Genomic DNA, 72,089 nt, shown 5'->3' on the forward strand with positions numbered 1-72,089 from the left:
ATAAGAGAAAAGCTATAAAGAGCTCAAGCTTAGAACAAAATCACCTTGATAAGACATCAAGATGAGACTATAATAATATTTGAGTAGTTGAAAGTTGAAGATCTCGCTTCCCATCTTATCTGTGTCAGAATGACAAGTGGATGCTCTATTTATGAATTTGTGTGAAAAGTAGAGTTGAGAACTCAAATTAGATACTAAGTGTATTTGAACTATCATCACTTATACGGTATTTATTTTATAGCAGACATATGCTATGCAGGTAAAATGAGAAAAATACCAATGTATGTTTCATACCATGTGTGAAATATTTGACTAAAATGGAGTAACAAAAGATATGAATATCTTTTTTTACTTGTATGAGACCCTTGAGGTCGTAAGGATCTTGTAATAATACTCTTAAACCTTTAATTGTTTCTTAAATTTATAAATCAATGGTGATATCTTAAAATGATGCCTAAGATCATGTGCAATTCGATTAGATGGGGCATATCTAGAAAAATAATTGAATTATGATGGAGAGATTCTAGAAGAAAGGGAAGTCCATTTGAGTGTCACATTTGATTGTATTCATAGGTCAACCAATTATATTTTATGTGTTAATAAATGATTAAATGAATAGAGATCTAAATGTATTTAAATGTGACTTAATAGATCTGAGATATATCATACAAACTCTATTTAAATGTTAGAACTACGTACTATATATACATAATAGTTGTACAGCAATGAGCTCTCAAAGTAAATAAGTATGTTGGTCGCTCGGCTTATCTACCTATATGAATCTTGTAGAGAAACAAAAGTATATAGTAATAGGTATAGGAGCACAATAATCAATTTCATTATATGCAAATGAGAGATGTAAATAATATGGACTTGGATCTAGGCCATGGATTTGGATCAAACTCACCCATGAAGGGCTCATAGGTCGAAAAAAGTAATCGCTAAGCGCTTACTCTCCACTTCTCTATTTGTGGAGAGAAGTGGAGTAGTAGAGAAATTAGATATGGTATATACAAACACATATACATGTATATATAAAGAAAAATATGAAAAAAAATATAATTCTATAAAAAAAAGAACTCTTTCTGCAAACTCTCTTTGAATATTCTCTCTGCATACAAATTAAGTTAAAGGTTCTTAGCCCTCGAATTCAACATGTAAAAGGTTTTTAGCCTAATCTCGTTTGTGACTAATGATTCAAATTGCTCAAAAATCTAATTTGCTTTCACCACAAAAAAAAAAAAAAAAAACCCATAAATAAATATTATTTATTAATTTTCCTTTATTTATCTAAAGAAGCGATGCATCGAGGAGCTAGTGAGTGAGAGAGGCCCACCCACCCGCACTAGATACTTTATCTCATAAATTGTATGAAGCCAAAGCTGAATTGAGTGTTGTCAGAGTGGTCCAACAAAGATAGCCATATGGGTTGTATTTGGGCCACATCAAAGTTGAACTAAAATCCAACACAGGCAGATGTCAGGTTGAAGGACACGTGTGGTGGCTTCACCCTATTGGCTGTTGGGTATCCCAATCAAGAGAGCGATACCACTTACTTCTCTATGGAATGGGATGGAAAAGCTCCTTTTAGCATTATTGGTGGTTTGTACAAAGACAGGGTTAGTTGGTTGTTGGATAATTGAAAGCAGAAATAGGAAGATGGACCAATTGCAACCGTGTCCCAACGGCATCAATGGGTGTTAAAGCCCATTTTCTAATCTCCACCCTTTTAGTATAAATAAATATAAATAGACAGAGTTAACTCATTAACGTGTTAGATTGGTTATTGAAAAGGCCTCTCTTTTGTTTTTTGAATTAAACACATAAATAGTATAAAAAAAAAAAACTATTATGATGATGTCTGTAAATTGTTTAGTGCTAAACACCCTTTTAACTAAATCTTAGCTAGACGTGGAAGTTACATTTTAATCATGTTTTCACTACTAGTGTGGGTGGAATTAAGCTTAAGAACTTTGGGATGTTGAATGAATGAATGGAGAGGGCTATATTATATATGTGTGTGTGTGTGTGTGTGAAAATGTTATTTTAATAGTTAATTAGGATATTTCTATAATATTTCTATATTTTATTTTTGTGTTATATTAATATAAATAAATATATAATATATTAATACAAAAATTATATCATTAATTAAAAGTATTATAACAAAGCGTGGGTGGGTTTTAAGTGTTAAAATAACATTTTGTACATATATGTATATGAGTGGGCCTGCTGGGGGGAACCTTGGAGGTGATGTTACGTTTACAGCCTAAAAAAGGCAGAGCTACCCTTCCTTGTGAAAAGAAATTGATGGGATGCAACCTTTATTTGACAAAAAAAACAAGTCCGCAAGAAAAGAAAGCACTGTGATTGGTAGAAGCATCGATCCCTTTGTTTTGGCATCCCCTTTCTTTTTGGTTTCTTCTGTGACCAATGCTAGATGCCTTTGTATTCTTTTAAAGGACTAAATACTTTAAACTAACAACTTGTTCACCTGTCGAAAATATTTTTTAATCTTTTATTAAAGGATTAAATCTTTAATTATAAAAATATAAAACATTTTTTTAGATTTTTAATTCTAATTTTATATTCAGTAGTTAAATCTCTACCTAGAAAATAGAAAATAATTTTTAATTTTCCAACTTTATAGTTTAAATTTGAAAACATCAAAAGATACGTTTTTTCAAATCTTTTAGAAATATATATTATTATTTTTGAAACATAAAATGTTAAAATATGTTTGGTGTAAAACCGAAGTTCAAAATTCGAATTTTTAGTTATAAAATATCTTCTCCAACTGAGTGGGAATTTTTCAAACTCTCTACTTATTATATAGTTTTCAAGATAGTTAGTTACTAGGTTCTCTCCATTTGGGAGCTGCAATGCTTTTGGTTCTTAGATTGCAAAGGGTGCAATAAGGATCCCTAAAATGGGGATCCCAAATGGTACAAAAGCAGTAAATAAATTTAAACTAGCAAAGAAATTTAAAGTTGATGTAAGAAAGAAGATTTGCTCATCTTACTTGTATTATTTTATTAGATTAGATTTTAAATTATATTCAAATCTCAGTTGTTTTGCAAAGGATTCTTCAATCGAAGTATAACTTTGTACAACCACATAGAAAAGAATTCAAACCTTAAAATTTGGGTTTGTAAGTTCGCTGACTGAACCTACATCTAATCAACATTTCTAGGAATATGAACTATATATGAATTATATGATCAACAAATTGAACCCAAAAAAACTTTAGAGAAGAAGAAAGAAAAAGGAAAGGAAAGGAAAGGAGAGTCTTTTCTTCTTATATCTTTCTTATTTTCCAAGTACAAAATTTATGGGTAGAATCATAAAATCGCATAAATATGTGAGTGCTTAGAGTATTTGGTGAACTATGTATTACTTGTAAATCTTGAATAAGCTGCTCTAAAACCAGGACCTTCAGTCCATTGGCATCTTCTCCTCATCAGATGGTTCAGATCTATGCATAATAAAGAATTTCAAGTGAGTCTAGTAACTATCTCCATTGGTAAGTAAGAAAATCATGTGCAAACTTCCAAGAGGCAAAAGCAGCAAGCAAGGATGCTCAATGAAATGTCTTAACATTGCAAAAACTGCTTCCACACACCCAAATCAATGACGAGAGAAGTACAACGCCTGAATTTGTACCCAAACAAATATTAATTTCTCAAGTGAAAGTGAAACGGTTATACTTACAATAATAGCACAGTGGTGGATCATGGATGCAATATTTCTATGTCAAGACAAGATAGATCTCAGGAGAACAAAGTTAACAAAAGCACCTTTGCAACAAGTGGATCAAATAAGAGATGCGCGCTCTCCGTCTCCTACATGATGCAATTGCATTACAACCAAATGCTATTATTTTATGGTCAGCCAAATGCATTACTTTCCCTCAGCAGCAGCAGCAGCCATCCTTTTCTTTATCTCATGAGCGGTGTTGAATATGCCCATGGTGGGCTGGTTGCACACGAAGCATTTTTTGTTCTTGGCGTGATGCTGTCAACCACCAGACAAAAAATGAGTCAAATCACAATTACAGTTCGAAGCAACTTGTTCAACATGGCAAGTGATGACAATCAACTTGAGATATTTCGGAAGCATGCTCAGCAATGAATTAAACAGAAGGACAAGTAGTTAATGACAAAAGGGGGGAGAAATGTAATGCAGTATAGCAAAAAGTTGTGCATATCAGTTGGCTTTTGAGGTCCTCACTTTTAAAACATATTCTACTGCAATGGAGCATTTTACCAGTCAGAAATGAAACAATTCCAGCCCCGCCCGCCCTCTTCACTCAACGGGGCAGGGCAGGTATAAAATCATTGCACAAAAACTATACACTACTGGAACTTCACTACCAGTAATCCTACATCAAAAACGTGTAAACAAAAAAAAAAAAAAGCTTGTTTAGAAGATAGCAGCAGGATGACATCATAGCCTACCCAATTTATCATCCTGCAGTCTTGCGATAATCTACAAAGAATAGGGCATAATTCCATCAAACCCCATTTCTATTTTGTGGTTGTTAAAGCCAAGAAACATCAGTAAGTACTCTCTAATATTTATCAATTTATCTAATATTTTTATACAGAAAGACAATACACTTCCGTTAGTTATTTATTAAGAGAGGCTTTACTTCAAGTTGTCCAATATATCAAAGATCACTCTCATCCACCCTCTACAATATTTAGTAAAAATTGCAATGATAATCCCCTCGTTTTTAATTTGATAATTCAAAGAGATGAATCTAGAGTGGTAGTACCAAAAGCATAGTTACCTGGAACATGGTCAAATTAGGATGCTAATTGGGTCATTATTTTGCATTGTGGTATGTTTTACTGCTGTACTCGGCTCAAAATTAGTTGGATTGATACTTTGCTATTACAAAACCTGGTCTGTTCTGTTTTGCTTAGATTCTTTTTTATGCCCTAGTACAACTTGTGCATTGAAGAATTCTATGCAAATGAAATCAGGTTTGAATATAATTCAAAATGCAATAGAATATACAAGAAACTGGGGTAGGCATGCTTTTTTTTCTCTAATTTTCTTTGAAAATTATCTAATCAAGGTAGTCAGTGACGAAAGGCGCCTTAAGGTGCTAGGACACTCCATTGCCCAAGACGCCTAGTGCTCGCCTGACTTTCAGAATCGGTAGCCTTTCATTTTCATTTTGCTTTTTCCCATTTTTTCTTGGTTCCAGCCTAGGCAAGCACCTATGGTGCTCAATGCCTCATCAGAGGCGCTCGCCTATGCGGCACCTGTGTAAAGGGGCCCTTGTGTAGCACTACGCAAGGCACTTCCATGCCTTTCTCACCTTTGACTACACTGATTCTGATTTTAAGTTTCTTACCTGCTTTTAAATTGTTTTAACTTATATCATGCCCATTTGGGATCCCCATTCTTGGGGATATGGATCATGTTCCTTGTGATCTCGAGATGCAAAAGAACCACAATCTGAAACAGGCAATGTGGATCGTGATTCTGTTGAATTTTGAGCTAATTACTTGCTATTTGGTCTACCATTTATTAGATACAATTGGATCTAAATTAGTGTCTTGGAATTTGAAGGGTCATAATATATGCAGCAGTAGTTTGTTATAGTTGGATGTTTTAATGTCTTTGGAGTCTTCCTTGCAGTCTTTAAATTTCTTCTTTGATGTAGAAACTTATGTGAGAGAAAAAATAAGAAATAGAAAATTAGTTTCATTGCTCCTCATTTTCTTGCCTAAGTTCAATTATCCAACACAAAGGAAATGTGTGGTTTCCAGTACTAGTTTTGGTGTCCATAGTTTGACATGGTAACAGAGCCTGGTTTGGAAGAGGAGTTGCTGTCTTCTTTTGGAAGATATAGTTTTGTTCTTGGCAGTTTCTGTATTTAGCCAACGAATGGATAACAAGGGAGGTTTGGCTTAGTTTGGGGTGGAGAAATGAACCATTCTAATTACCAATATTGGAACTTGGAACCTTTGTGTGCAAGCTTATCTTCAAGGTCAAGATCTTTGGGAGATCGTTGGTGATGGCATAACAGAAATTCCAACTGATACTCCAGAAAATGAATAAGCAAGAAAAGACTGGAATAAGAAATGTGGGCAGGCTTTGTTCCTCCTAAGGAGTTCTATCCACAAGGATTTAATGGAACACAATGGAACATTGACACTCCAAAGGGTATGTGAGAGACTTGAAAAAACTCTTTACCGAGAAAAACACATCCAGACTCAAATGCTAGAGAATGAGCTTGTAAACATCACACGAGACAAAATGATTATTCCTCAGTATTTTTCCACAAGGTTACAAGCATATGTTCTGAAATTTCAGAACTATATCCAGAAGAACCTGTCAGCGAAGCTTGTTCTCAGCACTATTTATTTAGAGAAATAAAAGAGGATATGCCTTTCTTAACATCCATGCAAGGTACTATGGTCCCTTCCCTATCGTAGCAAAGCTTGGGAGTGTGGCCTATAAACTCCAATTACCAGAGGGATCTCAAATTCATTCGGTGTTTCACATATCATTACTTAAGAAGTCTGCAGGACTGCAACCAGTGAGTCCTAGTCTACCACCGGTAGCCATTGACACCAGCCCACTTTTGGAGCCCACCGCCATAATAGACAGACGAGTCATCTATAAACATGGAGCTCCAATAACCCAGGTGCTAGTGAAGTGGTCCAACCTACACTCGAACAACAATACATGGGTGTATCTACCAGATTTGCTCAATCAATTTCCTAGGGTAGCCAGTTTACTTAGCATTTCTTGAGGACAAGATATGTTTCAAGGGGAGGGTAATTGTCGTGTACCTGCACTTGTAGCCGTTTTACATGTTTGCGAAGGGTAGTAATAGGCTGCTGATATATGTTGTACCTAGGGAATGCTTTAACAGTTGTACGAAGGCAGTTAGGCCTTTGGGCAGGAAAAGCCTCCCATGTTATAAGAGGATCAGTATAAATAAGCTGATCCTAACTCTTGGAGGCATCCAGAGAAAATTCATTTCAATTCACTTTGGAATTTCTCCCTCCAATTCTCTCTCTACTTCTCTTTCTCTCATTCCCTCTCTCTTTCTCGATAACTCTCCCTTCTACTTTCTGTTCTCATGATTTCCTACTATTCAGAGGGAATCCATTGCCAGATCTCTCAAAATCTGACACAAATTTATGAAAATCTTAAGGTGGGTGGTTCGCCCTAAAAGTACTATGTTTTTCCATATATGTTGAGCATATGCAAATGATTCATGCCATATAAGGAAGCATCTGCATGGCATATTACTATATGTTGTTTAGTGACAAGGATTGAGATATCAACAGTGATAGGCATAAATCTCCCATAGTCCTTTCCTTTCACAAGTGTATTTTATCCTTGCATCACTAAACACAAGGAAAATAAAGGACATCATTTTTTGCATCCACGCATGAAAATCGTTTTGAACCCTCACTAAATGATGCGGCATTTAATTCAGCATATTCAAATGTGTCACGTGACACAAGTAAAGGAAAAGAAAAAATGTATGGTTGACCCCTCCTATTAGAAGGGCATTTTTTTGTAATTTTGAACTCAATTTCCATCATAATTACATTCTCATGGAACTTTGTGATGTAATAATTTTTACCCCATCATGATTTTTTATAAAAAAATAATGAATATCCCCTTTGATGTCATGTAATAAATGTTGCATACCTTCATTTGTTATATTTATTGTTTAGGTTTGACCTATGCCATTTCCGTACTTAAAACCCTAGTTAGGGAAAATTAGGTGTCAAAAAAATAGAATCCTAGTTTCCAAAGGTCGTGACATTCCTTGGAAGTGGGGTGTTACACCAGATGTAATTTTTTATTCAGTTCTTGATATTGAATACACTGGTATTGAACTAGTCCTTCTCTTCTCCTCTTCTCTCTTGTTCTTCTCAAGCTTCTTCTTCTTCTTCTTAATCTCTTCTCTTTCTTTCCTACTTTCTGCAATTTTTTCCACATCAGCTTCAAATCTAGTGTTTCATGCTGGAATAAAGCATACAAAAGTACAACACCGTTTTACTTAAGGGTGTTAGCAGAAGAAATTGATCTTGTTAAGGTTGAAACAGACGATAAAGTTGCTAATTTTTGCACAAAAGCTTAGGCAAAATGAAGTTTGGGCAATTAAGAGCAAAACTTGGTCTGGTTCCATAAGTTAGCACAAAGGGAGAGTGTTAAACTTAGCACAAAGGGAGACTGTTAAACTTTGTGCTAGTTCATCACTATTTGGACTATTCTTTATCTGGTACAGTTGGATCTAAATTACTGACTTGGAATTTGAAGAGGCATATTACATGTGGTAGTAGTTTGATGTTTTAATGTCTCTAGAGTCTCACTTGCAATCTTTAAATTTGTTGTTTGATGTAGAAAATTCTGTGAGAGAAAAAACTAGAAATAGAAAATTAGTTCCATTGATCAGTTTCTTGCCTAACTTCAGTGATTCAAAACAAAGGGAAGCGTGTGGTTCGTCCTGTACTATTTTTGGTGTCCAGAGTTTGACAAGTTCCAGGGGAAGGAGCAAACCCAGTAACTATGACCAAAAGTATAATCAAACAATAACATTTTTGAGGAAGCTATTAGTGCTATTTCTCTACGTTTGAAGTTGTTGAAGAGAAATCTATTCTTCTTACAAGTTACAACCATCCAACAATGTATTTCACATCATTTTCTTCCTTCAGTTTTTTACTCCCTAGATACAACTGACCTAACTTTTAGAATATGAAATTCCATAGAAGCATTTCACTATCAGATAAGAAAGGCAATAATAATAATAAAACAGGGGTATAATATGATCACAAAGTAAATGACCACAACAAAGACTTACCTTTAATGCACAATGCTCACAAAAGTAGTGTTTGCATCTGGTTACAACAGGATCTACAAAAGGCTGCCTACATATGAAACATGCGAAGGGCAATGGATCATCGTCATCTTCATCACTTTGACCTGCACCCTCCTCCTCCATGTCATCACCTCCCAAAGCCAAGTTTCTCTTTCTTGCTTTTTCAGCTTCCTCCCACTCCTTTTCTAACTGCCACCCTGACTTATAATCCCCCCTGTCATGCATAAACTTACAAGCATCTCCATACCCACAGTAACCAGTCTCTTTATAATCCTTACAAATATCTGGCTGGTAGTCAAACCTAGCTGAGACCCGTATATGAGCAGAAGCCCTAAGAGGTCCATGTGCACCACCAGCTTTCTCTGCAGATACTGTTTGTTCTCTTCTGAAGCCAGCTTTATAATCAGTATACCCATGAATTCCTTTATACAACTTTTCATCCCCTGGATTCTTGCTTTTCCCCTTTAAAGCCTCCTCCGCTCGCTTAAGAACTCTCTCTCGTATTGCCCGAGCATCTTTTGAGAACTCAGTTTCAGTTTCCAGAGTCGCAGTTGCCTTATTATCATTTTGAACTTGGATTTCTTTTGAGGACTCAAACTGAAAGATTGGAGCACTTGGCTCAGCATTCAACTCTGAGGAAATCGAGTGCTTGGATGATCCAGTAGAGAAATGTAGCTTATTGTCAGGCCTTGGGGGCTTTTTCTTATTTTGTAGCAGTGAACTTCCAATTCCAGAGTCGTCATCTTCATTGTTATCTTCATCAAATGTACGTTTTCTGATATTTTTGTTCTTTGCTGGCTTTCTGAAGAAATTGCAGACTGCAATATACAGATGACAAGCAAACAATAGTTTATACCTGAAGCAATAAACACATGGGCAACAAATTTTTGCATGTTAAACATTGCACCAAACCTGATTCAGACTGTTGTTGAGGTTCGCTTGAGTCTGCCATTGAAAACTGGACAAAAGATTCAAATGTCTACGTATGGAGAACCAACAGAGGCATCAGATCTGAGACTTGTTTACTTTCCACCTGATAATTTCCAGTAAAATTGAACAATTTTATTACATATATCATAAAAAATCAAAAAAACACAGGAAGGGTGCATGAGGGTTTGTTCTATTATGCTCCAAAGAACTTTTTTTTTAATCTGAAAATAAAGCTTGAAAGAACCTGATGTTTGGTGAACTGTTTCAAAAGTTTTGGGGCAAAATACTTTAGTTTTATAAAAAGACAAAAGGAAAAATTACAAATACCCACCCTCAACCACAATCTGTATTACTTAATTTCTCAAACTATACAATAATAGATAAACCTTCTCTTATTTTCATTTAAATATAAAATTGTAATGGCCATGCAAAGTTGATAGGAAGATGTGTTTATCATGTCTTTAGGGGGAGTGATGATTGAATTTTTGTTTATGGATAAGTTTCATTTTAAAAAATTCATAATCTAAATAATTTCATAACAATTTTTTTGGCTACTAATTAATTCCACTCATTCATTAGAAGAAAAATACAAGCAATCAAAGGAAAAATATCAAGAAGAAACAAACAAATGACTACTACATCAACTAGATTTTAAATTGTACCAGTTTACAATTGCAAGAAACACCTGAAAATTTCACGGTCTACTTATAAGTTCTTTAATTAGGTCAATGAACTAAAAGAAAAACGAGAGGGGGAAAAACAAATTCTTGATAATATATACTTTTGCTTTATTTCATTTTCAAGTTCTAAGAGCAACTCTTAGTTTCAGTTTGAGACTATGTAATGAGCTGTCCCATCCGCAACCAAACTACCCAGCAACTGGAGCACTAAAACTTCCCCACCAAATGCAATCCCAACTCAAAATACTAAAGCATGTTGGACACAAAAAACACAATGATTTAACACCAAAAATTAGTGGGAACCTGCTCATAGATCACTACTGTAGCAAAATAGCATCGAATCTGTAAAAGCTCCAAAAAAAAAAGCCAAAACTTGCCACTCCCAACATACGGACAAAAGCAATCAATAAGTGCAAGACAACGCTAAACTGGAAGCCCATGAGAACACAACCCAGAAAAGGCTAAATTTATAATCCGACCAATCAATTTCAGCGGAAAGCACAAAATGAACAAAGAACAAATAGCAGAGAATACAACGCCGCAGATCGCAGCGACGAAAGGAGAAGACATAATAGGAACAGATAAGAGACTAAGAACTCACGAACAGAGAACAAAAGGCCGTAGCTCAGTAACAGTCGCCGACGAACGGAGAGGCGATGGCCAGAGGGCAGAGGACCTGTTCGTCAGTTGGGGTTCAGGCGCGCGCGAGGTTAGGGCTCTTCGCAATGTCTGATTTGTGATTTTATTTCCTAATTTATGAATTACAACCATTTATAAATATATAAAATAATAATAAAAATATTAAGATACACCTAAACTAATTTTGATTAAAAAAATTAGAACTAAATTAAATTCCACCTGTCTCTAACTTTTGACCCAGTTCTGAAGAGAAAAAAGAAAAAGAATTATGCTAGATGTACAATCTTTTTTACATTTTAAATTACATAAGAGAGTATTATAACTAAAATATCTTACGTCTCACAATTATCTCCACATACATACATACATATATGTAATTTTATATTATTATAAATTATTATCTAAATAAATTATTAATTTTGAGTTATAATTACTTTAATAATTACAATTATAATTATAATTAAAATTTTATTTACTGTTTTAACCATAATAGAATTTATACCTATTTTATATTTTTTTAATCATGTTTATTAAATAAGAATGTAATTAAATCGACTAAATTAGTGAAGAGGATATGGTATGATTTAGTGGAAGGGGAAGAATAGGGTAGGAGATTTTAAGTCTCTTATTGATTGGATTACATTAATGACAAACAAGCTAAATGGTTTAATATTTTTATTATTTTTTTTAATTTATTTTATTTAAGTATCTATTCGATTGAGTTAGTTTAATTTTAAAAAAAAATCGATTTATTTAATTTGAGTAATTCAATCGATTTAGTTACATTCATATCTAACATAAACGATTCGATTCTGTTATATTCTTATCTAACAGACACGATTAAAAAAAACATAAAATAAGTATAAATTTTATTACGATTAAAAAGTAAACAAATTATTATTATAATTGTAATTATTAAAATAACAATAACTTAATTATAACATATCAGAATTAATAATTTATTTAGATAATAATTCATAAAAATATTTAAAAAATATAAAATTATATATATATGTATGTACGTGAGGATAATCTTTTTTATTTTATTTTGAGAAAAGTGTGGGTTGATATTGGGAGTGCGATTTTGTTCACCCCCTTTAACGGGAGTGAACATCACCCTCACAATTTTTGTGAGGGTGAAGAGCAACGGAAGGGTGAAGAGCAACGGAACGACACTCTATTTTGGGTGGCGTGTCGTTCCGTTGCTCTTCACCCTCACAAAAACTGTGAGGGTGATATTCACTCCGTTAAAGGGGTGAACAAAATTGCACTATGGTATTGGCTTGTAGTGGGGTGGGGGTGAAATTGGGTGAGGGTGGGAAGGGTCGTCTCAAGTAATATAAGAATATTCGATACAGACAATAAATTAATCTTCTATTAAGTAAAATAATAAAAGTTTGATTATTGTTATATTCAGCCATGTGTATTTGTTGAAAAAAATAAAATATAAAAAATATTTTAAATAAAATATTTTTTATTATATTTATTAAATTTATCAAACAACTCTTAAAAAAGAAGTCATATTTTTTTATTTAGAATTGTTTAAATAAGTTTATCTCTTATTTTTTCAAATAAATTTATCTTGAATCTTATAAAAAAAATAATAATAATCCATATGTCTTTTAATTCATTTTAAAAAATTTAACAAATAATTTAATAAAAATTTTAAAATATTTCTTAAGTTTATTTTAGTCATTATATATTTTGGTTTGAAAAGTATTTCAATTTTATCTTAATATAATATTATTTTACTCATTTTAACAAAATAGTACGAAGTAAATCAATTAAAGGTCTGATCTTTTGGTATATTCAGTAATGAGAGACAAGACATTAGTTTAAATACTATTTTATGAAGCATTAATTAATTTTAATTAAACATTAAACAATAATTAAAATATTTTTTTTGTTTAGAGATATTATCTTTATTTATTTCTCTGTCTCTCTTTTTTAAGTCTATCCTTAATTTCACTTTTTCCCTTGGACAGCACGGACGAAGATTCACCATGATAACGGTGATGCCCCCTTTCTCTCTCTACCCTGCCCCCTTTGATGTGATGTGATGAATTAAGAAGTTTTGAAAGAGTCCTACTACAGAGCCAAACGCACTTACCGAGCGTCTTACAGAGAGGGGACAAAAAGATAAAATTGCCCCCTCAAACTTTGCAAAGCATTGCCACTGCCCTTGCTCTTTCCTCTCTCCCCTCTTATGGTCGGGCCTTCATTGCCTTCTCCTCTCCATGACGCCTCGTCACCTCACAGCTGTCACCTCGCCTCCGTTGCAGCCTCTCCTCGCCTAGGCGACAAGGCGCTGCGAAAAGGAGAAGGCAGCGAAGGCCCATGGGGAGCGAGGAGAGAGCAGGGGCAGGGGCAATACTTTGCAAATTTGCAAAGTTTGAGAAGGCAATTTTATCTTTTTGCCCCCTTTCTCTAAAGTTCTCGATAACCCTCTCGGGCTCCCAAGACTTTCCCGTTTTGAAATCCCCTTCCCCATCTCTCTATATGGGTTTGGACCAAATCTAGATTTCTCCATCTCTCAAACCAAATCTAGATTTTTTACATTTAATCGAAGAAGTTTTGGGGTTCTACAAATGAAGAAGCAAACCATATATGGTGCCCGAACGATCATCATCGCCAGCCCAGCCATAGGCACCACCTGTGTATTTTTATTTCTACAAAAAAACATAAATTTAGAGATACAATTATCATTTCATCTCACTTTTGACATTTGATCAAAAAAAAAAACTCATTATTTCTGGAATTTTAAAAATGCTATTACAGTTAAGTTAAACTTTATTATAGTAATTTTTATGAACTGTTTTTGAAATATATATTTTTTATGAAGTGCTTTCCATACAAAAATTTGGCCAATTCAGCTCCAAACTTGTAAATTAAAATCCATCACGTCACCTGAATACAAAACAAAACAAAACCAAGACTCCAATTCATTCTCTCAAAATTTGTCCCCCCCTCTAGCCACCCAATTGATAATTCAATTTATACAATTGAAACTTATGCTCTCTCTGCCCCTTTTACATCCACAGCTCTGAACATGAGCTCCCTCAGTCAGATCTCCAAAGAAATGAAAAAACACACCACCACTTGATGCTCAATTAATATCACCCGTCTATAATAGGTCCCGATTGTTAGGCAGCAGGCAGAACAGCAGCAACAAATCTTCTTCTTCTTCTTCTTCTTCTTCTTCTTCTTCTATTTTGAACGCAGACCGGGAATGTTTCTAAGGCCCATTTTACCAAGCACAATCTTGGGAATTGCTGGGGGGTTGTCAAGTCCCATGCTTCGGCTGAATTCATTCGCAAGCTCCACTAGTCTGTACTTGTCCCGCCCCACCGTCTTATTGGAGTTGTAATAACCAAGCCATGCCTGGTACGCCGCCTCTTTGTTTTTCATCTCTACATGGGATAGAGCCCGTTCCACCTGTGTTAAGAGTTTTGACCTAGTTAGCACTCGGAATTTTTACATATGAATGCACCACAAGAACAAGACTTTGCATATGAAGATGGCTTTCCTTATACCCTAAATCAGGAGATGAAATACTACTATTTAAATTAGGATGGAAGGAAGGAAAGACTGAGAAAAGAAAAAATAAATGTTTTTATGTATGCATTCAAATGCATCTACACACATATTATGTCATCTACTTTGCCTATTCTGGCCCATCAAAAAATTCTCCGCCTTCCAATCAAAAAGTCCTTGTTCCAAACAGTCTTAACCATATTTGACAATTTAGGTGACAGTCTCTTGATGGCGTGGAGCAAGAACCTAAAACAAAGTCCTGCCTAAATGTGCATAATATTTTATCAAAAGGTAAATTGCATAGACACCCCCCTCTGGTTTGACCTGTTTGCATGGCCACCCCCCTACACTTTAAAATCCCTGAAAGCTCCTTTGCTTTCAATTCTTTGCATGCACACCCCTTCCGTCAAGTTTAAGGGGTGGACACCATTTATTATTAACCAAAATGACAGAGTTTGCTGTCGAATAATATTAATTAAATTAGATTTAATCAAAAACTAAATATGAATACAATAAAAACAAAAAAAAAAGAAGAAAAAGAATGGTTGTCGAAATTCCAGCCAGCAGAGAACTGATTGCTGATGAGTTTAGCCACCGGCCCCTGGAACTGATGCAGAGACAGAAAGAGATGAGAAGAAGAAGAAGAAGAAGAAGAAGAAGATGATGATGATGATGAACATGAAGAAGAATCTGGGTTTGTTCAAGATCTTCCAACCAATCTGGGGAACCAGATCGAAATCTTGAACGAACCCAAATCGAACCCTAACTATACTATTTTTCCTCCTTGCAGTGACTATTTTCTCTCTCTCTCTCAACCCATCGTTCAATGGGTGAGGACTGATCACCAATTGGTTCTTCCTTGCAGATTGACGATCATCAATTGATTCTTCTTCCACACGGGTTCAACCCATTGCTTTGCTTCCTCACAGGTTCAACTGTCACCAGAAATGATGGGTGGCAGAGCAGTTTTTTTTTTTTTTAATTTTTTATGTTTTAGTTTGAACTTTTAATACAATTTAATGAAGATTAATTAAGCTAATTTTGTTTAGTTAAAGTTCACTTGATGCCACTTAGATAGAGGGCTGTCTGAGCAAAAAATACAAATCACAGGGACCTCTAGAGCCACTTCTAAACCGTATGGGGTCTTTCATGCAGATGGCTCAAACCATAGGGAGGTCTAAGCATAATTACCCTTTTGTTAAATTAACATTTTTTTTTTTATTTATGAAACTAGCATCGAGCTCGGGATTTTTACTGAAGTGGCATTGGATGGTATTATCTGAGCCTCAGCTTGAGACCCACCAGTTGTACTAGTGGCTTTTATGCAAAGGGTTGGCCTAGACTGCAGAACATTGCCAAGTGTCAGGTCTTCTCGGCCCTCACATCCAATGTTACTTTGCTAAAATCCTAAATTGATGCTAATTTCATAAAAGGAAAAAAATTTAATTAAAAAACTCCCAGTGTACATGCATAAGAGAGAGAGAGATAGAGAGAGCCATTTTTAATTTATCTGATGGGAATGAAAGAGGAAAAATGAAAGTAAACTTCAAAACAAGATGAGAGAGAAATGGAGGTTCAAGCCATGCTAACCTTTTTCTTTGTCTCTGGATCAACCACTGGAGCTGGGGCTTTAGTAATTGGCAAAGCCTTGACAGAAGACAGGAAGAATTCCTCCCAAGGTGCCAATAACAATATGCCCTGCCCTTCCTTACCTTTACGACCAGTTCTACCAAGTCGATGTATATACTGCTCTCTGTCAGCTGGCAAGCCAACCTACAATTGCAAGTACTACTCTTTCAACCAATACAAGCCAAAACACACACACACACACACACAAAAGGACAATTAAATAACAGAAAAGGTAAATAACACCTGAAATTTTTAACGGAAAGAAATAGCACACCATTTGAATACAGAACAAATCTGTTACCAGTATGCATTTAAATTCCCAACTGAATCAGTGGGCTCCTTTAGGGACACCATGAACTTTAAGGCTCCTGTGTTTTTTCTAATCCCCCGCCCTCATTTTTTTTTGGCTAAACCACCCACATTCAACACTTAACTTTTCATTTAATGTAAAATGTATGTAACATAACATAGAAAAGACAATAAATATTAGATAATAGAAATCCAAATTTCATGCCCTAAATGATACAAGGCGTGATTTGAAGATTCCCCTGATTCAACTTCTTATAAAATAGAGATTAACACACCTGTATAACAAGGGTAACATCTGGATAATCAACACCACGTGCAGAAACATCAGAAGTTACAAGAATAAGTCCCTTTGACTTCCGGAATTCATCAGAGACCCTGGTTCTATAATTCTGTGGCTTTCTAGAATGGATCTCCCGAACATTCAGATTAAGCTCACCAAGGAGGTCAGCAACAAGTCTTGTTACCATTGCTGTTGTGCAGAATACAAGAACCTGCAATAAAACATATTTTCCAATAAGCATAAAAGAGATCATATATCCGCCGAATTCAAAGGCATTCATTTAGAACAAGACCACAATCTGACAATCAACCAAGCTAACATGGGAGAATTCAACCAAGAAAAAAAAGTTTCGAATCAGTCAGAGTAGGAAAATGTTAAGCAATGTCAATCACATAACACTCCCACTACTTGAAATCATCTTTGCGGCATATGACTTTTCAACAATTATTTCGAAAAAGTGCCAAGAAGGCCAACCCTGTAATATGACGCATGCCAACAAGCTGTTTTCAAAATATTTTCTTGAAGATTTTCATGAAGAGATTTTTGGAATGCACTTTACCTTGTAATCAACATCATCTGAGATATGCTCTTTCAGTAGAACATACAACAGTGAGAAATGTTTATCCAATGGAGCAACTAGATGCATCTGCCTGACCTGTAATTCTCCAACACTTTATGTTTGACATTCCAGTAAATTTTGCAAAGTACGAAAAACAATTGCAGATGGCCTCCAGCCTACCTGTGAGTGTGTCTCCTCACTACCTTCTCCAACTGTATCAACAAACTCGTGATCTCTTCTCAAAGCTATATGGCAGATTTGACGGACCTACAAACAGAGGACATTCACATTATCTCCCTTTTTTTTTCTTGAAATTTCTTCTGAGCAAAAAGAAAAATGATACCACACCTTAATAATGAAGGGGGTGGGGAAAAAACATCTTGGGCCAATCAGCCAAAAGAGAAAAAATGAAAATGAAAATAGTAACAAAATGAACCTCTTGAGGAACAGTAGCTGAAAATAGAAGCGTTTGTCGCTGTTTTGGTACAGCAGAAATAATCCTCTCAATATCTTTGCGGAATCCCATGTCTAGCAAATGATCAGCTTCATCGAGCACAAGGACTTTCACACCCATGAGCCGAGTTGCAAATCCAGCAGTATTCTCGAGGTGATCTCTGAGTCTTCCAGGTGTAGCTACAAGAATCTGAATAAGCCACAAAAAAAAGTATTAGCCATCACCCAAACTATTTAAACATGAAATTCTTGTACTGCTGGCCTAACAAATTAAACTACAATTAGTATTTAGTACTCCCTTTGCTAGGGTTGTCTACAACTTTCTGGCTGGCTGTTTAGTGAACAAAATTAGCAAACATCACAAATTTAAATTAATACAAAGCCTGTTGGATCATCTAAAGAGCAGGCAATAACAGTCGGAACATAATTTTTTAACACACCATGCATCAATTCTTGCAATGATAAGAAGCTCACCTGGCAAGGATTTGCTTGCATGCGTTTCTGTTCTAGAGCAAGTCTTGTACCCCCTATTACAACTTGGACACCAATGGAGGGATGATACTTCAACAAGGTGTTAGCCTCTGCAGCAGCTTGACTAGCAAGCTCTCGAGTTGGGCATATTACAAGCACGAGAATTGGGGGCCGCTTGAAATCTCGTTCAACAGGAGGTGATTTCACAACTACTTCAATTGATGGAAGCTAAAAAGCAAAAGATTGACATTGAGTGAGCTAAAAAATTCCCTATGCTGGTCATATAGAATGCATAAAAAAATGGCAACCTACTCAGGCATCGTTTCCTCTTTCCCCTCACCAGACTCCCATCTATAAGTTAGCAGTCAAAATCATCAACTGCACTTACTCTTCCATAATTTCAATTTTCAGTTTTCTTTCATAATTCTTCTGACAAGTAATTTTAATTCTCATTTTCACCAACTCAATCTAAGATAAAAGAGTAAAATTCATGAAAAGAGAGTATAGCGCATGGGTAATTATAAATATTACCCATTATTCCTCACAATCCAATGCACTCAATAGAGAAAAGTTACAATTCCAAGTTATATTCACCACACTTGCAGATGCAATTAAAAACTGGGACTTGGAAGTCACTAGAAAGTTAACAGTCTTAGATGGGGAAATCATAGACAAATAATCTTTTCTTGATCCAAAGTCAACATTGACTACAGAAAACAAAAGATAAAGTATTTTTACCAAAAATGCTACAGTTTTTCCAGTCCCAGTTTTTGCCTTCGCGAGAACATCCTTACCTAAAAATAAGATTTTGATTATAACAGGTATTACCATATGAGAAGAAAATGAAATGCAAATTACAATAATTTATAGAGACTACTTTGCATGTACTTGCAAGAGATACAAATTCAAGCAGATCTTATAAAAAAACATGCTAGAAACTGCTAAAAAATAAGAATCCTATCCATTCAATGCCAAACAAATGAAATAACAATCCATACATCAAAAGTTGAAGACAGTTACTGTTAAACCTTTTGCATTGTCAAACATGCAAAACACTACGATACAATTTGCATAATCCCCTTTTATTCTATAGACTTTCTGGCAAGTGCATGAGAAAAAAAATATCATATCTTAGAACAATGATTATTAGCTAGAAAATTTCTACAAACCACAAACAAAAAATGTGTACCATATTAATTAAGAAATACCCAAAATTTACAAAATGTACCACCTTAGTCTCCTGATTGTAACCATAAATGATCCCTTAACCTTCTAAATTGAGGAAGATTAAAAAAATGGGGAACAGAACAAAAAACAACATGGCACAAAAATATTGCAACTACTAATGACTGGGATTTCTATTGTTTAAAATAAAATAAAATAAAAATAACTAAATATGCTTGGAATAGGCAGACCTTTGAGAATGATAGGAAGTGTTGCCTCTTGCACCACAGTCATTTTCTCGTAACCAGCATCTTTAATTCCCTTTAAGGACAAGGGAGATATTGAACATTGATCAAACCTGAACACATTCACAAAAATCAAGTTTTCAAAAAGGAAAATAATTAACATCCTAAAAACAAAGAGAACGCATATCAATTGAGAACATAGCCTTTAAACAAACTACTCCAACTCAGAACTCAGCAGCATAACTCCTTAAGGGCCATAGCCCCTGTTAATCCCATAAATCATACATTTCAAGAATTTATTTAACCGATAAATATGACATGTATTAGCATGTTTTTTAATTTCTATAGCCGATGTCCACCCCCCACCCCCCCCCCCCAAAAAAAAAAAAAATAATAATAATAATAATAAATAAATAAATAAAATAAAATAAAAATGGGTCTGATGATTCTGAAGGCCATGCTTCTTTAATCTTCTGCCATTCAGTCTTTTCGATATTTCTGGAACTAGAATTGTTTTGGGTACGTTTTTGGAACTAGAATTAGTAAAACGAAACAAGAACAAAAAGTCTCCACAAGTAGAATAGGCTGAATCAAACCTAGTCTCGCTCAAGTATGATTCACTTCTTGGTGAATTAGACACTGCTCGTGGAGTCATTTCTTTCTTTTCGCCAAACAAAGAGCCGGCACCATTGCGCATATCGACATCATCATCATCTTCTTCTTCTTCACTATCGTCTTCACTCATCAAATCTCTAAAGCTCTTTATTGGCCGGTCTCCCTCATCCTTATCTTCATCGCCAATTTCCTTGTCGGAGGCAAGAAAACCTACTCGTCGGGAGCTTTTTCCGTCTCTCTTCAATCCACCACTTCTCCGACCATCGACCTGTGATTTCGGTCTCGAATTCTTCGACAAAGACTCGAATGAACCCTTACCTCTTCGCCTACTCGACATTTGGTAGTCATCTGAATCGCTCTCTCTTCGCCTTTTTGCCAATGAAACCCTATCCCTATACCTAGCCCTATCTCCACTCGATGCACGGTCATCTTCCTTGTCGCTGTCACTGTACAAGCGAGTCCGGAACGAGTCCGACCTCAACCCACTCACCCAGTCACTGAGTTCAGCCTCGTCCTCAATAAGGCTCTTGGGAGCCCTAGCCTCGGGTCTGAGTCGACCCGAACGGCTAGAAAATCGACGAAGTTGGGTTGGCAGTGTTGGAAACCCAAGTTTTCTGGAGACCAGAGATTGGTACTTGAGCCTGTGAGGGAAGACCCGAGGGAAGACGGAGACAACATGGGAGGATAATTTGAGGGTCGGGTCGAGTTTCATGGTGGAGAAACGGCCCATGGGAAGGGAATGCTGGAGGAGATGGAGGTGGGGCAGGAGCTTGACTGGCATGCTATGGTGGAATGTGAGAGTGAAATTCCGGGAACTCCCAGGTTTACCGGTAACTGGAAGTGGAGAATTCACGAGTGATGTTGTAAATGGCAAATTCGCCGCCGGAAGGGTTTCAGTTGCGGCTGCGGCGAGAGAAAGTGAGCGAAGCGGTGTAGGGTTTAAAGCCCTCACTGAGGGAGGGTTTAAGGCGGAGACAGAGAGCGTCAGATAGGATATTTCTATTATTTCATAAGCCGTCGTCCATAAAAGGTTCCATATTGTGAGTAGTTCGGCTTCACAATGGGGTTTTATGGATCGGGCCGGGCCCATTGAATAGGGCTGCTGTGCTGGGCCAGTGGCCTGTCAAAGTGGCCCGGCACATGGCCGTGGCCTGTTTTCTTGCTAAGAAGTTAGTGAATCAAAGCAAAATAACAACATATAATTCATAATTAGCCACACGCACAACAGTCAGCTTTATTATTCTGCAATTTTTCAATTATCATGTTTATTCTATTGCATTTATATTAATTTTCATTTATTTATGTGATCCTTTTGTGGGTATCATAAGCAAATGAGTGAAGTGTAGGATATATCTCTTGATTTACAATTTAAAATTTAAAACCTAAAAATTGTCAACTTTCAATTGCATAATATTTAAAATTTTATAAATATATAAAAATATGTTTGTGAATAAATAGTTTTTATTTATACTCTATAGCATTTTGTATTTGTAAGCATTTAAGAAAAAAAGCAATTTTTAAAAGATTTTATGGGGTCTATCCATTCGGCCGAGCTTGTGGACCAATTCTCTAGGATTGTGACTTGACGTGATGAATCTTATATTAAAGGCTTAAGGTTGTGCTAGGCTTCTTTTGGGTATATGGAGTAAGCTATCCTAGTTCATTTTTTAAAAAGACTTGTCATGATTGTGGACTTTGCACATTTATCGTGTAATCTTAGTTTACAATCAGTCGTTTAATGATAGCTTAACTTACTCTATCTCAAAATTTAGTTTGTTTGGATTTAAATATCATAAGAATCAAAAAAGAAACAAGAGATAACACTTACAAAGGAAATTAAAACTCTTATTACGAATTCACTAAGAATTAAATGAAATGAATTACAATTAAAGGTGAGCACCCCAAATTTATAGCTTTTTTTTCAGGACTATGTACAAAAGATAGATATATCTTCCTTATCATTATCTATAAGGGTACAATTTACAAACTCAAACTCTTTATCCATATTTACATGCAATTGAATATCTCTATAGCAATCGAGTATCTCTAGAATCTTCTCAAAGTTGTGCTCTATCACTACAGGTAATGCCCACAAATCAAGCCTCTTTGTGTGGCAAATATATTGAGTGGTCCTCTTGGATTGTGTCATGCCATCTATCGAGTCACCTCCACATACCTTATAATCTATATCCTCTTAACAAGTCTAGTAACATTCTTGATGTGTCCAAGCAGAGCTGGCTATGGGAGTTGGGGCCCTAGGCCATTTAAAATTTGAAATTCCTTTAAAAAATAATAAAAAATATAAAAATTTTATTGGGGTCTCTTTTTTAATACTAAAATATTTATCATTAGAAATTTATTGGGGCCTCTTTTGGATAAAAAATATTTTTAATATTAAAATATTAAAATATTTTTATTGTTGAACTTGGCAAAAAAAATTTATTGAGCCCCTCTTTTAGGGAACCCTAGACATAAGCCTTAAGCCGGCCAGCCTTGTCCAAGTCATACTCCCATTATGTCCTAATCATCTATATCATCATTGAAACTCCTCCTCATCACCACATATTGCCTACATAGTGGTTGTGTGGCAAAGCCTTCTATCTTAATGGAAATAGAATAATCTCCACTCCGATGCACACCCTCCCCCATCGAATATGGCAATGACCTCATTGCCGTTGATACCCTATGCAAACTACCACACAAAGTCTTTCTCACCTTCCTAGCTAGCTATATCTTAGGCCGTCCTTAATTTCCGCTAGATTAGGAACTTTGTGCATCATGGCACTTCATTTGTCTCATTGCTCGATCTGTCGAGATTGCCTCTGCCTCTTTATCATAGGATGTGATCACCACCAGAGGGGCCTTCTGTGATATGGACCTCTGTATATCTTTTTGGTTTGTATGGTTAGCCTTTAAAAAGCTGACATGGAACAATGTATAGATCTTTAATTATGGAATGGGGCAAGACCAATCAAAGAAAACCTTGCCCACTTTCGCTAGCTAGTACTGATATGGTTCTTCATATTTTTTAATTAACCCGTTGTTCAACTTCCTGAAAGCTTTAAATTGCAAGGGGATTAGCTTAACCATAACCAAGTCATCTATCTAGAATGCTACCTCTCGTTGCTTCCAATCCACAAACTTCTTCATCTTCTTGGTGGCCTTGACAAGACAGGTTGGCATCTCGTCTGCCTTCTCTTGCCACAAGATTGCCATGTTGTTTGATCCCGAACTTCCTCTTATATATCTCGCCTCTATCGAGGTTGGTGTCAAGGGTTGTTGGTCTGTTGGGATTTTTCCTCAGTCTTCTTTCTTATATAGGTTGTATGGTAACTGTGCTATGTCCAAACAGTCTGGTCTAGTTGCGCTAATTGTCATTAACAAAATGGCATAGATAGCATTCCAACAATAATCACAACTAGAAATTATTAGTCTTTCCCGACAGTTAAAAATAGTTAAGACATATGGAAAAAACCGTCAACAAAAGTTTCCCAATGAAGTTCCCGACAGTTTTGGTCAATGCTGGCTAGAAAGTTGTCTTGCAATGGATAATTACCATTTCCCAGTAGTTTACATTATCCCTGTTAATGCTGAGAATGGGTAGTTTTTGTTGGCAATTTTCAAATTGTTGAGGAAAAAACCCATTATTAGTAGGAGATATCTGTCGGGAAAAGCCTTTAGTGGCTACTGCTAAAGGCTATTATTTTTTTGCTTATTGCCAGAGGTTTAAATTACTGCCAGTAATAAGCATCATTACAGGTGGTTAACAACTGTCAGCAATAGTTTTTTAATTTAAAAAATTATTTTTTACTAATTTGCTACTCTTTTTTTTTTTTGGCATTTACACTCTCTGTATCAAAAACAACAATCAACAATAGGGTGATCACCCACCAGGGCAAGGAAGTGATTAAATTCCATCACTCATAGGGTGGCTGAGTATTAATAAATAAACATAAAAAATATGAAGGATGATCACCCACTAACCAAAGGGAGCAATTTAATCCCATCGCCCATGGTGTACATATCTCTGATTTTGATAGAGGACATACTCGTAGTTATTTAGTTCCATAATATATACTTGAACTTTTGATGGAGTGAACTTACAAGGATGGAATTTTCGAAATGATTTAGATTAGTATATGTTGAGTAATCTATTAAGTTGTTCAAATTTTGATTTGATGAGAAAATAGGAAAATTCTGTTAAGTAATAATAACTAAAACAGTGTGTTAGGCTTAGTAAATGAGTGTAAAAATAATTGAGTAATTTATATATATATATCAATCGAGTAAATTAAATTCTTAATCAAGTACTAATTTGTCTTACTCAAGTAATAAAATAATATTTCATATTAGATCAAAGTGTTGGTTCTCTTAATTGAGTAAAAGACCTTATGTAATCGAGTAATTTTGTGATTAAATTCATATATTCGAGTAAAAATCTTTTATACTCGAGTAATATTCTTATTAGAAAAGTCTTAAGACTAATTTAAAGTAGGTATGTTATTTTAATCGAATGTATTTTGTTTGTAATCGAGTAAGTGTAAGTTGTGTAATAGATAATCAATTATAAATTTTAGAGTATCTGAGTAAAGATCAAATGTATTCGACTAAATAGACTTTTGTAATCGAGTAGATAATACAAGTTTCTAACAATACAAAATTATTTGATTATTTAATTTTTGTAATCGAGTAATGATTTATTTGTACTCGAGTAAATATTTTTTGTAATCGAGTATATATCCTCTAAAAATATGTCAAGTCTTTTGGATCATTTTTGTAATCGAATACTTGATATGTTAATCGAGTATATATATATATATATATTCTAGAAACACGTTATGTCTTTAGACCATTAATTTAATCGAGTACTAAAATTGTTAATCAAGTAAATATCTTAATGTACTTGAGTAAATATAGTTTTCTAATTGAATACGTATTGAAATTTTATATGTCAAAAATTTAATCGAGTGAAAGGCGGATTGTAATCGAGTAAGTCATAAAATAGTTGATTATAAAATATTTGTATTCGGATAAAAATTAAACTTAGTCGATTAAACACCACTTTGTACTCAACTAATACTTGATAGAATTTGAAAAATATAGTTGTTACAGAGTATTAAATTCGATTAGTCTTAAATTTTTAGAATATTAAATGCTTCTAAGACAAATTGAACATGAATTTTGTTACTTCTAACTGAATTTTGAGATGTTATTGAAACAAAAAGTGGCAGTTAAGACACAAAGAACGTTCTCTTACCTTGATGGATAGCTCAACAGAAGTATTAAGTGATAGAACACTAGATAAATGAGTTGAAACAAAGAACAATAGAATACTGTGAGCTTGAAAATGTCATATCTTCTCGAGATTTCAAAGTTTCAAATAAGTGCATTTCTGCTTACATCCATACAATCATTATGTTATGCTCAATCATTCTATTATGCCCCAATAAAGAAAAAAGCCTTAGTATAGTGAAACGATCTTGCGAAACATTGGGTAGGCCCATCATGAGGTGAGATCAAACCGAGTCAGGATGGGTTAAATGATTGAGGAAGCAATCTTGGATGAGTGAGGGTTACTCGGTAGTAGCCAGACATGTAAGGGTCGTGCTACTGCATGCCATGAGATAGGCCCTACCGCGAGCTTGTTGCTGCAAACAGTAAACCCTCACTCGCGAGCGGGGCATCGAGAAACCCTTACTTACGCATTCACTGCATTAAAAGCCTTATTTGTGCACACCATCCATGCCACGCGCACCAAGTGCCATGTGGACATGTTGGGTAAGAGACTTGCCACGCATTGAAATGATCAAGCTGACCTCTGAGATGCCCACTGAAAATCGTGGGTCTCCTATCACCTGTCAGTCTCATATCTTTCTATAAATAGGAAAGCCATCCTCCTTGTTTTTGTATGCTCACTACACCGTTGAAACTATAATTCTACTTCAGGCATGAGACTAGCTTAAGCATCGTAGGATCCGTAGGTGACCTCACCCATGCCCCTAACTGGTTTACTGCCTTATAGGTCTCTTATAATTCAGGAGGTTCTCTCATTACTACTCTTTTGTCACTCAAGAAACTCTTGTCACCTGCTATCAGCAAGTCTCTCATCACCAAGAGGGTCATGTGACTAAAGGTCACTCACGCATCATTAAGACGATGTCCCCTACTTAAAATTCATCATTGTATATTGGCAATAACAATTAGCTCCTTTTGTGAGAAATTGATTAAAAAGTCAAGAAAACTCACTTGTGATGCCCCAAACAAGTAGTAGTAAACATACCCTCTCTCTTGATGCTAAGACTCACTCACTCAGGTGGGATACCCTCTCTCATACATCATAACCCTCTCTCATGCATCTTCTAGTCACCTACTCACGTAAGGGTTTACCACCACCTCCTACCTCGTGAAAGGCTCTCCTACCAGGGATTCATCCATCACCCTTGTGAGAGACCCTCTCCCACCTCTAGAGAGAGATCATTTCTCTCCTCTAAAGGAAGGCTTTCTCTTATGTACCACAAGAAACCCTTTCCCACCTTCAGCCATAGACACTCTCCCATGTCCCACAAAAGGCTCATCCTTTTGGTCCCCTTGGCTTATTTAAGCATATTCCTTCAATGGTCTCCTGAGCAGAATATGAAGTTATGCAAAGGCAACATACGGAGGGAATGTTGGCAATTTGAGAAATGGTAGGGCTATTGCAAAACATGGTTCCTCACATTATACTGCTGCCAACATTGAAAAAATTTATCCCTAAATCGGTTCCTTTACAAGGGGCACTAAATACAATTCATATCAAGAGGCTACCTATGGGAAGGAAAATGGACGCCTTTTGCCAATTCTAGAGTATTTATGGCCACTCCACTAACAAATGTTAAAACTTAATGAATCAAATAGAAGCTCTAATTAGAGAAAGGGAACTGGCAGAGTTTGTGGACATGGAAGCCTAAAGGGATGAACAGACTAACTACCCTAAATGATAGGGGAACAATTCAAGGCGAGAAGAGTACTAAAAGAACAAAAGCTTTCTCGAAGAAACATGTTGCATTGCTTGAAAGCCTAAAGCCCACAAAAGAATTCAAAACTAGAACCCATTTGTATATTATAAAGAAGTATCATAGACAGATTAAATATCCTAACATTTATATATGTCATTCAATGATGCATGAATGAAATAACTTTCATCTTGTTATATTCCTTTTTTGTGTATTTTGTTTTTCAAGATAATGAATGCACAAAAAAAGGTCAAAACTCTTATAAACAAGCAAAGCCTAATATTGAAGCACATAATGTGTGAGAATGACCTAAGGACTTATTACTCAAAAAATCGAAGTGCAAAAGCATGAGAACGGTCCAAAAATCAAAACTCAAAAGTACAAGAACGATCCAAAAATTAAAATGCAAGAGTGATGAACATATTCACAAGTATATGAAATCATTCAAGTAATAAAGTATGAATAATATATCATTCCCACTGAGATTGTATATTAATTACCAAAATTGGTTAACTTTATTATTGTTTAAACTTGTAGCACCCCAAAATTTTCTTCAACTCTTATTTACAACATCGGTAGCAAATTAATTACAAATATACATTTTAGGGGCTATCCTATACACAACAAAGCATCAGTCAATCAAATCTGGCTAATCACAACATTTGACCCCTTGCTTACAACTCACTCCTAGAGATCTTTTCAGTCGGGATTGCGCTGTACATGTAGCCACCTAAGACCGACATGTCACAAACCCATCATCGACATCAGTTCCCACGCCTGGAATGATGTTAAAAACAAGGTAAACCAAAAGGCTCAGCAAATATATCAGAAATAAAAGGGGCACAATAGGAAATCAAAGCAAGATAGAGTTACATAACCCATTACATGAGAAATGACCATGCTATGATTTACAACACCATATGCTCATGTTATACTTTTTGGTATCATGCATCCAAGTATATCATGTACAACCATGCCATGCTATACCTCATTATGCCCCCCATGCCATGTTTCAAATTGGATCACACATAATGCTAGGCTTTACAACATTTGGCACCCATGCTATGATATAGACTTTCACAAATACACAGATGTTCACGTTACATGCATTAATGTGCACTCCACATGCCAAATGTATATGTAAATATGCCATGACATAATCATTTACTCACACAACACGCAATAATGTGCTCTCCACATGCCAAATACATATATATACATAAATGCCATGACATTATTGTGGACTATCGTCCACCCTCACCCTGGCTCAACCTAGGCGAGTCTAGCTAGTCGTAGCTCCCTCGGTTGTCCACCGAGTGTACAAAAAGTTGAATATCCCCGTCTTTCAAGTCTAGCAAGCCATGGCTATCGTCCACCGAGCTTATATAAAGTTAGATATCCCCGTCTTGCAAGTCTAGCAAGCTATGGCTCCCTCGATCATCCACCGAGCCTATATAAAGTTGGATACCCCCGTTTTGTCGACTAAACACCTTTCTCGTTTACATTGCTTTTCATGATGTATACCCCATGTTATGATTTACCTTATGTATGACACATGCTTATGCTCACAAAATGCAAATGGCCCTTAGGCTCACACATGTCAATATGTTCAACAATATCAAGTACAACATCATAACCCATAACCCTTATCAACCATACGTCGCCCTTGTGGGCATAGCAGCACACGCCTACCTTGTTCGAACATCACTGACACAACAATAGCAGTGCCCTCGCTCAGAGGTCGAGGGAACATACACCATCATATAAAAGCAACTTACTTGATACACATATAAGCACATAAATATCATGTCATGCATGAACACATGATTTCACATATTTTATGCAATCGCCCATACCATTTGACACAAAACAGTGGATGCTATACATCATTAAACCCATATTTGTATGATCTTGACACACTTATGGTATTAGGCCCCAGCCCAATACTTACCGGTCAACACGCTAATATTTCATATGATTCTGTGGTCAGGTTATGAACCCTTATATGGTGTAAGTATTTGTACAATTTCAGTTCCAGCATTAAGGACAACGCCCGTTATTAATCTCATTATTGATTGGTCTAAAAGATTCGGTAATATTAAAGATTAAACAGAGGTTGGTCAATTGACCGCCACCACCATATGAGACAATCATCTGGACACACCAGCTTTACCCCAACCACACCAAGTCTCCTCGACTCTCTAAGAATCTAGCCCTACATTGGTTCGGCATCATTCCCAAGGAAACAGAGCAATACAAAGTCTCGTGAAGGTTAGAAGTAAATGTCACAAGGAGTCTTTTATTTAACTTAAAACCATTGCCACCAAACTCACAAACAACTCACAAGTTATAAAATGGTGACCACACGTATTCACGAATTTAATATTTGGAACCAAATCAGGGTAAATAAGGGGATAAAAAACACAAAACGACGGGGACTTACATACGAATTAATGAGCGTGTAAAAAGGGTTTAGAACTTGCCTTTAGGTAGCAAATTCCAATCTTTCTGCACTCCTGCTACAAAATAACATTTTTACAGGTAGATAATGAGATCACGACCCAAATTAATTAAATTCAACCATATAAAATTTACAATTTACCTGTGTAAAGCTTTAATAATTTTTCCTACTTACCTGACTATCTTTAACTCCAAATTCCCTTAATTCCCTTCATTTCACTTAGATTTCTCCCCTTATTTATGCTGTTGTTCGAGCATTTCTTCTTCTCCAATTTGTGCTGCTATTTTGACTGAACTTAATTACACTGAAAATTGAGCTTAAATAGGCAAAAAGAATGGCGGTTCAGTGGAGGCCACGTGGCGGCCAATGGTTGCCCACCACCTTATCAAAACGACATTGTTTTGGGGCGCCCTTGGCTAGAAAATTTTAGCAAAATTCCTCTAGCGTGTGCCCACACCTGTGCCACCTGACCTGTCTCCCTCGCCCGTGACCATCCGTGCTACACATATCCTTACCCATGTTATGCACACAATTAATCTTAAAGTGACCCACAATTCATTTTCAGTATTTACACTTAACACCCACGATTTTTGATAATTAACATATACACCTATCCTATTAATACCACTTATACCGCATATTTCTGCAACCTTTTAGTTACACCCCTTTCCATAAGTGTAATAAATTCATAAATAGAATACCACATATTTGCAATTTCATAAATACCCTCAAATAAAATAATTTAAGTATCTTAATTACCCAATTCACTACTTGGCATTGCATTTCACAAAATTACAAATTTACATTCCATGTTGTCATTTTTTAGTATAAATTCACTAGCCCTAAAACACCTCGACGAGCTACCAAGAATCCCTCAATTAGATCTCCTAATAAATTATTTTCAATACTCAAAATTACATATTATTATTTTTTCCAAAATACCAAGATGTTACGAAACTATTTAGAAAAGTTGTAATTAAACTAAACTTAAATAAAATAGAACTAATTAATTTAATTTTAATAGATGATAAATTTAATTTTAATTTATCACTAGGGTTTTTTTAATTCACTTAAATCAATCATATTTAATTTATTTAACTAATAATTCAATTTTAATTATCTATACAATAGTTGAACAATCCTAAAGTAATTGATATTTTCTCCCAAGTGATATCAAATATATTAATTAATATTTATTATCTATTTTTTAATAATAATAATAATAAACATTAACCAATTCATTAAAATAAATGGTTATTCAATTTAATTCCGTACAACTCAAATCTTTACTTCCGTTCTAACTATTTTCTTATGGAATCTCTTATCTATGTCAAATCATGAAACTTTTCTTCCGGACTCATTCCATAACAATAAATTAATTAAATATTGGCTAGATATTTAATCATTTTAAAAATAATAAGAAATTATTTGCATAGATAAAGAAATTCAACTCAAACAAATATAAATTGTCAATATTCCAGTTTCATCAAAAACCCTAGTAAATAAAATTAATTCATAATAGATTTAATGGAGTCTAAAAAAATAAACAAAAGTTAATTCTCTCCTATCCAGATCTGTCTATCTAGATCTAAAACAGATTTGGAACGCTGCTTGGCCTTGCTTCCATCCGCTGCTTGCTTGTTGCACCTGCCTTGCGCCTTGCGGATGCCTGCATGTTGTTGTTGCGTGCGTCACCAAGCCGTGTAGGTTCTTGTTGACTTTTGCTTCCACCTCATCCGTCTATTCTCCCTTGTTCCGTCGCTTGAGATGTCATCTTTATAATAATAATAATCATAGGCCGCACCAGTCCTTCCTTCTTTTTATATTCGGCTGTACGAGTCCTTTTATTTTAATTTAATCCTCCCATGTTCGTTGCCTATTCTCCAATTTTTATATTCCTCTAATCTTTTAATCATCTTCTATTTTTTATTCTTTATCATTGAAAATTTTGATATTTTGATTTAACAAAAAAAATTAGTAAATTTAGTTAAATGATAGTGACTAAAACAATTAAATGTGATATGGAAAGCTTTTGAGAAAGTCAAGTTTTTAATCGAGTAAATTCTTCAAATTAGGTCAAGGTTTGATTCTTGTTAATCGAGTAATAATATTTTGATAATCGAGTAATTCAATAATCAAAAAAGGCTTATGTAGATTTTCCAATCTTTGGTTAATCAAGTAAAAGGATTATGTAATTGAGTAATGCTATGTTATTTCTAAAAATAATCGATTACAAATGTAGACTAAATTGTGTAAAAGATGAAGTACACTCGACTAAATAAGTCTTTGTATACGGGTACATAATTCAACTTTCTATCGAGTTAAAAACAATCGATTAATATATTTTATAATCGAGTAATGTTTAATTTATATTTGAGTAAATCATTTTTGTAATTGAGTATATTTTCTTGGAATTCTATTGGATTCTAAAATGTTTCTATAATCGAGTACATGATTTTGTAATCGAGTAAAGATCACTTTGTACTCGAGTAGATTATTTGTGTAATCGAGTAAACATATGTAAAAAATGAGCCAAGTCTCTGGGAATGTTCATATGTCAAAAATGAGAACGTTCATATATATGATTCCATATTACTGGTATATGAAGACTGGTGTTGGGGATAGGATATGTCGCTCTCGTCGGTATTTGATAGGGTGAACGTCCTATATGATCTACTGTTAGTGTGACAAGATAGTCCCTTGTCATGACAGATTGATTATCAGGAAATGAGTTTTTTGAGGTGTCATCTAGTCACATTGATAAGGTCAGACACATAGTTACTAAGTTTGTAAGTTTATTATTCCATGGCTCTCGCTCAGTCGGGACGTTAGGTGATAGAAGGGTTATAGCACACGGTAATCGTCAATTTTAATAGATTCACTTGAAGTGAGACTTCACTGCCACCTATAGTGTCCTGAGCTATTGCTAGGTGCTTCTCAGGAACCCTTAGATCGTCATCAGGATATGGAGAGATTCTGGTGATAGATCAAGGTGTTAGCTGGTGCCGAAATAAGTTTTTGTGCCATCTGATTGCTAGGGGGTAGTGAATATAGAAAGTCACACACCCTATAATGTCGTATTTGGTATCAATATCATGTGCCCGGAGCGTTTTAGCAGATTGTGGGTCAAAAGTTGACCAGCAGGGTAAGAAAGTCGACTTTCCAGGATAAGAAAATTGACTCTTTGTAGTAGCGAAAGTCGACTCTTACCTTATGGAAAGTTAACTTTTAGTGTCACCCAGCCAGCCTAATTGAATGTCGTGTGACGTGAAATTAGAGAAGGCTAGTGGGTGATGCCCCGTTCCCACTAATAGGTGTCACTCGTGAACAATCAACCGAACTATTCACATGCCCGACCATTCATGAAGGACAGATTGTGTTTCAACGTGAAACGCCCTAAGTAGGAACTGGGCTTTGTCCTTCTCTTCCCTCAACCCCAAGATCCATTAGCAGATTTTGGCTTTAATCATACCACACTTGGCTAATTAATTTCTATTAAGTTTTCCTAATTGCCATTTTTATTTATTTTAATTCTTCTTCTTTCAAAGAATTCCACCAGGCTCCATAAAATTCACCATTTCAATCAATTCATTGATTTTTACCAATTTTGGAGAAAAAACTCATATAATTTAAATTTTTAAAAATTTTGACATTTTCTCCAAAAATATCCAAAATCTCTTTATTTTTGAAAATTTCTCCAGGGCCCATAATCAACTAAGAATTGCCCAAAAAATCCTCAATTTTTTTAATTTTTTTAAAAAAATTGACCGACAGGGCCTTTTGGCACTCCCAGGGGCCTATGCGGGGCCCCGTGGTGGACTGGTTGTGCCACCGCGCACCTGTTGCCCACTGTGGCCGCCTACGGGCCCCAATTGCTATCACCTTCCAACCTTACACTTTTTTTTTTTCTCTTGGACTTTCTAACCTAAAATTTTCAAAAATTACACCCTTCATACATACATAAAAAATATCCACTTTTCCACAAAAGCTTACAAAGAAAATACTCATTTTCTTCTTCCACAAAGTTTACACAACAAAGGAAAAATACTACCTTTTTACACCCACTCATGGTGCTTATTACAACATAAAATCAATACAACATAAAATAGGCTTCCATGAGCCATACAATGGTCTTGAATCTTCAATCCCATGCATCCATATGTTATTTCATCTTTGTTTTGATTTTTCCCATGTCGTTACAACCTATATTTGAGGATAAAAACCTCATGAGCTATTAAGCTCAATAAAAGGGCAATGACAATAAGTATGAACAAAAACATATCATGTGATGCCAAATGCATGCATGTAACATGGTTAGGGCTTCCACATCCTCACAACCACCTAGGTTTGAGGATTTAAACTACCCTACCCCACACAATCTCATGGCCATAGGTCCTTAAACACAAGAGAAACATGCTAATGCACACATTTAAAAGTTTAAGCACATACTTTACCACTTACAAGCCACCATTCCATGGGGTTATCCCTTACCTCATTCTTTAAATCTTCCAATCTTCATCTCAAGAGAGCTCCCATCATCATCTTTTTCTATCTAAGGTGACATTTCAAACAAGCAACTTACTTTGCATACAAAGTATACCAAAATAAAGAGAAGAAAAATAAGACTTACCTTGATCCCTTCATCTTCTTCTTCATCATTTCCTCTTTGAGAGACTTCTTCCTATCTCTCTTTCTTTCTTTTTCTCAACAATGGAAGATTTCTTCATTCTTCATTCATTTTCCTTTCTTTTTGATTTATTCTTCTAGTCTTGATATTACAAATACAAGACTTCATCTCAACCCTCCATTCTTTTCTCTTTTGGAGAGTAAATCCTAGCCATACAAATAAAGCACAATCCATGTGCTCTTGAGAAATCTCAATCTCAACCATTGATTTTGAGGAGATCTAATCTCCATCATTGGATAGAAACACATCTTGGCTACAACCATATGTGACAATCCATGCCAACCACAAGCTTCCATCCACCACCATTGGATCATTCTTCCAATTTTAAGACCCAATCTCATAGCTTGAATTCTTTCCAATTTGCAATTATTTAAATTGGACTAATTTTACCCATCACTTTTGAGAGACATAAATCCCTCCTTTTTCATTTATATAAATCACCATATTTTCAAGCATTAATGGTGACCATTTTACTTTCTTTTCCATTTATCTTTTTCTCCAACATTATGATGGCCTTCATAAATTCTTTGAGAGACATTTATAATTTCCTTTTTAAATTATTTTAATCTCTCATTTCTCCAAAAATATCTACACATATGCACACACACATATATTGATATGTGCCTTCCCACAAATACATATATATATATACACATTGGCAATCCATGCCATGACCCAAGAATAAATAATCACCATTGGATCACAAATCCCACTCAAAGATTAATCCCATCCATTGGATTTAATAATTTCTCAACATTTAATAAATGGAGACAATTTTCACACATCAAGAATGAATTACATAATTAATTTCTTTTCCCCTTAAATAAATCCCATATTTTCAAAGCATTAATGGGAGACCATTTTCCATCTTAACCATCCATTAGGCATCACCACCTTAATTCACCAATTTAGGAAAAAAACAATTATTTCTCACATAATTGAATATTTACTATTTTTCCTATTTTTAATAATTTAATTCATTCATTTGACTTTACTATCCAAATTATCAAAATGCCCCTCCCCTCTCATAAGGCACTATTATTCTTAAGGATCCATTTTGGAAGTTTCTCATTTTCTTTCTCATTTTCTTAACACTAGTAACACTGGGTGTTACAGCTTAGCGAGGGACGAATTCTCTAAGGATTAAATTGAAGCAACAATATTAATTGCTTGCATGCTACTTCTTCTTCTTCTTCTTCTTCTTCTTCTTCTTCCTCTGCTTTCTTTGTAATTTTTTCTACCGTTATAAAATTAATTCGTGTGAGAGTCACACAAGAAAAATTGAGACGTGGGTATAAGTGATACAGGGAACCTTTGTGTCTAGCACGAGAAGAGGTAACTAGAACGGTATCGGATAGTGTGATAGATGTGGACAGATTAAGACCACCACAGCCTAAGGTGGATACGGTCTCAGTACAAAAAACTGATTTTGTACTCCATCCCTACACCAAACTACAAATATGTGTTTATTTATATTCATGGGATGAATATACGTGTTGCTTAAATATCAAATTTGCGTATGGTTTGTGTATTATTAATTCCACTACATGTATTTAATATATGTAAAATTTTAATTTTACCCATACCGCCGTACAAAATTTCCTTTAGCAGGAAAGTCCCCTAGTGTAGTGGTAGAACATGGTCCTCATGTTCATCATACATAATGTTACTTAATTTGAATTAAGGTCAGGTTTCATATTTGCATGAACCTGGAGTCGTAATAACTAATAGCAAGTATGATCGTAGATATGCCCCGAGCCATGTCTTTCCAAGAATTTTATTTCATAGTTATTAAACGAATCTCACTGAATGGATAATTCATTGCAGGTTGTCACTGACGTCACAAAAGTGTTTCCAAAGGATACATAAGCTCCTTTTAGAGGTGTTGATGACATGACTAAGCTTTCATATTTCTAAGAACCTGGAGTTCTTCAAAATTTAGCTACCAAATATGAACTTAATGAGATTTATGTGAGATTTTCACTTTAACTTTGATAATGTTTTGCAAGTAGATAGCAAGGATTAAACTAAAAGATCAGCTCATATTATGATTTCTCTATTAATGAATGATTCGAACTATTAGTTGCTATTTTTTAAGCGTAGGTGTTTTATGCTTTTATTTGTTCGAGTCATTATGTTAGTGGTCAATTACATCTGGCACTAAACCTGGTAATGGGTTTGTGATCTTGTTGTTTAGCATTTTTTGTTGCTACTACTAGCATTATTCAAGGCTTGGTGTATTAGACTTTTTTAATGGATGACCTTTTGTTATTGACCTTGCCTCTCAATATTCTATTGCAATATAGTTTTTTCCTCCATCTTACCAACATTTGTGGTATCAGAGCCACAACTAGGTTTCGATCTTTTTTTCCATAAGGGAAAAGATCAAGTGAGAGACAAAGAATAAAAGGTGAAATAAAAGGTGATTCTAATTTGCAGACCAATGGTAGAAAATGGCACAAATGCTTTATCTCAACCCCTTATTCCAATTTTCAAATGGGTAAATTATCATTTTTGGAGTCTCAAGATGAAAACTCTCTTCAAGTCTCAAGAGATATGGGACTTGGTAGAAAACGGGTTTGAAGATAGGCAACCAATTGAGCCTACTTAACAGCTGCGAGAGAATATGGGAGACAAAAAGGTAATTACTCTGAAGCTATAAACTCTTCGTCTTAATTTTGAAACGTTGGCTATGTAAGAATAAGAATCTGTGTAAGAATTTTTTTCTAGGGTGTCTGGTATTGTCAATCACATGAAGAGTTATGGTGAAAAAATCAGTAATGAGACAGTTGTGTGCAAGGTTTTGAGGAGTTTAACCTCAAAATTCAATAATGTTGTTGCTGCAATTGAAGAGTCAAAGGATATGTCCACTTATTCCTTTGATGAATTGATGAGCTCTCTGCTAGCTCATAAAGATAGGCTTAGCAAATCATCTAAAAAGGTTGAAGAGAAGGCTTTTCAGGTGAAATGGGAGTCTTCTTTCAAAGGAAAGTCATAAAATTAAGGAGGCCGAGGCAAAGGCAGAGGTGGATTTCATAGACGAGGTCGTAGCGGTAGAGGTAGAGGTCAATTTGGTGAAACACGTCAATACAAGATCTTAATCCAATGTAGATATTGCAACAAAATGGGGCATAAAGAAGTAAACTGTTAGGCCAAACAGAGGGAAGAATAGAAGCAAGTAAATTTTACAGAGAAGGTTGAAGAGGAGAGCAAGCTATTCATGGCCATTTACTTATTCAAGATACGCTAAACCGCAATATAGTATGGTTTTTGGAAAATGGATGCTCCAACCACATGTCTGGGACAAAGTCGTTGTTCAAAGAGCTTGACAAGTCACAGAAAGGTGACGTTCGACTCAGAGACAACAAGCAGATGCAAGTAGAAGGGAAAGGTACAATTGCCATCAAAACCTTACAAAGTGATGTCAAACTCCTTTATGATGTGCAATTTTTGCCTCGTTTAGCTCATAACTTATTGAGTGTTAAACAATTGATGATTAGTGGATATAAGGTTGTGTTTGATGGTGATTCATGTGTTGTTAATGATAAAAAATCTGGTCAAATCATTGCAAATGTCCATATGACACAAAACAAAATGTTTCCTTTTGATGTTTCAAATGCAGTGAGCAAAGCCTTAGTTGTTAGGGGAAATAATGAGGCTAAACTATGGCATTTACATTTTGGGCATTTGAATGTGAACAGTTTAAGACTTTTAAGATAGAAAGAAATGGTTGTTGGCTTGCCGGAAATTGGTGAACTTGATTTTTGTGAAGGGTTTGTTTATAGGAAACAAAGTAGAAGATCATTTCCTATTGGAAAATCATGGAGGGCTTCAAATTGTATTAAACTTGTGCATGCTGATTTGTGTCGGCCTATGCAAACTAAGTCACTTGGAGGTAGTCGTTATTTTTTGCTATTTACAGATGATTATAACTGTATGAGTTGGGTTTATTTCTTGAAATTCAAATAAGAAACCTTTGAGAATTTCAAGAAATTCAAGGCATTGGTGGAGACACAAAGTGGCAACAGCATAAAAGCACTTCGAACAGATCGAGGCGGTGAATTCTTATATAATGATTTCACTGATTTTTGTGATGAGCATGGCATACACAGAGAACTTACAACACCTTACACGCCATAGCAAAATGGTGTTGCGGAGCGAAAAAATCATACGGTGGTGGAAATGGCTAGAAGTATGTTGAAGGCAAAGGGGCTTCCAAATCATTTTTGGGGAGAAGTAGTAGCAACAACAGTGTATCTCTTGAATATGTCTCCAATGAGGGTCGTTCTCAATATAACACCATACGAAGCATGGAGGGGCAAGAAGCCTTGGGTAAGCCACTTAAAAATTTTTGGTTGTGTAGCATATGCTTTGGTTAATTCTCGTTCTAAACTTGATGAAAATTTTGAAAAATGCATTTTCGATTGCTATAGTCCTCAATCCAAAGCATATCACTTATATAATCCTATAAGTGGCAAAGTGATAATTAGCAGGAACGTTGTGTTCAATAAGGAGGCATGTTTAAGTTGGAATGTTAACAATTCAGGTTCTTTCAAATTTTGATGTTGAACAACCAAAAATGCCATCACCTGCAACTTCAAATTCTCCATCCCTTGCAAGTTTAACTCCTTCCTCACCTGGTGATAGCAGCAATATAAGTCCAGCAAGTTCATATTCTCCATTATCCGGCTCCTTTAGCAACAGTGAAATGCCACCTAAAAAATTCATATCTTTAACAGAAATTTATAACTCCTGTGACTTTTCTTTTTAGTCACTAATCCAACTTCTTTTGAGGAAGTTGCAGAACAATCAAAGTGGCAGATCGCTATGACAGAGGAGATGCAGGCCATTCAGAAAAAATCAACATGGGAGTTAGTTGATATTCCTGAAGGCAAAAATGTTGTAGGACTCAAGTGTGTGTTTCAAACAAAATATAATGTTGACAGAAGCATCCAAAAGCGGAAAGCTCGACTCGTGGCAAAAGGATACTCACAATTGCCAAGTATAGATTTTGATGATACTTTCTCTCCCGTTGCTCGCTTTGAAATTGTGAGAGTCATGTTGGCTTTGGTTGCCCAAATGCAACTTCCGGTGTATCAATTTGATTTGAAATCCACCTTTTTGAATGGTGACCTGGAAGATGAGGTTTATGTCTCACAACCTGAGGGCTTTGTTATCAATGGCAGCGAAAACAAAGTCTACAGGTTAAGAAAAGCTCTTTACGGGCTAAAGCAAGCTCTGCGTGCGTGGTATAGCAAAATTGATGCTTTCTTTCAAGATAGTGGATTCACAAGAAGTGAAAATGAGCCCATTCTTTACTTGAAGCGACAAAGTAATGGAGATTTTTTGGTGGTCTATCTTTATATGGATGATATGATTTACATGGGTTCCTCAGTCTTTAATTGCTAATTTTAAGTCTAGCATGATGAGAAAGTTTGAGATGACAGATTTGGGGTTACTACAATACTTTTTGGGTCTTGAGGTGAAGCAAAGTAAAGATGGGATTTTCGTGTGTCAAAAGAAATATGCTACAGACTTGTTGAACAGGTTCTATATGAGTAATTGTGAGGTGGCAACCACATCAATGAACATTAATGAGAAGTTGCACCGGGAAGATGAGACTAAGAAGACAAATCCAAGATTGTTTAGAAGTTTAGTTGGCGATTTAAATTATTCGACACACACTAGACCTATCGCTTTCTCTATTAGTGTTGTGTCCAGATTCATGCATAGTCCTACGAAGCAACATTTTGGTGCAACAAAAAAGGATCCTCCGTTATGTTGCTGGAACGGTTGATTTTGGTGTTTGGTATTCCAAAGTGTCAAATTTCAAGCTGTTTGGTTTCACTGATAGCAATTGGGCAGAATCTTTAGATGATTGAAAGAGTACTTCAGGCAACCTTTTTAGCTTTGGTTCTAAAGTAGTGACATGGAGTTCGAAGAAGCAAGAAACAGTAGCTCTAGATCTGTTATCTTGCGAAGCAGAATATACAACAGCAACTTCAGCAGCTTGACAAGCTTTATGACTCAAGAAACTTCTTGCTGATTTTAATTATGAACAAAATAAAGCTACAGAGATACTCTGTGATAACAGGTTCACAATTGCAATGGCAAGGAATCCCTTTTTTCATGGCAGAACAAAGCACATCGACATGCAACATCATTTCATCCGGAAGCTGGTAACTGATGGAAAAATAGTGCTAAAATTCTATGGTACAAATAAGCAAGCAACTGATATCTTTACAAAGTCTCTTCCCCAAGCCAAGCATCAATTTTGCTTGTCTCAATTGGGAGTATGTAATTTTGAATCAATGGGGGGTATTAATGAATGATTCAAACTATTAGTTGTTATTTTTTAGGAGCAAGTGTTTTACGCTTTTATTTGTTAGAGTCATTATGTTAGTGGTCAGTTACATTTGGCACTAAACCTGGTCATGGGTTTGTGATCCTGTTTTTTAGCATTTTCTGTTGCTACTACTAGCATTATTTAAGGCTTGGTATACTGGACATTTTTGATAGATGAACTTTTGTTATTGACCTTGCCTCTCAATATTCTATTGCAATATAGTTCTTTCCTCCATCTTACCAACATTTTCTCCTATCTTTCTCACAAACATATACTGGCAATATTTTGATTGCAATAAACCCATTTCAAAGATTACCTCACTTATATGATTCTCACATGAGCAATATAAAGGAGCAGCTTTTGGGGAACTTAGTTCGCATGTTTTTGTAGTTGCAGATGTTGCATACAGGTAACCTTAATCCTTTTTATTACTAGTACTTTGGGTAGTGACTAGAAAGCTAGATTTCAGAGTGGGATTAAGGTTTGATAATTTGTTGACCGAGAGGTATAATGTTCCATTTGTTAAATAGGGTAATGATTATTGAGGCAAAGAGCAACTCTATTTTGGTGAGTGGAGAAAGTGGCACTGGTAAGACACAGACGACAAAGATGCTTGTGAGACATGGTCTTATAGGATTGCCAATGTTCTTATTTAGGTAGGGCAGTTCATATACATCAACAAAATTTCATAGTCCAAAAGCTCCCTCAAATGGAAAAATGCATATGCTTATGGGACTGCCAAAGCCAAAGGGTCTTTGCTTGCCCTTTTTCTAAAGAAAATCATATGAACTTGAATAAAGGACATGCAATTCCATCCAAAAGAGCAAAGTCATATTCCACCATCGATACCAATTATTGTCCAAAACTATTAACTCAATCTGAGATGCATACAATCTAAAAGGGAGGCCGTCCCACATATCTCATCATCAATATGGTTACATGGTCGAAAACCTCATCAAAAACTGAAACACATACAACAAAACAATATGAAAAATTTAATCCAAAAAGTAAAACCGATTATTGAAACCCTAGAATTCAACTTCAACCTTCAAAGAAACCATAACGAAAAGGACCAAATAGTCAAACAATATCAACTAATTGAGATTGCACAACTGATTGAGATGTTGCGTCGTTAGAGCTTCACCCAACAATGAACCAAAATATAGAAAACTTGGAATAGCGATAGAGAAACTTACACAAAACCGAGAGCGAGGATGACACAAGCAACAACGCACGATATGCAAGGCTTCGATTGCCAATAGTATGAAAGAAGGGTTCGGACAAACACAAAAGGGAATAGAGTGAAGAGAAGGAAAATCAAAAGAAGAGGTGAATTTGGATTGACGGGAAGAAGAGACAATTTTGGATTTGGATTTGGTAGGGATTTAGAATTGATAGGAAGATGCGAAGATTGGGATGCTGGCACGCGAGAAGGAGGCTTATGAAAAATTGATATGTTTTGTCCAAAAATTTTATTTTCAAAAAAAAAAAGATTAAGTGTAAAAAGAGAAATTAATAAAAAAAAATGTTGCCTAATTAAGATTATGGGTATATATTTGGAGGAAAATATTTGTCTTTATTTTTTAGGTTCAATAATGATGAAGTTTTTAATTAATAGTGATAAATTTAGAAATTCATCAATAAAAAACTAATTTTACATCACATTTAACGAGAGTATAAATAATTTCTTGCTATAATCATAAAAATTATGTTTTTAAGATGGGATATTGGTCCTCTCGTTGAAGATCCTTTTTTTTATAGTGTATGGTTTGTTTTCGATTCTAAATTTATATAAATGGGTGTCTAGTAGTGTTATTTTTTTTTTTTTTTTTGAATTCTTGTATGTTTATTTCAATTTTTTATTTTTAGTTAAATTAAATTTAATATAATTGCACATTAAAAAATTTAATATAATTTAATTAAAGTCAAAACTATATTGTTTTGATTATAAACAGATGGCATCAACTCTTAAAATTGATAGAGGAGGTGGACGCATAAAGAACTAAAGTCACATGAGCTTCCTAGTCTAATTTTTTAAGTATAAAGAATTAACAAAATGGATCAAACTATTGGATGTAATTATGCTATTTACCAAAATAAAAAATAGCCTTTCTTTTTCTCGGGTATGGGCTGAGCTCGCAGTCGCAGTAAGAACTTATTTGGACTATCATAATCAAAAATAGAAAATGTGAACCAAAAAGGGATAAAGAACAAACATTCGAACAAAAGAAGCATTGACATGAAACATGGGGCATCACTGAGGAAGTTCAAAATATTATTCCAATAAACTTAACACCCAGTATTCATCTTACAAAAAATTTCACTGGGTGATTGATTTCCCAAAAAAACTCTTCATGGCCTCAATGATTTAACAACTCAATTTCTCGGTTATAGTTCTTCCCTCCATACTGTGATCCAACTCTATACTGCAACTAGATCTAGATGATGTTGATCTTTTTCTTGAAATATTAGCACTACCATTCCGACCTTCCCCTTGCCTGAGCAACTTCTGTTCCTTGGGGCCTGACGGAATCTTCTTCCACCTGACAAGCCGCTGCAAGAATTTCATAACCTCTGACGGCTTCCTGAGCGAGTACGAGGCCATGGTGTCCTTTGGAGTCGACGAAACAACAATAGGATACCCTTCTCCCCTCCTCCTTATAGCCTATGAATATCAAAATACAAGTTAAAACAAAGTTTGATGAATAAGAAAATGTGTCAACAATGGATGCATAAGAAAACCTCTCAACTATGACTTAAAAGAAATCCTCTTGAGACTGAGAGTCCATGCTGATGTGAGAACACTAGTTTAATTAACTATATATCCTTTAATTTCCAACCAAAAGAATATGCAAGTCTTGGAAGAAGGTAAGCGGGAATCTTTTGCGTTTGTTTAGTTTTAGCCAGTCTGGGATTCAATTCCAACAGCTAAGCTAATCACCAAACAATAGTTTCTTACACGGAATTCATTAATGTTCAGAGCTAGGACTGTAACGAGAAACTGAAAAACTGCCATTGGCTCATTCCCCATATTACAAAATCAATACCTTGAACGCATCTTCATCCGTTCGATCGTCTCCAATGTACAGTGGGAGGACATCAGTTGAGGTACCAAGTCCTAGAGTGTCTAGTAAATAATTCAAAGCATGGCCTTTATCCCATTCCATGTCAGGGCGTATCTCAAAGACCTGTTCAATTACCCAAAATGTACAGGAGAAATAAAAATCAAATGGATTGTTGGAATCAGAAGCATTGCTTCCTAGGACTGTTATAGAGAATTCAAGAATCAGGCGTCACGCAGTGCAATACCTTTTTGCCCTTTGATGTGCGGAAATCTCTATGCTCTGCCATTACAGAATTCACCGCCTTTTCAAGGGTGCAGAAGTCCTGCATTTTCACCTCAACTCGAATTAGCGAAGTGTTTGTTAATCAATGATCACACACATACAATTGGGTATTTAGTATCACCACTGACTAAATGTTGATGGCACTCTTAACAGCACATACAATACGTACCTCATCATGTACATGTCTGAAATGCACAGAAACGCAGAACTTGTTGTTTTCAATCATGACCCCTCTTATACCTCTGGTTTTCTCGTTCAATGCACTAAGTATCTGCCAGAAGCTCATTCAAATTTAGACACGGAGCAAGAACAGGAAAGAGGGACGTAAAAAGAAAGTATAGTATAGATCTTCCCCCCTCAAATTTACTAATGCAAATAAATAAAATTTTCTACCTTGTGAATTGCAGGCAAGAACTTCCTTGCAGGTTGGAAGAGAACTACTTCATTACCCTACAAACAAAAACCATGTAAAGATAAGAATTCCTGGCACCATTTGGCTGTATATTTCTTTTCCGAAGGCACAGAGGAGTTCAAGAAATGCTAATTTAAAACAACGAACTTGATCTAACATCACCAAGGACATTGAGATCAATTTCAAAATCTATTGGGTTTGACGGTTAAAGAGAAAAAGTAGAAAAACACTCACCTTTCTATCAACAACTTTGCTTTGATGCTGGGGATCCCCATAGTTTGAAGACTGTATGGGAGCAGCTATATCCAAACCGTGACTTCCGGCATAGAAAACATTATTCAAGCCCACAAAGCCATACACCTAGAACAGAGGTTTGGGGGAGGGGGGAAGATGTACCATCAATTTTAAACTTACAGCTTCAAAGTAAGTATGGAACACGGGATGTTAGGTATGCAACTTATTTGTTAGTCGCAAGTATTACCTTTTTGCGGCCCCTTCCACTTATAATTGCAGTAGGGAAGTACTGAGCCACATCACGTAGTGCTGATCGCATCTGTAATTGTCTTCCATGATTAATTTGATTGTCTTGAGTTTTAATTTCAAACTAAATGACGCTATAAATCAAAAATCGCAATGAATATCATATCGATGCTTTACATGTGTAGAATGTTTACCTTATTGGTCATAATGGCGTTTTCAGGGTTGTCCACAATATTTGAGAGCGTTCCATCATAATCCAAGAACACCACTATCTTTTTCCCTTCTGCAATGCTCATCATTTGTTCAAATGAGTCCAAGGCGGAGGGGTGCTTCAACTGTAAGCCATCAGATTAGACAATATATAAATCAACTCAAATTATAGTTGTAAACAAATGAGCAAGACAAGGAAAGGATCAGAGAACTTGATTTCAACAGGCTAAATCAGCATATGTACTAAAATGGGCAGCAAAAGGATAACAGTATGGGGGGAAGAGATGAAGAATTGCCCAAAAATTGTTAGCAGTGTGCCAATTTTGAAGACGAAGAGAGAATGACTAATGGACAACTCACCAGCCACGAGTCATATGAAACCAGAACAGAGTTTGTCTTCTCACTTTCTGACAGGTGCAGCAATCCCATCACTGGATGATCAAGTGCAAATTTTGGTTCCACCTGCAACAATTTTTTTCTTTTTCTTGTTAGATGGATAAAACTTGATTTAGTGATTTAGCATGAACTGAAGGACCTAAGAAGGAAAGGTGGACTTGATTTGATTGATTTTATCACAATCCAAATACATATTCTTATTTGACTTACCATGGTTTCATGAAACGAGAAAAACTTCTGATGCTTCAGTGGTGATGCTTATGCTTATATACTATCTTGCTACCTACTGGTTTTTCCTCAGGAGAAGAAGAAGAAGAGAGAACACTTGGGTCGAAGAAAAGTCTTAACAGATATTTATACTCCAACACAAGAACCCGACCTACGCTTGATCAAATATGAAGACATAGCCAGGACATGGAGGTACAGTTTTTGTGTTTGGGAGGCCAAGATTTTCTATGATTCTTCAACATGTGATTGTCTCGGTTATATTACAATGAGCTGAGTCAGCTGACACTGACTTGAGCCAAAATTTACAGGCTAAATTTTCATTTAACGGAACCGAATTTGGATGCACTCAACCACCACCATATAATCCAAAATAAGTTATGCTGCCAAACTGAATTTTAAAATCTTGAAGAAAACATCAAACGTCGTTGTTCAGCAGTCCCAGGAACATATTATCAACTGAATGGAGATAATTTTCTACATTTCATCTATACCCTTCCACGACTGTCATTGGTTTGATCGAATACACTTGAAGGGAAAAAATTGTTTGTACAAGGAGAAGCCCATTTTTATAGGGAAATGCTGGGCATCGTATTTGATTTATATCATAGGAAGCAGTCAGCATCAAACTAGATGTTAATAATACAGAATACTGCTGCAAGCATTGGGGAAATCGGCAGGATTTGTAGGCTGCTAGATATATGATTATGCTAATGGCCAAGCAAAATGGCATAAGAACTCCTACGATTAATAAAAACATCACGGCTGACGGCCCTTTTAAATTCACTAAAAGGTGTACAAACCACTCGATTACATTCTGGAACTACACTTTGAAGCCATGTTTTGAGGGGGATCATCCATAGGCTTCATCAAATTAAATTTGTTGGCTTAACAGTCTCCTTTTTAAATTCTAGCTACTTGGCCGAGTCATTTACGCTCTCTCTCTCTCTCTCTCTCTCACACACAAATTATTGATGTGCAGCATGGAAATCATATTATAATTGGTTATTTTGGGTTCTATGATTTTCAATCATTCAGTTGCTCGCTGTTATTTGTTCTCTGCCGCCAGACAAATGAAGAGAGTTTTCATCGTACTGGACTCTGAACATCCACTAATCTTAACGTTGTTTTCGAAGAAAATTGGCACAGAACATTCTCTAGCAAACTGGTAATTCATACTAACTAATGCAGAAAGCAGAACAATTTTACCAAACAAATCACCGCCAATCATGCAGCTGGACCTTGACCATTATTACCCACACAAATTGGTCAAAATCAGCTAGAAGTCATATCATAAAACATGGAAATGACCAAGCCAGTTGGAAACTATGGTTGACTTGCAAAGACATAATTATGGTTTCTGGTTTTAATCATTTGACATGAATCTAGCTAGTTTGCAAGCATATAGAAAACACGAATCAAGTAGCAAGAACTGCACGTTCAAACTTGTATACTTTGAGGAGCCTAGACATGGACTCAACCAAACTCGGAAAAATGTCTACTTTCTCTAAATGGAAAACCCAACAGAGTAAAGCAAAGAAAAAGAAAAATATCTACCAAATTTCTCGAGCTTAATTTGGAGACATGACATGTTATTGCCAAATTACTCTCGCACCCATAAAGGTGAAGCTCTGCATATAAAATCTTAAAGCTAAATCCCAAATTAATGCAACGGTTATTCTATGTTTGGGATTCTTCCACAGAAAGGAAAATAAGGAAACAAAAAAAAACAAAAAAAAAAAAGAACCGAAAAGATTTGCATGCATGCAGTTTTATAAGCACATAGAAGCATTGATTTTCCTTTCCTTTTGTTTTTCCTCCACAAATGCTTGCTAGCTCACAAACATCGCAGTAACGTCGTCCAACAGCATTCCAATCAATCTTGGAAACACAAAATGCTCCAACACAGGGGGGTGCCTGCTTGTTATGGCAATAGGTAACCATCTACTTTGCAAGGAAACGAAAATGAGAAAATAATATTTTTTTTAAAAAAAATAAAAAATAGAAATGCAGGTAAAGTGTAAATTAAAAAAATATAATTTTTTTTATAAATATAATTTTTAGTATAAAAAATTAAAAAAAAAATAGTTCAAAAATAATACAAACAAACATAAGGTGTGTTTGATTAAAAAAAGATGGAAAAGGAAAATATTTTTCAATTCTATGAAAAACAATTCCCACCTCCCCCTAGTTGCAATTTTCTATGGAAAATAGGCCAAAACATGATTTGTCACACCATGAAAATTTTCCATGGAAAATGTTAAGTAATCAAAGATGGAAAATTTTCCACTGATGTGACATTTTTCATGGAAAATAATTTCGATCAAACACACTCTTTTATAATGCATTCAAATAAACATAAACATAAAGTCCACAATGCATTCAAACAACCATTAACGATATTTACAAAGTTCTATTATCTTTACCATGACTTAATAATTAAAAACAAAAAACAAAATCAAACATAATACAATTCGTTGTCTCAAAGGGATCAAATTGATGATGGCACGAGCATCGAACACCAAACAATCGGTAGGGACGACGAGAGGACTGAGGCTAGAATTGATAGCGACACAAACACCGAGCAAGAAGCAGTTGGCGGTGATGATGAGAGAGAATGACGGTGAGAAGACCGAGGCTGGAATAGATAGCGACATGAGCGTCGAGCAAGAAGTAGTTGGCGGCGACAACAAGAAGGAATGATGGCGAGAGCATCAAATATTCTCTCAATCCCCTTGGTCACCGAGGCTTGAATCGACGGCCACACGAGCAGCGAGCAAGGACCAATGGTCGGAAACCGATGATGACAATAGACAAGTATGAGAGTGAGAATGATGACGAGCTGTTTCAGGCGAGAAAATCTTCGGATTTGGAAATTAGGGCTAAAAAGTAAAGGCAGTGTGAAGATTGAAAAGAAGGATAAGAAGATTAAAACTAAAAGAATATAATATATATATATATAGTTGCTTTTGTCTCTAATATATTCAGTTGTCGGAAATACGTTTGTGAAAATTTTCTATAATTGCGAAATACTCTCGAAATATTTCACAAATTACAAAACGGTCTGAAAAACGTTTCAGGGCCGCGATTAACATTTTCGATATTTTCAAAATAAGAAACACCAAAATAATGTGTTGGAGCCATTTCTGTGCTTCAGTGGTAACTAAACCTGACACCTGTGTTTGTGCATGCATCTGGCAGGTCTTGTGAAGAAGTTGAAGCGGGTGTCCCCAACTAGTTAGTTTCCTTTGGAAAAGCAAGTACCGAAAGAGAAAGGCCTATTGTTTGGTTTCGACATGCTTAAAAAATTTCCCCACCTTTTTCGCAGTTTTGACAAATAATTAAGATGTCCGGCGGATCTATTATGGCAGAATGTTTTGAAGTTGTAATACGACAAAATTTTTCTGTGGTACGTTGGTTTCATTTGTGCAGATTTAGATGCAAAGGAAAGGGAAAAGTGACACATCTTGAAGTTACAATACAAGCTTCAAAGATGTAATTATCCCTTTGGCCTAATATGCCTTTTTTAGTGTGCCCCCCCCCCCCCCGCCCACTACATTGGTTAAAAGAAAGAAACAGATACTCTGGTTTTCCAAGTCAATGACTTGTGGCTTCAATGTCTACCCTTTTGGTTAAAGGTTAAGCATTCCCAATTAAACATGTAAACATTCAACACACTGCAAAACATAAAAAAAAATAATAATAAAATTATTTTCTAGATACAAGTTAAAGAGTTGAAGATGTTGGATTCCTCCCTTTGAACCAAACGTCTTGTTACTTCCAGGTTCAAGGGAAGGGGTTTTTCATTAAGCTTGTATCGTCTCATCTCAAACATTAATGAGTCAAAAATGGACTACATAAATTCTAGTCCTCCTTGTATTTTTTTAAAATTGTTTGACCACAACCTATTAGTAAAGGTAAAGAAGTGTGTTAAGTATGACCCTCCTCCTCCTCCTCTCCTTAGACACTAAGCAATGAATTGATTGCATTATAATGGCCATAAAAACAAACAAGCCGAAACAATGTAGGTGTAGAGGAAAGGTCGAAAGAGAAAACAGCCATTGTCATGTGTCAGCCAAGAAACATTCAAATTCCGGAGATTGAACATAATGTGATTGATCATGAGCTTTGAAGAACAAAGACGTACCTCCTTTTTTTGGCTCTGAGCTGCTCTTGGAATGGAAAATACGTATATTTTCGAGAGAGAGAGAGAGAGAGAGAGATGAAGGGAAGAGGAAGGAGAGAGAGATATTTATAGAGAGAGAGAGAGAGAGAGATAATAGAATAGAGGTTCTGGAAAGAAAGATAGCAGCTTTTTCCCGGGATCTCCTCCTCCTCCCAAATCTTTCAGACTCCCCTCCCCCACCATTTCTTATTATTTTATTTTCTCCTAAGTAATTTCATGTAGGTTTCCATTTCACTTCATTGACTGACTGCCTCGTATCAATTCATTGGGTATGTATGGGCTAAGTAAATGCAAAATCATTTTCAAAACTTAACCTAATCTGAATTTATATATATATATTGTCCCTAGAAAATGGGGTTTGATGTGACGCGGGGGAAGATTTGACAATCTAATAAACAATGAGCTAGACTTTGTTTTAGTGTGTTAGCTAAAAGTGACATGTTATTAAACATTGAGATTATAAAAGGATGCCATATTGTTTTCAACTTAACTTTTAACATTATTTAAAGATATCAAACACTCTTAATAATATAATCAATAATTCATAATAACACCTCATACAATCATTCAAAATCTAAAGATCAATTGTACTTGAGAATTGGCAAAAGAGCACCAACTATTTTTGTTCGTATTTTAAAAATAAAATTAATTTTTCATTTTATGAAAAAGCCAAGACTATCATTTTACCTAATTTATATTTCTATTCCTTCTCTTTTCTTCTTTTCTTTTTTTTTTTTGTCTTATCTTGTTGGCCAACTCCGTGAGTTTAACAATCAATAAAAGATCAGAGAAGTTGTAACATCCCATATCGAGTAATAGAAAAGATTAGAACAACTTACTCTGATGGGTCTAAACAAACTTCCCAGGGGATCATTAATTCTTGAGTTTTTTTAGTTCAAACACGCTTAACTCGAGAGTTCTTTGTTTACATTCAACCCAAAAAATATCCAACTAGTGTTATTTATTTCCTTACTTATCCTCGATATATATTATCCATATCTAGGCTCTCGAGGTATTACATTATCTCCCATTGAGTACATGACGTCCTCGTCATGCGACTTTATAATCGGTCACAGATCTCTCCTTTTGCATAGCCAATGTGGGATTCGCCTAAGGTGCCTATACGCACCCTCCTTAGGGACTCAATGTCCTCGTTGAGGTTTACCCCACCATCGTGCTCAAAGACTTGGGAGTCGGCTCTAATATTACTTGTAACATCCTGTATTGAGCGATAAGAAGGACCAGAACAACTTATCCTGATGGGTCTACACGAACTTCTCAAGGAGTCATCCAGTCTTGAGCTTCACCAACTCAAGCACGCTTAACCTTGAAGTTCCTTGCTTACATTTAGCCCAAAAGGTATCCAGGTGGTATTGTTTCATTCATTACTTATTTTCAATATATACTACCCCTCTCTGAGCTCTTGAGATATTACAAAAGTCGTGATCACTGCAAAACACATTGATAAGATTTTCTTGTAACACCACTGGCATGTGAGTTAGAATTAAAGAAATAGAGAGGTAGAAATGAGAGAGAAAGAAAGATGACAAAATACATATATTTACTCACTGTATTTGCACATTTTTTATTTAAATATTTAAAATTTTTGTTATTTCAATTATACTTCTTGAATTTTTTATTATTTCAATTAAACCTTTGAATTATGTAATTTCGAGTCAATTGCACATTTCGACAAATTTATTGAGAACAATGAATTAAACACATTTAAGGAATGTAATTGAAATAATAAAAAGTTCAAATGTCTAGATAAAAAAAATACAAATATAAAGAGTAAAATATGTATTTTGTCAAAAAAAGATAAACAAATGCTAATATGAGGATATCTTGGATATTTTATAAATATTAACAATTATTTTTTGACAAAAAAAATTAATGCAAGATCAATAAAAATTAATATTATTTTAAAAACACACAAACCAACAATGTCTTTTTATCAAACTTAAAATGAAATTTGTGTAAATTTTAATATACAGCAAATAAGAACAATTTCCCAATAAAGTGAAGACAAGGGTAGTTTAGTCATTGGCAAGTTACCTTCCTGGAACATTATTGATTCTTCGCCGTCGCCTCTATTGACTTTGACAAATAGCTTTTAGACGTTTCTTTTAAGTTCAAGTATTAATGAAAGAGGCCCACATGAGCAGCCCAGTTGATCGAGAAAATGGGCATAAAGTGTTTTTCGTGGTGAATCTTGAACCAATATCAATGATCGAGTCTTGCAAGCGACAGTGTGGGGGTACTTCTCTCCAAAGTGAGAGGGAGCTCCTTGTGCGCGGTGAGCCCAGGTTTAGCCACTGCGTCCGGCTGGGTCATCATGATTAATCTCCTCCCACGTTCTGTTGGGCCGAGTGTGAGGGGCGCTCGGGGTGAGCGATTTCACCTTTACCAAGTATTAATTAAAGAGAATTGCTATTCACACACAAGTTTTATAAATTAATATAATATGTATAAATTTATAATAATTATATATATAATTAATAATATTTTATAGTAATGAGTAAATTTATTATCAACTTTAAATAAAATTACTATAAATTTAAATAAAAATATTATAAATTTGTGTATGTTACATCAATTCCTAAGTATTATTAGTCAAACTTATTTATAAATATAATATTTCTCTTAATTAATTGGTTTAATAAGTCTCATGGCTACCATCCGTACTATTTAATATCAAGTTTTGATATTTTAAAGTTATACTAATAAAGTATTTGTTAAAAATATTTTTATATATTTTAGTAAAAAAACAAAAATTAATTACATTAATAAAACTCAAACTCAAACCTTTAAACTAATTTCTAAAACAAGTTTACCATTACACTAAAACTTGTGTTATTTAAAATTTTAATTAAAAAGTTAAAATTTAAACAGTCAAAGTCAAAAATCAATTAATAAATTTTTACTTAAAATTATTTATTATTTTTTTCATACTTAGTACAAGTCACTTCTGTAATATATATATTGAAATATTGTTGTTACGCCGTAGAATTCACACTCACTCCTTCAAATTACTCGTGTTAATTAGATAATTATTATATTACCTGATGTGAATAATATAATAATAATAAATATTATATTTTAGTTAAAATTACTTTACATTTGTTAATTTAAAAGCATATATATATGCATATATATATATATATATAGAGAGAGAGAGAGAGAGAACATTGGATTCCATGAGAAATATAAGAGTTAAAGGGTCTAACACGCACAATAGAAAATGACTTTTATATTATCAGAGCTAGCTTCAATTCAATGGATGCGAGGGAGGGAAGGTTCCAATAATGTTAAAAGAGTTTTAAAAGCTTTGGAAATTATTAATCTTAATTGGTTTTCTTCTGCAAACATTATTATTATTTGGCTAAAGGCATATCCAGCCCTCTCACCTTTCACCATTTAACTATTTTGCCCCCTTAACTTAAACAAGGACCTATTAGCCCTCTCAACTTCCAAATTTAAACCTATTATATATCTTAATTACTAATTTTGTAATAGTTACATACCTTATTGTAGCAAGCATTGCTACGTGAGTTGCACATGCCATCTGATGTGGGGCCCACATTGATCAAGCTAATGAAAGTGTGCCACTTGTCTCGATCTGTAAGAGAGGAAGAAGGTTGGCGGTCGCCAGCGGTTGATAGCTGCCTGAGACGACAGAGAGATAGGGAGAGCGAGAGATACAGAGAGAGCGAGGGATACAGAGAGCGAGAGATACAGAGAAAGAGAGAGAGATACAGAGCGAGAGTGAGAGATACAGACGGAGAGAGAGAACGAGAGCGAGGGATACAGAGAGAAAGAGCGAGAGCGAGAGCGAGAAAGACTGACAGAGAGAGAGGGAGAGAGAGGAAGAAGACGCCCAACGCCCAGATCTGCCTGCGACCCACCTCCCACGCCGCCCCCCGACTCCAATCGATGCCATCACCTTCTGCTCGCCCACGCCTAGCAGTTGCTATTGACGGCCCCCTAACCTCGGTCGACACCTCAGACGCTGCTGATGACCACCGACAAAGAGAGCGAGAGCGAGAGAGAGGCAAGAAGCGGCAGCAAGCGGGAGGAGAGAGGCAACGAACGAGAGGAGGTCGCCAGAGACAAAGGGGAAGAAGAAGGTGATGTGCTGCACGCGCCTCCATCACGTGTATAATACACGCGTTGACCCAGATATGTGTTAGATTCAAAATTAAAAGTTGAAAGGACTAATAGATCTTTGTTGAAGTTAAGGACACAAAATGGTTTAATGGGAAAGGTGAGGGGGCTGGTATGACTTTAGCCTTATTATTTCCTCCGAACTTTCCATGAAAGTTAACGCGCGCCTGGGGAGTGTACTGTGTGTAGGGTCTGGAGGCATTGAAGAGGAGAGAATCAAATATATATATATAATATTAAAAAATCATAGAAAGTTGACTAAAAATTAATTCATAGAAAGTTGCAGGTTGGGACGTCACGTCCATTACCAATTGACCATGACTCAATGCCTTCTTTTCTTGAACTTACCATGCAAGTACGTTTGACTGGGTCAATTTTAGGTACCTTCCTTAATTACCCCTTCATCTTCCTTTTCTTTTCTTTTTTTTTTTCAATTATATATATATATATAAATTATATTTTCTCTATTTTTAAAAATAAAAAATGGCTTCTTATATATATATATATAGAAATGATAATTTTAAATATTTTCTAAATACATGATTTAATTTCTTAAGACATTTGTTATTTAATAATTCAGTCTTAAAATTTGTCAATTAATTGAATGAATTAGGAACTCATGATTTTATTATTTCTTTAACTTAGGTATATGCTTCTATAAAATATTATTTTTCAAGGGTAAATTTTTTCAAAGGTCAAAGTCACTCTTGACCCACATACATTTTTTTGCTACCATGCCTTCTTTTGATTGATCCATGTTAAGAGGTGTTTAAAGGGGTGACATTTTATCTCTTTATACCCATTTTGGTAAAATTGGAAATATATATATATATATCTTGAATAGACATAAAAGCTTAGAAGTAAAAAATAAAAAATAAAAAAAATTCACAAAATCATATCTTAAATGACTGTATAATTAAAAAGATGTGAAAGAATTCCAATAAAATAAAATAAAATAAAATAAAAAACGAAAGCAACCAAGAAATAATATGCAAGGAACTAGAAGGTTCTTATGTTTGGCCACCTTGACAATTAATTAAACAAGCACATAGATTAAATTAAATTCAACAACTAATCTGATGATACATATATATATATATATATGAGGTTTGCATGGCAATGCAACATCTGGTGCATATATGGTCCTTAATTCCATTCCAATCATGCATACACCACTCCATCCATCTCTCTCCTTTGGAAAAACAAATCTTCCATAAATAACTCTCATCAAACGACACCTACATACACTTCTGTCTCTACATCAAACTATAGTATTTTATATTTTTAGAAAAAAAAATTGTTTATTAGTAACACATATATAAATAAAAGTATATTTTGTTGACACATTTGCTTTCTCCACTCAACAACCACACCATTTCCGACAGGCCATGCATGTACCTAGATTAGCAAAAGTTTGTCACCCTTTTCCACACTTGCTAAAGCCACACCAATGCTGTTTTAACATCTGTAATGTACAACTAATGCCGGCGTTGGATCCAAATGGCCAACCACATCTTTCAGAAACTCCACTTCCTTTATTAATTATCCCAAGGGTTTTAATCTCCAAGCAGAGAGATAACCCACTAATCCCAGCTACTCCAGAAATATATATATTTATATATCTATTTATTTATGCATCTCCTTACCAATGCTTCAAACTTTATTAAAAGATAAAGCTAGTGAATGGACATGAAAAGGTATAGAGAAAAATGGTGGGACTATTTGGTTACTTATGGGTTTAAAAAAATGTTTATATTTTTAGAAAATTAGATAAATATTTTAACATAACATGCATGTCCCTTCTTATATATATAATATATTTTTACTAGATCAAAAAAATTAAGGTTAACAGGAAACCTATCAACACCAAGCTTAATTCGGAGTTACTATCAGGCAATTCCTGAACAACCCCTTAAATAGGAGCATCGTAGATTGACCCACAAGTCACAAAATTATAGTAATTAAGGTCAACAAGATAAACAAATTATTAACTTTTGTTTAATTCTCAAAAAAGGGTGGTGAAATGTCTAGCCTTATCCCTATATGGTAAAGTAAATTAGGGATTCCAATTATGAGAACAACCTCTCAACAAGAAGAGATCAACAAAGAAAGAAAAAAAAAAAATCTTATAAATGTGATCCTCCCAATTCATTTAAAAAAAAAAAAAAGTGTAAACATAAACTATAACCAAGTGTGATATGCTTTTAGAGTGTTTTGTTGGTTAATGATGTACAGAACTAAAGTCTCTTCACATAAAGCGATAGTAAACTTATACTTTAGACCAAAAATCATTCCACGTATCCAATTATAATGCAGTTTGTGCCTAATTTTGTGGTTGTTTTATGCGTCGACAACCCACCAAACCTTTTAACTTTGCACCCCACCTATCTATCTCTCTATCTATCTATCTATATATCTTGCTTTAATTAGATTAAATATATGATTATTATACTATAATTGTTATTGTCATTACCCATTAACTTATGTGTCGGATACATTGGTAACGTATTTGTTAATTAAGATATTAGTTGAAAAAAGTAAAATATAGAAAGTATTTCAAATAAAAGTATTTTCTATTATATTTGTTAAATTTATCCGATAACTCTTAAAAAAGAAGTCACGCGACTTCTTATTTTAAATTGTTCAAATAAATTTATTTACTTTTTTTTAGATAAATTTATCTTAAACCGTATAAATAAGAAAAAATAATTCATATATTTTTCAATATATTTTAAAAAATAATCTGATAAAAATTTTAGAATATTTTTTAAATTTATCTTAACTATTCTATATTTTAATTTAAAAAATATTATAATTTTATCTTAATATAATTTATTTTAATAAACGTTACCTTTTAGAAAAGTACATTCCATTCAAGTATAATTGAATATTGAAGATATGCTTGCTACCTTTGAAAAAACAAACCATTGATCCAACACCCACGCATCCTCCTCCTCCTGTTTTTTCTACTTTAACCTCTCTTTTTTCGGCCAGATGGCGATTTGTGGCACACTACCACTAACACACACACACGTGCGTATTTATGGAGGGTAAATTACACTTTTAGTCTTTTAAATTTTGTGCCCACAGCAAATTAATTATTCTTTGGGATGACAATTGTAATCGAAATCGTAAAAAATCAAATTGAAATCAAATTGGTTAACGCGATTAAAAATTATTTGACTGGGTAATGATTTGATTTGAGGAAAAACTAAATACTGTTTTAATGGATATGATTTGATCACGACTTTCACTAAATTCAAACCAAAATTCAAAACAAATTTACGAGTAATCGAACTAAATTGAACTGAATATATATATATATATAATATTTATTTATTTAATATATTATATATACACATAATATATATTGACTAATGTATTTTTTACAAGTATTTTAAGTAATGTATTACAAATATATAAAATATTTAATATTTATAAAGTAATTAACAAATAAAAATAAAATATAATCTTAAATTATTTTATTTTTATCAATTAAATAATTATTAATAAAAATAAGTAATTAAATATTTAAAAAAAATAAAACTTGATGGGAGATTATGGATCAAACTAAAAAAATTATGATTAAAATCGAATCGAATGGTTTAGTTATGATTTTTAATTTTTAAAATCAATGAGTAATGGTTTGGTTTTGATTTTAATAGTTTAAGTTTAGTTTGATTATGATTTTGCTAAAAATCAAAACCAAATCGAAATATTACAAACCCTAATTATTATATTTTAATTTTTTTAAGTAGCCACTACTAAACTTTGTTTTTGTTGTAAATACTGAAATATTAATTTTTGCCACTACTAAACTTTATTAATTTTTTGTAAATACTGAAATAGCCACTACTAAACTTTCATCTTAATTTGTTAATTAAAATTCAGTCTTTATTTTAATTTTCGTTAAATTTTATTAATAAAAATTAACGTGGTATGCATATATAATATAAAGTCTAAAATCATTTAATGTTAAAACTAACCTAAATCTATAATTTTAGAGTTTATATTAATATATGTCATGTTAATATTTGTTACAACAGTTTGACAAAAAATAAAAGAGTGATTTAATTTTAACAAAAATTAAAGTTAAGCGATTGTGACAAAAATCAACGATATAATTTACTTTATATGTATATTATAAGTGTGTAGTCGTTAAAATTTCGACTACATCTCATATATATGAGATATTATCTGTTGTAATTAAAGACATATATAAATATAATTTGCACTCATTTACCTTGAAAATTATTATTCATGAAAAAAAACCCCTTAATTATATGTACTCCTATAAGGCCCAGAACTCATTCCGCAGTAAAATTGTGCCTTTCCAACATTAACGTAATGAGCGTTCAACCACCTTGGCTGCTCATTTTTTACGAGCACAAGCCTTTAACATTATTTTTATTTATAAATTTTATTATCATTTAAATATAATAATAAATTTATTTATCAAAAACGTCGATCTCAACCTGTTTAGCATTTGTTTAAAAAGAAAAAAAAAGATTACGAGGTCACATAGCAACCATTTTGCAAATACTTCAATACTTAATTTAGACACTCAAATTTGTTGAGACTTGAATATAATTTTAAAATTAGTATTAGAAGTGTATATATATATATTTTTTTGAATGAAATTTGGTCTTTTTATAAAAGAGAATAAGGGTTTGTGATGAGTATCTACCCATTCTTAAATCAACTAGGATTAAGACTTTTGTTGATCATGTCTATTGTTTATGAATTTCTCAGAAAGATTTTTAGATGTCAGAGTTATGATGTTTACATTATATTTGAGACTTTTTTGAGAGGGATTGGTATGTTGGTTTTCGAAAGATTCTAGTTTCCCAAAACTAGTTATAATATCTAAAAGACTAGAATCTTTTTAGGACCACTTATGATTTTTAGGAGATCTAAGTCTCCTTAAGAGAATTTGGGTTTTCAAATATGTTTTAGTCTCCTGAAAACTATTATGGATTGCATTTAGGCTTGTTTTTAGTTTGGGATTTTTGTTTTTTAGTGGACGTTTTTCCCCATAACATATCAAATTCATTTCTAATTTTTCTTTAAGAAAAGCTAAATTATTGAACCCACGTCATTAATTATAACATATTACGAGTTTTGTCCATCAAAATGTGATACATCATGTAACCACTTCTCTGTTATTCAGAGAAGTAATTCACACCCAAGATATCCTATTCTAAAATTTGAAATATCAGGGGATGATATTTTTGAGAAAATCTCATTCAATTGTTGAAAGTTCGACTTAAATAAAGGAAAAAGTTTCAATAAATAAAGTTTTCTAACATTTGTCTTTAAAAATTTACTAATATTTTATTTAACTACTTTTTAAATATTAACTTGATCGTCACATATTATCCTAGTCAAGAGACAAAGGTTCCGTCCTTACAGAAATTTTTGAACTTTTGGTATAGTTGGTGATCTTCGCCCCGACATCACCAATTATCCATATGAATAAAATTTCAATTTGTAAAAATCATCCTGATTTCAATACAAAAAGATGTGCACGGCTATACAATTTCATCTGGGCTCCGCTACATGCACAAATTTAGGACCATAGTGGGCTAAACTTGTATTATTGGCATCCACAATTAATTCCATGCTACATGTATGCAGAAAAATGTATGGTAAACATGATATTTCTTTTAATAAAAAATGTATGAAATATTCAAGACTATCATTATTATTACTATACTATTTTATTAAAATAGTAAATGTAAATTATTTACTATTTTTTCTTTCAGGTTTCTCTAAATATAATTATTTGTTTTGATATTGTTCTCAATATAATTAATATATTTGTTTCTCTAAATATAATTATTATTTCTTTCTGTTTCTATTTTTGTTTTGAGGTGCGTTACAGGATGTTTTGATAGCAATTGAATTTTTGAATGTGGCGTTTTGAGTATAGACTCGCTTACTGGCAGTAGTTAATATTGAGAACATATTATATGTTCCTTTGGTCATTAATTGGTGCTGAATTCTTAATCTAATCTTCCTTCGTGCATGAATTTATTCAGTAGCGCTAGTGAAAGTTGTAACACTGTACAATCTTCAACATGTTGGAGGAGGTAGGTAGGAAGGAAGGAAGGAATACACGCATGCAGTTTTATTAAGACACCTTGCCATTGAATTTGTAGTTTAATTAGTTGAGAGGATGGTGGTGGTCAAAGTCAATATAAAATTAAGAAAAGGCAAAAAGTTAAGAGTCTCAAAAAAACCTTTAATTCATCAATTAATTACTTATATATTAATTAGTTGTTTTATGTACTCAATATAAATTATTTATTATATATTTAAGGGTTTGAATCTTGATTTTTAGCATTAACCAATTGGAGAAAAAATCTAAAGGAAAACAAAAAAGGTTGCAGTTCATTTATAGGCAGGCTCACCAGGCACCATAATGGGCCAGGAATGCAGCGGCTTGTAATCCTTCCACCGTCGAGAGCGGGAGGTGTTCGCTGCTCTGTGAACCCAGCCTCACGCAGTGCCCTCCACTCTAGGAGCCAAGCGGCCCCGGTCTTCACCGAAGACTCATGGCCCAACTCCCAACTTGGAGCGGGCAAGCCACAGAAGCGCACCCGTCTGGCCCCTGCCTGAGTGGGCCAAGCCCCTGTCCCGCAACCTTAATGCCATCACTCGAGTTACAAGCTGGCGCAACCCAGCTCGGCGTACTACTGTGGACTGCAGATGGCATTATGAGAAGTGTTGGTATGATACCTTGAGTCGATGTGGGACGAGAGTTGCTGTTGGTTTTATTTCTTCCCATCCAGAAAGCTCAGTAAAAATTGTACGAAACTGACTAGTCTTCTTATATTAGAGCTGCAATCCAATTAAACAATCTTAGTATAGTTTTTTTGAGTGATCGTGCCAATAATTTGTAAGATAACATCGTCAAATTATTATTGTTATATATTCATAATATTTGTCATTGAGTCTCATTAAAAGTCTCTATGAAAGTATATTTCATCTTATTTTCATTCAAGGAATGACAAATTTGGGGGTTAGGAAATCTTAGGAAACTTATCTTAGGAGTTTGGGTGTGTCTGTTATTTTTCAGCTTCATTGTAACTTTGGTCGACCTAAGTCGTCTAGCAGTTTGTAGGTATTTTCGGTCGAAGGTTTGGTCAACCTAAGATCATAGGTCAGCTTTTTGCCCTTCTTCGGTTGACCTAAGTTGAATTTTGGTTGAGTTTACCTTGTACTCTTTCAAGCATAATTTTTGTGTAAATATCTGATTCGCAAACCATTTGTTGGGTTGTAAACTAGACTCGATAGGTTTCAATTTAGTGCATAATTTGGAAAAGATTCTGATAGAGGCCCGTGAAGTACCAACTTGAATCTAAATTTTTTGTTTGTAGTTAGAAAATGCTCCAGTAATTAGGGCGTAACTCCTTGTGATGTTATCCAAATTGAAATTTGATTTTTGTGACATAATCTAGAATTCATAATATTTCTCTTGGCATATTTCTTGAATCATGTTGGGAAATTTTCATGACACGTACATGGTTGGCATGATCATGGGATTTCATGTGTGACGCGTAACATGATTATTATTATTTATGCGATGGCTATGTACTGCGAGGTGATAAAATGATATCCTAAAAGAGCACCTAACGCGGGTTAAGGTGGTCATAAGCCCGACAAGCAATGCTTAAGCCAAATGAGTGGCTGATTGATTTATATATATGTGTGTGTGTGTGTGTATACATGCATGTGAATGAAAGGCCTTGAGGACCAATGTGATGCATGAGATGCATAATGATGGTGGCATGGGAATGATCATAATGATAGGAATTTAATAAGTGATTCTTATTTGTATTTGGAGAGTCAGGTGTACTCTATTTTGGTCTATCCATACCTTAATTCTATTGCTTCATTTGTTGTATATATATACTTGCTGAAGCCTTGCTTATTCTTGTCATTCCAGATAAGAAAAAGGTAATTGCTGAGGGTGAATCTAGTGGGGCTAGAGCCTAGGATTAAATTGTGTACAACGATGTCCAAGCCTCAAGATCCAGGGGTGTTGTTTTGAGGGCGGTGTAGAAGATTTATTTTGTAGTTAGTTTATTGCTTTTTTATTTTGAAATTGTGTGGGTGGCAGGCCCAATGTATGTAGAGAGTGATGTAGCCTTTTATTTTGGCTTATGGTTAATGAGAAATGATGAATGAATTATCTTGAAAATCTTTTTGCATCTATGCCCATTTTGAATGGATCTTCTCTCGCACTTCCTATGCTAGTGGGTAAATCCAAAAGTGGGCCCTGACAGCTTGGTATTAGAGCAAAGATTGAGATGAGAGGAGTCTCTATACACATAGGAAGTGTCGAGTAGAGTTAGGACTAAGTTTAGTAGTCCAAAGTAAGGATTTAATTTGAGATTGTATTCTAAGATGATTTGGTTGTGTAGGAAATGAGTGGCCGAAGAGATAAACCACCCACCCAAACTTGAGGCAGGGGACAGGCTACCCCTACTCCACCGCTTGCACTTGCTACTGCAGACTTACGTCAAGAGGTGAGTGAATTGAGGGGTGTAGTGGCGGGTATGTTGAGGCATTTCGAGTTCTTCATGGCTCATCAAAGGGAGCAAGGCCAGGCGCCGAGGAGGTAGGAGTTGAGCCAATTCCGAATAAGGGCAATGTTGGGAAAACTTTCAATTCGGTGACTCAGGAGGTGGAAGCTCAAAGAAATGATGGTAATGCTGGAAGTTAATTGTTGAAGAACTTTATGGCCCTTAGGCCCCTAAAATTTCATAGAGGGGCAGATGTTGTAACATCCCCCATCAAGCGATAGGAAGGATCAGAACAACTTACCCTGATAGGCCTACGAGAACTTCCCAGGGGGTCACCCGTCCTTGAGCTTCCCCAGCTCAATCACGCTTAACCCGAGAGTTATTTGCCTACATTCAGCCCAAAAGGTATCCAGTTGGTGTTGTTTTCTTCCTTACTTATCCTCGATATATACTACCCCTATCTGGGCTCTTGGGGTAACAGATGTGGTGGCAGCTGAGAGCTGAATATTATCCATGGAGAAACATTTTCCGGCCATGGGGTGTAATGATGCCCAGAAAGTTCAGTTGGCCACATTTCTATTTTGTGATGATGCAGAAAGGTGGTGGGAAACCATAAGGCAAAGGTATGGGGAACTAGAACCGACATGGGCAGAATTTTGGGAGGTGTTCCATGGAACATATTTTCCTGCATGGATTTGGGAGCAGAAGATCTACGAATTTATTGAGTTGACATAAGAAAACAAGTCAGTAGCCCACTATAAAGCAGAGTTCATATCTTTGGCAAGATTTTCCCCCCACTTGGTATCCATAGAGGAGAAGAAGGCCACAAAATTTCAGAAAGGACTTCGAGTAAAGATCAGATACCCGTTAGCTGGTGCTAGGATTACGAATTATGTTACCCTAGTAGATGTAACAGCTGGCGCCAGGCAGCGCCCATGCATGCGCCTGTGCGCGCGGTAAAGCCGCGCGCAACCATGCGGCCAAGGCGCTAAGCGTGTGCCCCTGGCCATGCCGAGTGGGTGGCCATGCGCCACCCACCCATTCTCCTTTGCTGCCACGTGGTAGCATGTGGGAGACCCTTGGCCGCCCAATTTGTCTTCCCCTGGCCGAATTGCTCCCTCCTGGCGCTTATAAATAGCAGTGATTTCACTGTTGAAATGCTCTGTAAAATTTAGCACGTCGAAACTTTGCCCGTGTGTGTACGCGAGGTATAAAAATGTTTTAAATTTATTTAATAGTGTTATTTATGAATCAGTCGCATGTTTAGCTAAATTAATTAGTGATGTATCGACGATAATTAAAATTGCACGTTTAATTAAATTATTTTTATTTTACGATTGTATAGGAAATTGGAACGTGAAACCAACGCGCAGCACGAGATTAACGCGTGGTAAGGTTTAATATGGTTTGTGTGTAAATTATTTTGGCATAACTTGTAATAGACTGTGGGGGAAGTGTCTAGGCATGGGGTTGGAGATTTGGGCCGTGTGAGTCTCGAAATGGGGTCCTAAATGAAATCAGTGGGGCTATCAAAATTCGATTTAGGGTGAGCTGAACAGTCCAGCATGCATGATGCACTTCACATTATTCTATAATTGTCATGCATTTTAGTTTACTACAACTCATATTACCCTTACTGAGTCCTCGGGACTCACTCCTGTATTTTCCCACTAACCCAGCAGGTGGCTCGAGATCCGAGAAAGGAAAGGCGGTACTAATAGAGGAGCCGCCAGTTGGCAGCGACTGTTAACCGTGGGGGTGTGGGTTAACCCCGAATGTTAATAATGTAATATAACTATTGTGTGTTAGCTATGAGTGTCGGATATGGCTTAACTTAAAGTAAACCGGAACCAAGTTAAGGTTCCTACTATGAGTAAACCCAGTAAGGTAGGGAACTTGTACCTGTCGGCCACAGCCGAAAACTGGGTTATGTTTAATTATGTTTGATGGTTGAAGTAATTTATTGGGCTTATGATATTTGTTTGAAATTGGATTTATGCTCCAAGGGCCTAATCGGGTACGAGGCTCGGGTGAGTTTCCGCTGCCCTTGCAATTTACTCCCAAGCTCTTGTCCGGTCGAAGGCGGCGAAGCCTGGACCCCACCTAGGGTGCTCAAATTATTTTAAAGATTTATATTGGCAGGGGCATAACCGTTCTTCGAGTAGGCTGGGGTTGTAATGTAGGTTATCGTGGCACCCGTTAGTGGGGCCGGGGCGTCACAGTAGAGAGGGCTTACACCATTGAGAAAGAGAGGAATTAATTGAGGATGGCACAAGTAGCTTCTAAGGGAGCGGGTTCATCTCATGGACGAGGGAATGAAAAAAAGAGAAAATGGGAGGCAAGTTCAGGGAGGAATGCAATAGGGAACCCACCATGCAAGACTTGTGGGAAGAGACATCGAGAGCCATGTCATTTTTCTAAAGGAGCATGTTCCCTATGTGGGCAGACATGACATTTGCAGAAGGATTACCCTTAGAATTTGGGTGTGGCAGGCAATGAAAAGGTGACATGTTATAGATGTGATCAGAAGGGCCACAAGGCCAATGTTTGTAATCAATCGCAGCAGCAGGGAAGCCAGAGGCATGGAGGTTAGGGTTATAGGTTGGGTCAGGAGCCGATAGTACCTAGAGTCCAGGGGACGACTCCACCATTAGCACTGCCACAAACGCAACATTCTACAAGAGCTGACAGGCCCCATGTCTAGGGGCAGGTTTCTGCCTTAACCTCAGCGGAGGCCGAGAGAGGGAATGATATGATCCAATGTATTCTTTCGCTTTATGATCTTGATGTACGTGTTTTGTTTGACATAGGATCCAAATACTCATTTATTACTCCTCGAGTTGCGTGTCGTATTGTAAGCACCCCCGCCCGGATATCCCCAACCACCCGAACGGGAGCGCCTATGGAAGGAAAAAAAATGAGACACAAGGCAAAAATTACCCTGGCATGCATACACAAGACTTAAAACAATGGAACCAAAACCATATATACATGCATGCACTACAGGTACCCCGCTAACACAGCAGTCATAAGAAAAATAAAAGAATACAAACTCCTGTGCCGACAGACACGAGACACGAGGTATAACCTGGCACAGTCAGAAATAAAAGAATAAACCCTACATAACCATTAGAGTTGACAGAGACTGACAGGACTGCCTGTACACCATACCGACTCTGCCATTAAAAGCCGACTCCCTTGCCATGGCCCACGCTGCCACTACCTGGAATGATGGAAAGTAAAGTGAGTCGAGAGACTCAGCAAGCATAAGAAAAGAAAGGCTGAAGGCTGATCATATCCAATAGACTCTCCCCAGAATAAACCCCTAGGTACACACAAGGCATGAGACGCTACAACACAACAGTATAGCATAATAAAACACATATCGGTCCTTGGGGCCCACACAAGACACACGGCACCCAAGTCACATACTAACCTGCCTGCAGCCCTAAAATGCAACAAATATCTCTACAAACCTGTGCGTGCTGTCCCAGGTCGGTACTCCCGTCACCCGTCCATGTCGGTACTCTCGACACCCGAGCCATAGGCTCCCTCGGAATGGTACTCCCGTCCGAGAACTATATACTACCAGTAGCCATGCAATGCACATAGAAATGCAATGGCGTAGTGAGCATCAACGTGATACACTGGCACCCATACATCCAGGCATCAGGCCATGCTCTGCCCACATAGTAAACCACACGCGATGCATATACCCGTGCTGGATGCAACCTAACCAAGCTAGAATGTCTGTGTCCAAGCATACTCAATAAATGAATATCCCAACATGTAACCCGTACCCATGTGCATATTAAATCATGAACAGTAATATAATGAATCTAAACGTGCAGTAAATCACATACTAGCAGAGCTAGTCAGCAGTGCCCTGACACCAGTCAACGGCCAGTGACTATGAGTGTCCACCCGACGATCCACATTAGGGCTGTACAATAGTCTACCCCAACGTCACCAACAACCAACTCTTGCCCCACTGCTCGATAGCTCTAACCGAACCATAAATAAATCCGAGAAAAACCGTAAATAAACCCGCACGTCTAGGAACCTAGTCCCCAAGCTGGGTTCGGCATCATTCCGAAAAGAGTAGGGGCGATACAAACCCCCACAAGCACACAATAAATAAAACTATAGAAGTCTCGGATTTAATTTAAATTAAAACAATTGAATATTATCTCAATAAATAATGCTAGGCGTCGAATTAGAGTAAGGGAGGGCATAAAATATGAGAAACCACAGAGTCTCTCACGGGAATTAAAGAACACGATGAGGGGCTTAGGAGCTTGCCTTTACAAGGTTGTTTCTTGCTTTTCTTGCATTCCCGCTGTGAAGTAAAAAGTTTCTCTAGCAATTAATAAAATCATGGCTCACATTAATTAAATTTAACCGAGTAATATAAATAATTTAACCATATAAAATCCCACGTAAGCACACCACAAATAAAACCCCAATGAGTCTCATCTTTAATTTAAATTAAATCATACTAATAAAATCCTCAATTCGTATAATTAATACATGACACCGAAACGAATTAAGGGAATACGAGGGGTTCATAAAATGGAAAGAGATTGCGAAAGGATAGAGGGAGCTTGCCTTTATTTAGCTGTTTACAGCGTTTCTACGCTTAAATGCCACCAAAATAATACACGCTGTAAAATAGAATAACTCCTAAAATTAATAAATTGGACCCAAAATGAAATTCTAACCGTACAAAATGTTTAATACATAATTCTTTACTTACATAGCAAATTAAATGGTGATTAAATCCCATTTAATCTTGATTTTCCCCTCAAATTCCTCCATTTTCTCCACTACGGCGACGCTGCTTCTTCTTCATTTTTTTCCCTTCTGTTTGCTACTTCAGAAAAACCCGAAATGGGCTTTAAAATGGTGCAAAAAGGGTGGCCAGAACGCAGCCACGTGGCGCAACTTGCAGCCGTGCAAGCTGCCATCGCCATGGGCCGAAACGACGTCGTTTCAGCCCCCCTTGGCCGAATAAAATAGCAAAATCCCCCAGCCTCGCGCGCGCAACCGCTCGCACCCGCGCTCGCCTTCAACATATATACACTGCGTATTAAATTTAAAGTGATTTGCAACCACTTCCGCAAATCGCGTTCAACACCCCAGATTTCTATTAATTGCACATACGCCCCCAAACTCCAATTCCTCTTATTACAGTTATACCCCAAATTTTTTAGAAATTCTACTAAAATAATTTATTTTATTATTTTTCTAAATACTCTCCAATAAATAATTATTTTCTCAAAATAATATAAACAAACATTTTTCTTAAATCTCCAAATACCCAAATAAATTAATATTTCCTTTAAACCCACGAATACAATAAATAATAATGATTAACTACTTTCAAATAATTTAATTAAATACATTTAATTCTTTATTTTCCTCAAAACCACATAAATAAATAATTCCTCTTAAATTCCCAAATATTCAATAATGTCCTTAAACACTGATTTGAATAATTATTATTTATTTTCAAATTTCGGGATATTACACGTATGTCTATTCCTAAAACCTTGCTTCCATACTATTTGATTGTGACTACGTTGAGAAATATAGAAATGGTGGGTAGCGAAGTGTATAGGGATTGTAAGATTAGGGTTCATGATAAGGAATTGTCGGGAAACCTTGTAGTGTTAAGACATAAAAGACTTTGATCTCATCTTGGGCATGGACTCGTTGTTTCAACATTATGCCGAGGTAGATTATCGGCACAAAGTCATCCATTTTGAGTTGCCTCAACAGTCGATTATAGTGTATTGAGGTATCAAACCAATAAGTTATACGCCCTAGATTTTAGTAATGAAGGCTGAGAAATTGATGCGGCATGGATGTGAGGCGTATTTGGCCTTTGTGACGAGTAATGAGAATAAAGTAGAGTTGTTAGATATTCCCATGGTTCAAGATTTTCCTGATGTATTTCTGGAAGAATTATCAGGTTTACCGCCTCTAAGAGAAGTGGGATTTTCAATTGAATTGATGCTAGGAGCTTAACCTATTTCTAAGGCTTCATATAGGATGACCCCCAATGAATTGAAGGAGTTGAAGATTCAATTGAAGGAATTAATTGAGAAGGGATTTATTCGCCCGAGTGCCTTGCCTTAGGGTGCACCGGTGTTGTTCATGAGAAAAAATGATGGATTAATGAGGTTGTGCATAGATTATCGGTAGTTGAACCAAGTGACTGAAGAACTAATACCCACTTCCATGTGTTGATGACTTGTTGGACCAACTCCGGGGAGCCTCAGTCTTTTCAAAGATTGATTTGAAGTTGGGATATCACCAAGTGAGGGTCAGAGAAGAGGATGTGTAGAAGAACTCATTTCACACTAGTATGGCCACTTTGAGTTTGTGGTTATGCTATTTGGGTTGACGACTGCCCTGACAGTGTTCATGGACACGATGAATAGGGTCTTCAGGGAGTATCTCGACTATTTGCTGATAGTGTTTGTTGATGACATCTTGATCTACTCCCCAAGTTTGGAAGAACATGAGGTCTATCTCAAAACAGCCCTGCAAAGGTTTAGAGAAAAGCAATTGTATGCCAAATTCAGTAAGTGCGATTTCTGGCAAAGACAAGTGGGTTTCTTAGGACATGTTGTGTCTGGTGAGGGTATTTCATTAGACCCCAAAAAGATCAAGGCTGTCATTGATTGGCTAAGACTAACTATGGTGATTGGCATTAGAAGTTTCTTATGATTGGCAGGGTACTATAAGAGATTTATTGAAGGTTTTTCTCGTCTATCGTTGCCTATGACTAAATTAACTTGGAAGGGAATCAAGTTTGAATGGAATTAGGCATGTGAAAATTGCTTCTAAGAGATGAAAAAGAGATTGACTACAACCCCAGTATTGGCTATTCTGAGAAGCGGGAAGAAGTTTACCATGTATAGCGATGCCTCTCATTCAGGATTGGGTCTGATGTAGGATGGGTGGGTGAATGCCTATGCCTCACAATAGTTGAAGAAGCACGAGATGAGTTACCCAACTCCTGATTTGGAGTTAGCGGCAATTGTTTTTGCACTCAAGATTTGGAGGCATTATCTGCATGGTGAAAAGGTTGAAATTTAAACGGACCACAAGGCCTAAAGTATCTTTTCTCCTAGAATGAGCTAAATATGAGGCAATGGAGATGGATTGAGTTATTCAAGGACTATGATTGCGAAATTTTCTATCACTCGGGAAGGGCCAACGTGGTGGCTGATGCATTGAGTCGAAGAGAAGCTTCCGTAGCGACTATGATGGTCCAGGAATGGATTTTGATGAAGTAGATGAGTGAGATGTCTATCTCTACTGTTGAGGAGCGACCTACAGTGTATTGTGTATTTATGAGAGTGCAGCCAGATTTGATTGAGAAAATTCGGGTTCAACAACCCAATGATGTGAAACTAGCTCAGATTTTGAAAGATGTGGAGAAATTCACTCTTGTTGGATTCAATCAGAAGGGTGACGGTTTGTGTTGTTTTAGGGCCGAATTTGTGTACCTAATGATGAGAGATTGAGGCAAGAGATTTTATCTGAGGCCCTGAAAGCGCGTTACACCATCCACCCTGGTACGACGAAGATGTATTACAACCTCTAATGACAATTGTGGTGGGATGGCCTTAAGATGGATGTGGCGAAATATGTTTTGCATTGCGTTGTGTGTCAGCAAGTTACAGTTAATATCAGAAAAAGACGAGTTTATTGCAGTCATTGCCTATCCTAGAATGGAAGTAAGATAACATTTCTATGGAAGTAAGAAAATGACAAGTTTATTACAACCTTGTTTTTTTCGTCAGCCTACTCACGGGCTGGGCTGGTTCCAATTAGGTTTCTTTTTATCTTTTTGACTACCTTTTAGAGTATTCAAAATTGTAATTATTTAAAAAATAAAAATTATTATAGTATTTAAAATTTTATGTTAAATAATATATTTATAAAAATATTAATATATTTATAAACAAATCTATTCACGAACTTATTGTTGAGATTTTAATCGAGTATGTTCTTGAACTTCTAATTGAGTTTATTCACAAATTTGTTCACGCTTTGCTAATCAAATTTATTTATGAGATTTAATGAATCAACCTTTATTGAGTTTAATCTTCACTCATTAACAAATTTAATTTTAAAATTAGAATCAAGTTTAAGTTACTTTAATGTACCAATTCACATGATCTTTTATCGAATTTAACCTTTAGTGAGTATGCTCCTTTTTTTTTTCTTTTTCTTTTTAAATACATAATTCATTCACTTTCGGGGGTTTCTTTGCAATCCTTTCACTTTGCATTTAATACACTTAAAACTTAATTAAGAATTTGCAATCGTTTTCCTTTACTTAACGCTTATGATATATTAATACTATAATAATTAATAATATTAATACAGTATTAATGTTTATAACAATTTACAATTATATAATAATAATAATATTAACGCAATACTATAATAGCGACATATATATGTTAGAGGGTGTAAAAAATAAAAGTTTATTGAATGATATTTAATTATAATAGTTAATTTTTTTGATAAAATCTTTATATATATAAAAGTAGGATAGTCATGAAAAAAGAAATTTCCTCCCAAAATTTGCATTGATGATTTACAATTAATACTTATTGCATTAATAATTTTTATTTTGTAATTTGTATTAATAATTTAAAATTTTCAATTGCTTTGAAATAATAAATAGTAATAAAATTTTCCCAAAACTTGCATTAATGATTTGCATATAATACTTATTGTATTAATAATTTATATTTTGTAATTTATATTAATAATTTAAATATTTCAATTGTTTTGAAATAATATGTACTAATTATTGTAAAATTAATAATGAATTTTAAATACACGAGTTTTTCAATGCTAATCATGGGTTTTCCAATACATTATTATGTAAATATTATATATTTAATTAATCCGTCAATCAATAAAAAATAAATATTATTTATGAGAAATATGAATAAACACTTAAACTATTAATTAAGTTACAAAAAATTGTTCATTTATATAAAATTCTATATTTATATAATATAATATAAATATTATATATTATATATAATCTTTATATATATAAAAGTAGGATAGTCTTGAAAAAATAAATTTGCCCTCAAAACTTGCAATAATGATTTGCAATTAATACTTATTGCCTTAATAATTTGTATTTTGTAATTTACATTAATAATTTAAATCTTTCAATTGTTTTGAAATAATAAGTAGTAATAAAATTTTCCCCCAAAACTTGCATCAATGATTTGCATTTAGTA

At 35.2% G+C, this 72,089-nt stretch overlaps 4 protein-coding genes and 1 long non-coding RNA gene across 9 annotated transcripts; 1 reads left to right on the forward strand and 4 right to left on the reverse strand.

Moving 5' to 3' along the window:
* Nucleotides 1-3,280: 3,280 nt before the first annotated feature.
* Nucleotides 3,281-11,215, reverse strand: LOC127801771 (zinc finger CCCH domain-containing protein 1-like). Of its 3 annotated transcripts, XR_008023183.1 has the most exons (5): nucleotides 11,072-11,215; nucleotides 9,773-9,893; nucleotides 8,843-9,678; nucleotides 3,798-4,014; nucleotides 3,281-3,475 (listed from the first exon to the last, which is right to left on the reverse strand). XR_008023183.1 is itself a non-coding variant. In XM_052337167.1 (4 exons), exons 2-4 carry the CDS (start codon nucleotides 9,810-9,812, stop codon nucleotides 3,901-3,903), a joined length of 990 nt encoding a protein of 329 aa, XP_052193127.1. In that variant the 5' UTR covers nucleotides 9,813-9,893; nucleotides 11,072-11,215; the 3' UTR covers nucleotides 3,657-3,900. The 3 variants fall into 3 exon arrangements, 2 of the variants coding, with proteins under 2 accessions (XP_052193127.1, XP_052193128.1); XM_052337167.1 differs by lacking the exon at nucleotides 3,281-3,475 and having other exon boundaries at nucleotides 3,657-4,014; XM_052337168.1 differs by lacking the exon at nucleotides 3,281-3,475 and having other exon boundaries at nucleotides 3,657-4,014; nucleotides 11,076-11,202.
* On the forward strand, nucleotides 10,934-15,675 carry LOC127801772 (uncharacterized). The gene is made up of 3 exons (XM_052337169.1): nucleotides 10,934-11,179; nucleotides 13,095-13,121; nucleotides 15,509-15,675. Exons 1-3 carry the CDS (start codon nucleotides 10,976-10,978, stop codon nucleotides 15,623-15,625), a joined length of 348 nt encoding a protein of 115 aa, XP_052193129.1. The 5' UTR covers nucleotides 10,934-10,975; the 3' UTR covers nucleotides 15,626-15,675.
* On the reverse strand, nucleotides 13,991-21,367 carry LOC127801770 (DEAD-box ATP-dependent RNA helicase 31-like). Its single transcript, XM_052337166.1, has 10 exons — nucleotides 20,350-21,367; nucleotides 19,760-19,866; nucleotides 19,083-19,138; nucleotides 18,348-18,572; nucleotides 17,857-18,063; nucleotides 17,601-17,687; nucleotides 17,421-17,516; nucleotides 16,857-17,072; nucleotides 16,234-16,416; nucleotides 13,991-14,544 (listed from the first exon to the last, which is right to left on the reverse strand). The coding sequence occupies exons 1-10, from the start codon at nucleotides 21,147-21,149 to the stop codon at nucleotides 14,317-14,319; spliced, it is 2,205 nt and encodes a 734-aa protein (XP_052193126.1). The 5' UTR covers nucleotides 21,150-21,367; the 3' UTR covers nucleotides 13,991-14,316.
* A 12,443-nt stretch (nucleotides 21,368-33,810) lies between these two features.
* On the reverse strand, nucleotides 33,811-42,277 carry LOC127802830 (uncharacterized). 2 transcript variants are annotated; one of them, XR_008023352.1, is made up of 4 exons: nucleotides 42,051-42,277; nucleotides 39,502-39,641; nucleotides 39,098-39,223; nucleotides 33,811-34,024 (listed from the first exon to the last, which is right to left on the reverse strand). It is a non-coding gene; the product is annotated as an uncharacterized LOC127802830 (long non-coding RNA). The 2 variants fall into 2 exon arrangements; XR_008023351.1 differs by lacking the exon at nucleotides 33,811-34,024 and having other exon boundaries at nucleotides 34,266-39,223.
* A 775-nt stretch (nucleotides 42,278-43,052) lies between these two features.
* On the reverse strand, nucleotides 43,053-50,201 carry LOC127801145 (probable trehalose-phosphate phosphatase H). 2 transcript variants are annotated; one of them, XM_052336020.1, is made up of 10 exons: nucleotides 45,910-47,853; nucleotides 45,664-45,765; nucleotides 45,288-45,428; nucleotides 45,095-45,166; nucleotides 44,848-44,973; nucleotides 44,595-44,651; nucleotides 44,371-44,472; nucleotides 44,164-44,241; nucleotides 43,902-44,042; nucleotides 43,053-43,519 (listed from the first exon to the last, which is right to left on the reverse strand). In XM_052336020.1, exons 1-10 carry the CDS (start codon nucleotides 45,910-45,912, stop codon nucleotides 43,223-43,225), a joined length of 1,119 nt encoding a protein of 372 aa, XP_052191980.1. In that variant the 5' UTR covers nucleotides 45,913-47,853; the 3' UTR covers nucleotides 43,053-43,222. The 2 variants fall into 2 exon arrangements, with proteins under 2 accessions (XP_052191980.1, XP_052191982.1); XM_052336022.1 differs by lacking the exon at nucleotides 45,910-47,853 and adding an exon at nucleotides 50,072-50,201 and having other exon boundaries at nucleotides 43,054-43,519.
* Nucleotides 50,202-72,089: the final 21,888 nt, after the last annotated feature.

This window comes from Diospyros lotus, chromosome 5 (assembly GCF_014633365.1).
Source record: "Diospyros lotus cultivar Yz01 chromosome 5, ASM1463336v1, whole genome shotgun sequence".
Taxonomy (NCBI): domain Eukaryota; kingdom Viridiplantae; phylum Streptophyta; class Magnoliopsida; order Ericales; family Ebenaceae; genus Diospyros; species Diospyros lotus.

What these genes read in the sequence shown, in the direction of transcription:
- LOC127801771 (XM_052337167.1), bottom strand. Translation starts at nt 9,812, where the DNA reads ATGGCAGACTCAAGCGAACCTCAACAACAGTCTGAATCAG. An exon ending in TCAACAACAGTCTGAATCAG is followed by an intron (nt 9,679 to 9,772) that starts GTTTGGTGCAAT and finishes TGTATATTGCAG; the next exon opens with TCTGCAATTTCTTCAGAAAG. An exon ending in GTGAGCATTGTGCATTAAAG is followed by an intron (nt 4,015 to 8,842) that starts GTAAGTCTTTGT and finishes GGTGGTTGACAG; the next exon opens with CATCACGCCAAGAACAAAAA.
- LOC127801145 (XM_052336020.1), bottom strand. An exon ending in TCAGACATGTACATGATGAG is followed by an intron (nt 44,242 to 44,370) that starts GTACGTATTGTA and finishes GTGAAAATGCAG; the next exon opens with GACTTCTGCACCCTTGAAAA. An exon ending in GCACATCAAAGGGCAAAAAG is followed by an intron (nt 44,043 to 44,163) that starts GTATTGCACTGC and finishes GTAATTGAACAG; the next exon opens with GTCTTTGAGATACGCCCTGA.
- LOC127801770 (XM_052337166.1), bottom strand. Translation starts at nt 21,149, where the DNA reads ATGCCAGTCAAGCTCCTGCCCCACCTCCATCTCCTCCAGCATTCCCTT. An exon ending in TCATACTTGAGCGAGACTAG is followed by an intron (nt 19,867 to 20,349) that starts GTTTGATTCAGC and finishes GAATGTGTTCAG; the next exon opens with GTTTGATCAATGTTCAATAT. An exon ending in GTGAGGAGACACACTCACAG is followed by an intron (nt 17,517 to 17,600) that starts GTAGGCTGGAGG and finishes GGAGAATTACAG; the next exon opens with GTCAGGCAGATGCATCTAGT.
- LOC127801772 (XM_052337169.1), top strand. Translation starts at nt 10,976, where the DNA reads ATGAACAAAGAACAAATAGCAGAGAATACAACGCCGCAGATCGCAGCG. An exon ending in GGGGTTCAGGCGCGCGCGAG is followed by an intron (nt 11,180 to 13,094) that starts GTTAGGGCTCTT and finishes TCCCTTGGACAG; the next exon opens with CACGGACGAAGATTCACCAT. An exon ending in GAAGATTCACCATGATAACG is followed by an intron (nt 13,122 to 15,508) that starts GTGATGCCCCCT and finishes TCTTCCTTGCAG; the next exon opens with ATTGACGATCATCAATTGAT.